This window comes from Canis lupus, chromosome 25 (assembly GCF_003254725.2).
Source record: "Canis lupus dingo isolate Sandy chromosome 25, ASM325472v2, whole genome shotgun sequence".
NCBI lineage: Eukaryota > Metazoa > Chordata > Mammalia > Carnivora > Canidae > Canis > Canis lupus.
Window position 1 is genome coordinate 41,435,485 of NC_064267.1, and position 72,089 is coordinate 41,507,573.

Consider the following 72,089-nt stretch of genomic DNA (forward strand, 5'->3'; position numbering starts at 1 on the left):
AAGATTCTCAGGTGATGGATATGCGCATTAAAACTTGAGAAGTGCAGGATAGTGATGTCCACCAGTTGTTTCTCTGGAGCACTGTGTAGTATCTGCATCTTGGGGATTGGGTTCCCAAGGAGACTTAGACAACTGGGTAGCACCTCTACATCCTTGGGGAGCTCTAGTTGCTGGGCTCCCCTGAAAGTCATTCACTTTGGCTCCAAACAGAAAAGAAGGTGTGCCAGTAATAAGAAATGGTAAGTCAGCTGCCTCACAAACTCAACTTCCAGTCCCAAGTTAATTTTCCGTTTTTTCCCCTCTCTATGTCGACCTTTAAAAGTTCCTAATGAGTTCCTACAGCATCTCTATGAATGCCTTTTCATCACATTTCTGTGCTTTCATCCATGCAAAATAAGGAGGTTCTCCTTTCTCAGAAATTAATGTCATATCTCCTGTCAAACTCTTCATTTTCACAAGTTCAAACTAATTATGGCTGCAGATGGTACCGCTAAATAAAGTTCTCTATTGTGGACACTTAATCAAATCAGTATTCCCGACAGAAATGTCTGTCTGTGGTAGAAACCTGTTGCTGTGGGTTAGTTGAGATTTTAAAGTTATGTTGAGGAGTTCTTTATCCTACTTTTACTCCAAGGCAGAGATTGCTATGGAAACTTATGTGCAGGCTTAGAAATATCTCATTAGGGTTTCTTTTGTATAAATAGTAAAGAAAATGCTGGCATCGCATTAGCATTTAAACACAGCACAGCTTGTGCAGAGAAGCAAAGAGAAGAATGGGTGAAATCACATCCAAGTTCAGCTGACCAGTCACTGGATGCTCACTTTCCCCAACCGCAGTTGATCTAGAACTCTTCTTTCAACCACTAAACTGTTTTGTGACAATCTCATTACCTGCCAGCGTTTTCACCAGAGAGAAGTAGCTCAGAGAAATGGGGAAAATGAAAAACAAAACAAAACAAAAACCAGTTACAGGGATACCTGGGTGGCTCAGGCAGTTGAGCGTCTGACTCTTGGTTTCAGCTCAGGTCATAATCTTAGGGTTGTGAGATTGAGCCCTGAATGGGGCTTCACGCTCAGTGGGGAGTCTGCTTAAAGATTCTCTTCCTCTGCACCCCCCTACCTCAAACAAATAAAGAAATCTTTTATAAAAAAACAACTAGTTACAGTTCTTGTGAAGGACTGCATTTCTGAATAATGTTTTAATGTAGATTAAAACCAAGGACTAAAATGTATCTTTGGGTGGTCACAGATTCTCAATTGTTCTTTCTTTCCTCTCATTATCCTCTTAAATAATAAAGATCTATCTTCTATGACTTAAGGCAGTCAGCATCAATGGCACTCAATTGTATCATATTTCAGGGAAAGACACTAAGAACTTGGTTTCAGCGTTATATTTTAGTGTCTTGTGATGAACCCAAGGAGAGAAAGGAAACTGTACCAGCTGGCAGCTCTGTGTGGGATAAGAAAATGTCCAGAGTTTTCAGTATAACCAAACAAAGACAGAATTTCCAGATTCAGAAATTATTAGTCTTTCTCAGGCCCTAATTTTCAGTGGGATGAATTTAGATGACCTGACAGATAAGTGGCAATTTATAGTTGAGGTGGAGCCCAAATCTAGCCAATATAAAGATCCCCATTAGGAGCAATGGTAAAGTGTGTTCTTTCTCTCACCCAAATGACCTTACCTTTGGTGTCATCTTTGCCAGACACATTGATCCACCAGGCTCTCCCTGCTAGTTTCAAACTTCTAGGGGTGCCCTTAGACATTCTTACACTCCAAAGGATGGCCACAAGCCTGCAAGAGATATGAATGTGGCAAACCCAAGCAGTTTTTATTTTATTACAGCTTATCTTGTTGTTTTCTCCCTAGTAGTTAACTAGAGAAAGCAGTGTTGAGCCCCACACAGTCTGTATGGAGAATTAATTCTCTTTTATTGAGAACAAAGCACATTGGCTTCTACTTCCAGCTCTAGCACTTTTTCATTAGTTGAATTTTTATAAATCACTCATTTTTCTGGGTTTCAATTCCCTGTTCTGAAACATGGGGTCAAGCATTGTGGTATAAAGAGCTCTGCCTACATTTGAAGACAGATTCTCCATCTGGTTCTTGAACATATCTGCCCCTCATATCAGCTCCGGTCAAGTCACCAAAACTCTATGCATTTCCACTATGATATAAAATAATTATTATGTTTATGCAAAATATATACTGTGTTCTTTCAGTCCCATAAGTTAGACCATGTACAGATATTTATTTTTAAGCAGGCCTGCAATTTCTGTGCCCTCAGTAGAATCTACAGATAGCTTGTCTTTCATTGTGGATGTAAGTTTGAAAAAAAAAAAAGGGATGGACTTGCCTTCATTTAGATTCATACAGAAGAATAAAGTGTTTATTTTGCCACAAATATTATAAACCACACAGAGAAATATCTACATTCATGTCTATCTTGCTCTCCCACCTTATCCCTGCCTCCATCTCTGTCTCTGTCATCTCAATCTCTAGTTAAACCTCTTTGGAGCATGCCAATCATGCTCCTTATCTACATATTTCCTTTTCTGATAAAGACTCTAGCCGGAAATCAATCCTTAATAATATAGAAAACACTTACGTAGAAGTATTTTTCACTGCTATTAAAGTAGTCCCTTGATAAGAAGTATAATTATCAATGTTTTCCATTTGACCTGATGTATTTCCTACTCACCTGAATATGACAAGATTGCTGATAATTGACAATTGAATTAAAATGTTTAATTGTTCTGAAAGTATTGTTTTTGTTTATTCAGTTTGGCTGATTGACTAGTTCCTGAATGTTAAGTGCCAAGATGAGACAGTTAGGCTCAACATATGTGCCTGTAAACAGACCTAGACACAGACATATTCAGCAAAATTTTCAACTTAAAAGAACACTGGAAAAATATCATAAAAGCAATATTTTCATGGGTAGGTGTTACAGACTGAATTGTGTCCCCCCAAAAAAATTCTTATGTTGAAATTCTAACCCCCAATCTGACTGTATTTTGGCCTTTAAAGAGTTCATTAAGTTTAGAGGAGATCATAAAGGTGGTGCCCTACTCAGGATCAGTGTCTTTATAAAAAGAGGGAGAGATACCATGGGTATGTATGCACAGAGGAAAGACCATGTGAGGACATAGTGGAAAAAACAGCAGAGGAGAGAAGCTACAGGAGAAACCGACCCTGCCAGCACCTCGATCGTGGACTTCCAGCAACTAGAACTATGAGAAAAAGAATTTCTGTTGGTTTAGCCTCACAGTCTGGGGTACTTTGTTAACAGAAGCCCTAGTAGACTAATATAGTAGGTTAGCATCAACATGGGAGAGGAAGAACTGGAAATGGGGACTCCTTCATTCTACTACAGACTCAGGGAAAAACACTTTTGTGACCTTGAGCAAATTGCATATGCTTATCAGTAAAAATTTACAAAGTAGGTGAAGAGAACAAACTCTGATATTTATTCTTGCCCTTGTATTGTTTTGTCCTCGAGCAATCATAATAATAATAAGAGTAACATTTGTCTGAAACATTCCATGAACATGACATTTTTCTCTCAGTGCATTGGGACACAAGGATGCTGAAACCAGCATTGCCTACAGCTCCCCCAGGCTCCAAGGGAAAGGCTGTGGCACTATTCATCAAGATGCTCTGAGCATATTGAAGAAAGTAGAATGCTGTTGCTCTGATTCTATCAACTCGGCAAGATCTGTTTGCATTGTGTTAGAGTCTCTGTAGATTTATAAAGAGACTTTATTCACATGATTTTATTTATTCCTTTCAACAGTTCTACAATGTTCCTAATCATCTACCCTTCAAAGAATACCCAAAGAAAAGAGTCTGAATGTTGTCATGTCATAACTTTAAATTTCCTAAGTTCTCCCCTGTACACACACACACATATTCCCTCACATTGTGTAAACATGCTTTTGTGTGTTATATTTTGAAAAAAAATAGTCTAATCCTCTTCATATTAATAATAGCTAATATTTCATATACTGGAATCTTTGTTAAGCAATTTACTTGCATTATCAGTTTTTTTTAAATTTTCCCAACAATGCCATGAGGCAAAGAGTATCAACTTCATTTTAAGCAAGAAAAATCAATCCTTTACTAGAACAATTCAGAGGAAATTTAGCCAGCAAAAGGCAGAGCAAGGACCTGAACCCAGACAGTCTACTTCCAAAGCATGCAGCCTAATATATTATGCAGTTCTGCTTCTTTGGAAAACTTCTAATTTCTGTGCTAGACCACTTTCAGTTAATATGTAGAAACAAACCTTCAACAACAATAAAACTATAAAACAATAAATCCCATTCCAAAAGTTATCTCTTCCAAAAGAATGTTTTAGCTTTTCCAAGCTTTGACAGTTATCATTTAAGGCTCTAAAATAAGTTCACATGTAGTTCTTTCTATATCTTCTGTGTGCAAAACCAAGCTCTCTTTGCTCTGATTTTCAACAAAACCACAAGCTGACACTTGCATTTAGCACTTCATCTCCATCCAAATAATGTAGGTCCTGCTGGAACTTCCAGTGAAACCAGGTCCAGATTTTGCCATGGAAAACAGAAATTACCCATCTTAACTCAGCCTTATGAACAGCCAGCCAAGATCATGTTTGGGGTAAAACTGACACCTGACCTCCCCGTTCCCCAACCCTGGAGTAGGAGCTGCCTGCTATGGCTCTGGCTTCACCAGAAGAAATATTATGTCCTTGATACGCAATATGTCCCAAGTTAGCATGCAGGCCATTAGAGGGCTTTCTGTAGCTTCTGGGTCTGACAGAGACAGGCTTGAACAAACATAGGAATACGACCAACGAGAATGTTACATTTTATTTGAAAGAGCCGTTCTGTTATTTTAAATCTACATATCAATGCTTTAAATCTGTAAAATTTCTAATTTCCCTGAAAAATGATATTCCCTGAACACTATTGCCCTAGATTTCTTTTTAAAGTAACACTTGAACATTCTTTTAAAAGTCAAACAGTATTGGGGCACCAGGGGAGGTTAGTCAGTTAAGCTTCCAACTCTTGATTTCGGCTAAGGTCATGATCTCAGGGTTGTGAGATCAAGGCCTACATCAGGCAATGATGAGTGTGGAGCCTGCTTGAGATTTTCTCTCCCTATGCCTCTCCCCCCCTCCCTCCTTCTGTAAACCCTCCTCCCCCAAAATCAAACAGTATTAAAAAGCTTATAAGAAAAATAGAGTATCTTATCATATACCATTTTACTCCTACTTTGCACTGTACTGAGGAAATCCCACATGGCATCTAGCTATCTCTTCTAAATAACATGTTCATATTCATGTTTCCTTAATGTTTTTACTTTGAGAAATTATGTAGGATTTTCTGTTGTTAATTCATCACCACCATGACCATAACCACTTAAGGCCAAGAACTATGCTTTCCACAGTCACCTATCCTATCCTATATTGTTCAGGCTAGAGCTTCTCATCACTTGAGATGTGGAAATCAGAAATATACCAGAATAATTTCAGGGGGGGGCAGAATGCTTAGATGTGTGTACAGTCATGAGCTCCACAGTGGCTTCCTGACGTGTCTATGTAAGGTGCCAGGGACCACACGATTGCTTCAGACAGATCCTGCACAGTCCCCACCCTTCTTCACTTGCTCCCTAAATTTTGGCAGCAGCTTTACTGATGGTCACTCTCTCCTACCTAAGTCAGCCCTCTCAAAAGTACCACAACCCCCTGATTCTGCATGAACTTTTATGTCCAGAATTCAGAGAGTGGCTCCAGTTTCCCTGACCAAACCCTGACTGATCTGGTTCTAAGTAATGGAATGGATTTCAGGGAAATAGAGCCTTCAGGATGAGAATCTGGATGGGGTTCTCTGATATGACTAGATTCACAAGTGAAAGTAATATTGACCTACATCCAATGGGAAATGGGAAATCCTATGATGTGCAGAGGCAAAGCAATAGCTAAATTATCACCCTTAGTCACCTAAAATGAAGTGCCTATTGGAAGATATGTCTTTGAAAGATAAAATAACCAATTTGGTAGAATACAATATAGCATAATATTCTATACTATATTACTATAGTAGTACTGAAGTGTGTAAGACTGTGAGATGGGTTGATTGCTTCTGAGACAGCTAGTAAATGGAGAATGGGGAAAGCATGAGCTCAGGGCTAGAAGTTTCCAGGCAGAGCTTCAAATGAAAAAAAAAAAAAAAACCCACAGTTCTTCTATGACTTCCTTGAACAAATTATCCTGATCCTCTGTAGCCTTAGGGCCAAGATTTCTAAACACCAAACTAGAGATATGATCCTACAGGTGGACAAATTAAATATAGAATCTTGTGGCACCTATGTGCTGATGTTAGGGCTTTGATTAGAAAGGAATGAGATTCTGAAAATTAGCTTGAAATACATGCAAATGAAGGCCCTGAGCCCACAAATCCACCAATCCACCCTTGTTGGGGCTGCAGCCCTTCCTTTCTTGCCTGAAAACATTAGCCTTCTTGTCTTAAGAATTTGTATTAAACGATCCTGATGTAGCTGACTTGCAGGGATAATAATGCTCCTTCTCAAGAACTCCCTCTCACCACCACGAAGTACTTCTGTACTTAACCAGACTTAAATCCCAGAAAGCTCCAGCAGGACAGGAACAATGTATGAGTAAGCTGGAGGTCTCATACACAGAAGAATAAGCTAAATTTTTGCTACTGTATATTGGAAATAACCTGGATAATATGTATGGGAATGGACCCTAAAGATGATAGACTAGAGTGAGAAAAAATGAAAATATTGGATTGTGTTGAAATTATTAATATGGTGCACAATCCAAGAGATAGTTTGAGAGGCAGAGAGTGTCTCCAACAGTTTTCTTGAAGACAATAGTGACCCATATTAAATGACGTAATGCCAGAGATTTCTTGGTATACTCTGTCTAGAGGAAGGTATTCCCAAGGCCTTAGGAAGATGTCTAATTGCTTAGAGAGATGAGAATTTTGGAGTAGTGTTATTATCTACTTACTCACACTTCAACATGGATCCAGGAGATTCCAGAAGACACCCCATTACCAGAACTTTGAGAAATACATTTATGAGGAGACCACTAGAATCCATGAAAAGCTTTTTAGTGGAAGATATCATCAAGTTAGGCCTAACAGTGTGAGATGTTGCTATAAAAATGAGGTTTCTCAGTCTCATGGGGTTGATGGGATTCCAGAATGGCAGAAGCCAAGTGATATGACTTAAGATGGGCATGATTCCTTTAATGAGCAGCAAGACTAGAGCAGTGGTCAGAAGAGGTTGCCTTGCAAAATTATTGGTGATGCCTCTAGAACTGAAATATATGGGCACTGTGCTGAAATCTTACTTGACTTCTACAAGTAAGGAACTCTAAATCTTGAGAACAGAAATCTGACTTGAATCACCACAAGAGAATCAAGATGCCTTAGCATATTTCTGGACATGCCCCAGTTTACTGACTCAGAGCCCATTGAATGGAAGCCTGGCTTCCCTTAAAGAAATCTCCTGACATAATGCTGAAAATATATATTGCATATTTTCTTTTTAGCCTTCACCAGTGGGACCTTCAGTCTCTTAACAGGGGAGTAAATTGAATAAAGGCAAATACTCAGAATTTGAGGGGATTGCTAGACACTGACTTAACTGACTAGACTTAATTCCTAGATTTAACTGATGATAATTCTTAGCAACTCAAACAAGATTAAGGTCCATCAGTCAAAGTAGGGGCTATGAAATCCAGGTGATTAATGGCCTTTGCCTTTGATTCAGCTCACAATGGGTCTCCTGGGTTGCTAAATCCATTGTATGGTTGTTTTTTCAGTCTTGGAAAACATAGTTGGAAAAGACATACTCAGCAACTGGCAAAATCCCCGTGTTGTTTTCCTACCCTACAGTGTGAGGGTATTGTAGTAGAAAAAGCCAAGTGGAAGCCTCTAGAACTACCTCTGCCTGTCAAAATAGTAAATCAAAATCAATACTGCCTTTCTGGAAGCTTTGCAGGGATCCCAGCCACATCCCCATTCAATTACTCTATTTAGCCTCTGTGCAAAAGAGATGGCTCTTGAGGAATAAAATGGATTACTTTAAATTTAATTAGGTGGCAACTTAAATTGAAGACAATGTTCTGGATGCAGTTACTTTGCTGGAGCCAATCACCCCAGTCTCTATCACCAGTACACAGCTGTCAGTACACAACTATGAGTGCCTTTTCCTTCTCTATCTATTAATATATATTACTGGAAATAGCTGGCTTTCACCTGACAAAGACATTAATGCCCTTTCACCGTACTCCTTTGGGGATACATCAAATCTATACCCCTATGTTATAATCTAGTCAGAGATTCCTCTATCAGCTTGTACTCCCCAAGATATTATGCTGATCCATCACACTAATGATGACATGCTGATTGAATGGGGTGAGGGGGAAGTAAAAACATCTTGGCAAAACATATGCATACCAGAGAATAGGAAATAAATCCAATAAAATTTGGGCAGCCTACTAACTCAATGGAATCTCTGGGACTTAAAAGAGCTGAAGCAAATTTAAATATACCCTCTAAAGTGAAGGGCAAGTTGTTGTATCTAGGATCTTCTTCCACTAAAAAAGGAGTACAACGTCTAAAAGGCCTATTTGAATTCTGGAGGCAACATATACTTATATATGTTGAGCATGAAGCAAATCATTTACCAAATATTCTGTAAGGCTGCCAGCTTAGAATGTTTGAGTGGGACCCAGAGTAAAATAAGTCTCTGGAACTGGTCCACACAATTGTGCAAGCTGCTCTGCCATTTGCACCATATGACCCAGCAGATGTAATAACACTTGCAATACATATGGCAGATAGGGTGTTCCAGTCTTTTCAACCAGTGCCTTTTGATTCCTTTACTTTATTTTCAGTGGATTGTTGGGGCGGGGGTGGGGAGCATGTGTTCAATCTGTCCTGTTTGAGTATGACTTCCTGCCATAGCATCTTACAAGAGATGATCTTGTGAGATTTCAGTGTTGAGTTAAGTAATAAAATGCATGTATTTATATTTGTTTTTACAATTCTTATAACCTTCTATAACAAATATTTGATGAATTTGACAATTCAAAGTCAGGCAGTGGATTGAGTGCTAATCTACCACCTACACTGTGCTTGTGACAAGTACAATACTTGCTACCTTTTCTAATGGAACTCTGCTGGCTTAACTCCAGTTTTAAGAACCTGATGACTAGAGAGTTGGTCTCAGGTTTGGTCCATGAGGTCTGCTATTTCTGTATTACAGGACTTTGGACAAATCACTTGAATTTTCTGTGAACCTCCAATTTCTCTTATCTAAAGAGTAGGTGGAGTACTCATGTTTGCAAAGCTGACCTGAGAATTAATATAAGAGTGCACAGGAAACTTTCTTTACATACTAGCTCTTCTAATTGGTAAAATTTAGGGGATTTCTGGAATAAAGAGGAAATGGCCAACAAAACCATTGAGACAGTGCCCAAGAGAATAAAAGTTCTCTTTGTTGGTTACCTGGAAAATACCTAATAGAGAACCAGGATGTGCAAAGTGCTCTATTAGCTACTATTAGTAGTTTGAATGAGAACATTAGCAATAATAAGAGATCCAGCAATAGTCCCCAGATGATGCACAATTTGAAACAAAACAAGACCAAGGACCCAGCCCTTCTTGGCTTACAAATAACTACAGCTAACAGCGGTGGATGCTGAAAAGGGAGATGTGTTTTGGAATCAAAAGGTCAGAAGACTGCCAACAAATGGAATTTTATTTTTTGAAAATGAAATATTAAAAATTCACAAAAAAATCTCTCAGCTCTGATACTATACTTAAACAGAACAAAAAAAAATCACTGCCAAATTTGATATTACAGAAAAAGTTGTAGGAAAGGCTCATGAACATATTTTTGGCAAATTTCAAAATTTTTCTAAAGTGAAAAATGAAAGAAGGCTAATCCATTAAAATCTATTGTTAGAAAAAAACAGCTGCTGACAATTTGATAAATTATTCATCCAAGAGTTTCAATAATCTAAAACAACTTCTCCCACATATGTTGACAGGGGAAGAACTATCTAGCAAAAATGATGAAACAGAATAATTTAAGGATATTTCTAAAATTATTAGAAAACCCGTTTGTCGTCTAAAGCCTTGTTTGCTTTTAATTTTAAACTAAAATTTCTGACAAGGATTTGATGTGACTCAAAAAAAGTTCGTTATACACAAAAGTAATATTTTAGCAGTATAAGCACAATTTAACATATATCATAGAGATTTTTTTTTTTTTGTAGCAGAAATAGAAAATCTAGAAGACATAGCAGAATGTGCTTATGACATTGCCTCAACCAAGATTTTGGTAAAAAGAAAATGCAGAGACAACGGACACAGAGAGTCAGATCTCCTGCAAGGAAGGACATCCTGTCAGCTCCTTCAGGGATTCCCTCAGCTGCAGAAAGCCACTGGGCCCCAGCCACACCCTTCCCGCTGGCTCAGGTCCAATGGCTGACTAATGGATATAGGTCATAAAGGCTGGGCCATTTCAACCCAACACCGGACAACTCTGACAGGTCATTTTAGCCTCAGAGCCTCAGAGCTCTCTGCTGAGGTTATCGTAAGGGTAGATATCATAACTCAGCTCCCTCTGGGCCCAATCTCACTTGCCTTTCCTCCTCCCTTCCAACTAATGAACATCCTGTACACTAAATTCCATCTCAAAATAGGCTTCCCAAGCAAATAATCTGCAACATGGAGCAAATAGTAGAAGTTAAAAGTCAACTTCTCCATCATTCATTCATTGATTCAACAAGCCCTAATGGGATGCCAATTGTATAGCAAATTAAACTGTGATTGTTTGCAAGGAATGAAATGGAGTCCCTGCCCTGAAGACTTCAGGATCCAATGAGGAAGACTGTGAATTGTAATGGGAAACTCTGAATCACAATAAAATCAGTGCTGAAAAGTCCCTATGAATAAGCCTCCAAAGGATCTAAAGTACACATGGAAGGACCCCTAAAGCTCTCTAAAGAATGAATGGACCTCAAAAACATTATGCTAAGTGAGAGAAGCTTGACACAAAGGACTGCAGTGTATACAATCCATTTATATGAAATGTTTAGAAAAGGCAAAAATCCAAAAAGAGAGTAGATTAGTGATTGCCTGGGGTTGGGGGTAGAAATAGGGATTGACTATAAATGGGATCTGGGGTGTTTCATGGATGACAGATATGTTTGAAAATGGATTATAATGATGGTTGCACAAGTCGATAAATTTACTAAAATTCATTGAATTGTTCACTTCAAATGGGTGAATTTTATGGTATATAAATTACATCTCAAAATTGTTAATAAATAAAGATATTTGACATTATTTTCCTTTAATATCTTGCAAAAAGTCAGATGACTGACAAATAATTTCTCAGTGCCTTCATCCTAGTCCTCAAAATTGCCAAAAGAAAAACATATTTCATCTGAAGAACAATCTGATATAGTCATGGTCTGAGACATCTAATAAGAAAAATAGCAAGAATTGCTAACTAAATGTGAAAAGTCCTTTTGCCTCAAAATTGACCATGTAATTTACAGACAGCTAATTCTCAATTAGCAGAAAACACAGCTTTAACATGGTCCAAACATAAAAATAGTCATGCTAAAAAAAAAAAAAAAATAGTCATGCTGTCTTGCCGGATTAGTTCTTGAACAGTCTTCTTTGTTCATTAATCTCAGCTCCACTTCCTTCAGCATCTCATTTAAGACCGAACTGTACAAAGAATCCATGAGGAAGTTTTAAATGAGAAAATTAAACCTGAAGTATTAATTCATCCCATTAGTAATTATTCAGGATTGCCTGTGTGCCCATAATTTAAATCCAACAATAGCTCAAAGAGAAAGAGCATTCCTATATATTTAGCTGTTGGACATTTTGTTACTAGAGTTGGAAATAACTTCAGGGACATGAGGACATATTTCAACTCATCAGAAAAAGAAATGTTGGTAATATTACCTAGAATGTGGTTTTATCTGATATTCTCTCTCTTTCTCTGCCACTCTTTCATAAATAATACTTGACAGACTACCATTGTTATATGAATTTACTCCAAAATATTTGCTGAACTCCTACTATATGTGAGGCGCTGTCACTTAATATTGAAAGCTTAAAGTGGTATCTCTGACTTCACAAAGTTTTCAATTCAATGATTTAATTTTAACCCAAATATTCCTGGAGAATGCATGTATGATAGGCCAACTTAAAATGTATGTCCATTAGACAGTGATAACTGATTTTTCATGTTATTGGATTCTTAGGAAAATTCCAAGTTATGTATGTATATATATATATATATATCCATGACTATGTTTTATTAAGAAAGTGTTTTTATTTTGTTTAGCATGGACATCATCATTAACAAAATTGGACATCCATCAGATTTCTCATTTTTCAGGAGGATTTAATGACACTTATTCTGCACAAAGCATTATTATTTAACTGAACTTTTCAGATGAAGAAACTGAGGCTCTAGGAATTAGTCTCATCCAATGACTCTTGTTTTCTTCACTATTACATATGTTCCCTGCCATCCTCACTCTTCAGTTGATGACATGAAAAATTTGAGCGATCATTTAAGCAATTGGGAAAGAATGTCAACAGTTTCTACCACCACAGTGGATGCTTTTCAGCATCTGTACTCATGAACTCACCATCCTCATGTTACTAGACATGAGCTGACTACCCATGAGCTACCTAACTCAAATCTCTCCATTTATGCACTCAATTTCACCCCTTCCTGCCATCCCAAGAGCATTTTTCCAGAGGTCATCCCCTCACTTTTCCATAGTGTCCATGCTTTCTTTGCTACTGGAACATTCCAGTGATATACAAACATAGAACCATTTTCCCATCACAAGAGATTTTTCAATCTAACATCTTCTTTTAACTCTTGCCCCTTGACCTGCCCTATTTCGTAGCAAAACTCTCCTAGATGTTGTATATACTTAAGTCTCTAATTTCTCTACAACAACTCCCTCTTAAACTGACCCCCAAAAGGCTTTTCCCCACAACTCCACAAAACTGTTTTGGTCAAGGTCGTCAATGGCTCTAGTTTGCTAAGTCAATGACTGATTCTTAGTTCACAGCCTACTTGACCTTCAACATTCTTTGTAGTCGATAAACAGTTCTTCAAAGCACTTTATTTACTGAGATATTAAGGACACATTGGTTAGTTTTCCTCCTACCTCACTGATTGCTCCTTCCAAGTTCCCTATGTCTTGATGCTCCCTGACCTCTCACACAGAGTCTTCCAGGGCTTGAGGTGCTCTCTGCACTCACTCTTTGGTGGTTATTCCTGGCTCCCATCTTCAAGCTATTCTTTTCTACTCTGCTTTGTGATGCTGGACTTGAGATTCTGCAAAGCACAGTCCACTTTTGCAGATGGCCCCAGTTAGCTTCTGCCAATAGGGGACACTTGAGTTAAATCAGAAGACTAGAAACGGAGAAGGAATTTGAATGGCAGTGACTCATTGCCCTGAAAGGGATGCCTGATTCCAGTGACAGCAATTTGTCCCAGTTTGTAGGGTTCCCCCACTGCATGTTACCAGAATCAGTCCTCTCTGAAACACCAGGCAAATGATGCCACCTCCTCAGAGGTCTGAGTCCCATGGCCTCTCTTCCATGCCTTTACATTTTATTAATCCTCATATCTTCCCTCTGTTTCCCCAGCCAAGGAATGGTAACTGCTTCTGGAAGTAGGGTCTTCTTACTGCCTTTTCATGTCTGTCTCCAATACCTCTTTATCTCTTTATATTACATCTTCCAGTTCAGACAAATGATGTGGCTTCTGGTTCCTGATTGGATCCTAGCCAATACAGTGATTGATTTGATCTGGTTACCTAGCTTAAGATAGTGCCTTTATGCTGATGATTTCCAGACATTCCTTTAAACTCTGGACTTGTATCAGGTTGAATGATACAAAATTGCCATTTTTACTGTTACGGAATATCAGCAACTGCATATGGTTTGGCACAGATATAAAATAAATAGGCACCCCAGATTTAACAACTCCCTACCAGAATTCCTCCCCACCAACTTTTTGGACTCCCCCATCTCAGTGTGTGATGGTGTGTTGATATCTTTCCATTGCTCAGACCAAAAATCTTGAGGTCTTCTTTGACTCTTCTCATTGCCTGTACCTTGAATTCATACATATGGTTTGTAAGTACCATACCATTGACCCCTCCTCTCAAAATATATGCAAAAGCTTATCACTTACCACCATCTCCATCACTAACCCAGACTGAGTCACTGTCAACTCTCATCTTGTTTGTTGTGATAGCCTCCTAGTCTTCCTACACCTACTCCTACAGCTCTTCTTCTCAAAGCAGCTGGGAAGATCATTTTAAATTAAACATGCTACTCTGCTCAAAACCCAACATTAACTTTGACATTACTTAGAATGAAAACTCTGCCACTAGTAGTAGTCTCCCAGATATGACATGGACATGCCATGTACACTCTCCTACCTTACAGTCATTATGCTGGAATTAGGGGAATGTTCCTCCTTGATAGATCTGCCTGGATAATCCCCTCACTTCTTTTGAGACTTTGTGAAATATCACCACTCGAATTAAAATTCTATGCTTGGCATCCCATGCCTACTTATTTTGCTCCATTGTTTTTAGTTTATTTCCTTATTTTTTTCTCCTTGCAACTAATACTTTCAAACAAACTATATATTTTTTTTACTCAGGACATGCTGGACCACAGTACAAATAAAGCCAAAAGTATCTAAGAGCCAAACACAGTAAGTTTTGTCACATACAGAACAATCCAAAGTAGTATTTCTAAAGAACACCATTCTCTCTTTTTTTTTTTTTAATAAAGTGATTTAGTGATTGGCTCCCTCCATTTTGTGACTCCATCATCCTTTAGAGACCTGTGATTATATTGTTAATAGAAGACAAAATAGAGGGAAATATAGAAGTCCTTATGAGTCTTGGCCAGAAAATGGTACATATTACTTCCTATCACGTTGGTGAGAACTTAGTCACATGTACACACTCATTGCCAAGGGCACCTGGGGAATGCAATTTAGCTGTGTGCCCAGGAAAGGGGAACTAGAATTCCAGTGAAGAGCTAGGAATCCTGGCCATGATAGCTAGCTAAATTATTAGGCGTATTGTTCAATATTTGTTTCCCTTGATAAAATGGAATCTCCACGAGGGTGGGAGATTTTGTGGATTTTGTTTATTGATTTATCCCATGACCTGGATTAGTGCCTGACACAAAGTAGTCACTTAAAAATATTTGTGCATTAAATGAATGAATACCAGATGTTTTGCGGGATAGAAGAGAAAGGATTATCTATAAACTTGGAGAATTTGTGTTCTTTTTAGGGGGACAAAACATTCCTATAAATATACAGCTAAAAATATGAAAAACATAAGCTGACAAGTGGTAATGGGGCACACTGTGTACGTAAGTGTTGAGAGAATTCACGGCCAAGGGAAAGTCCAACTTCGGTTTAGATCAGAAAAGGGGTGTTGGGTTTGTTTTAGATTAGCTGAAAAATATAAATGCTATCTTGTGGTTTTCAAATTGCTCCGAGGAACTCTGGGGCTCTTTGGAGCTATTTTATAAGTTCTCAAAAATAACAAAATATTTCTATAAAAATTTATATAAAAAGCTTCTCTTTGGAGTGATTGTTATGCAAGGAGCAGTATTAAATAATTTTTATGCATCATTTAATCCTTAAAACAAACCATACATTAGTGTATTTATTTCCTTTTTAATGAAGAGTTAAAAAATAGGACATTTAATTTCTACAATTAAGGCTCTGTCATTTTTTCAATGAAGCTTTCTAAGGAGTTGTTGCTAGATACCTCATTGCTTTTGTTGCTATTGTAAAGTAGATCTTCTTTTACTTTAGTTACATTTTTTTTATTTATTTTTTTTTTATTGGTGTTCAATTTACTAACATACAGAATAACACCCAGTGCCCGTCACCCATTCACTCCCACCCCCCGCCCTCCTCCCCTTCTACCACCCCTAGTTCGTTTCCCAGAGTTAGCAGTCTTTACGTTCTGTCTCCCTTTCTGATATTTCCCACACATTTCTTCTCCCTTCCCTTATTTTCCCTTTCACTATTATTTATATTCCCCAAATGAATGAGAACATATAATGTTTGTCCTTCTCTGACTGACTTACTTCACTCAGCATAATACCCTCCAGTTCCATCCACGTTGAAGCAAATGGTGGGTATTTGTCATTTCTAATAGCTGAGTAATATTCCATTGTATACATAAACCACATCTTCTTTATCCATTCATCTTTCGTTGGACACCGAGGCTCCTTCCACAGTTTGGCTATCGTGGCCATTGCTGCTAGAAACATCGGGGTGCAGGTGTCCCGGCGTTTCATTGCATTTGTATCTTTGGGGTAAATCCCCAACAGTGCAATTGCTGGGTCGTAGGGCAGGTCTATTTTTAACTGTTTGAGGAACCTCCACACAGTTTTCCAGAGTGGCTGCACCAGTTCACATTCCCACCAACAGTGTAAGAGGGTTCCCTTTTCTCCGCATCCTCTCCAACATTTGTTGTTTCCTGCCTTGTTAATTTTCCCCATTCTCACTGGTGTGAGGTGGTATCTCATTTTTAATTTAGCTACATAACTAAAGAGTATATAGGCATTCTCCATATATGTGCTGATCTTGTATCCAGAAATCTTTTAATCCAGGTTATGTATTATATTAATTTGGCAATATATTCTCTAATATTTTTCATGAAGATGATCATAATATAGCAAAAATATTACATATAACATTTTTGTCTCTTCCTAGCTAATTCTTACATTTTGTTTCAGGATTTTTTTTCCCATTTCATTTCAGGTATCTGAGGATGATATTTGTATTAAATAATTAAAATATTAAAATATTTAATACAAGTGAGAAGAGCTGGCTGGCATCCTTGATTAGTTCCTAAATGTAAAGGAACACTTTTCAAGATATTTTGGATTTTGGAGGATTGACTTTATAATGTTAATTTCTTTTCCTTTTCTCATTTTTTTAAAGTGGTTGTTATTGCTCCTGCTTTCACTCAGAACTGAATGTTGAATTTCATCCATTGTTTTTCCTATAACCATTGAATTGATTTCACATTTTCTCTTTTATGTGTCAACATTGCAGGCTCATACCCGAGTCATTATTCCAGGTCTGCCTTACTAAGAGACAATTGATTTTGTTCAAGTTTAGGGAGGTTATGTAGTTCATGGGCTGGATGGCTTCGCAGCTCCTAGGGTGAATTTTGATTAGTCTAAACGAACTATAGTAATTCCATTATCTCTCTCAGTGGTTGGTTTAAATGTAGATGAGTGACATGACCCTGGCCAGTGACATATAAAGTGTATTCTTCTTGGCAGACTGAGAGAGAAGGACATGTCAGGGAACCATCTTTTTTTTTTTTTTTTTTTTTTTTTTTAAGATTCAAAGTATTTCTACACCATCTTGCAACTAGGCAGGTAATCATCCACAGTGAACATTGCAGAGAAGAAAGATGCATGGAGCCTGGTTCCTTGGTAACATGGTGTTGCTCTGGAATTAACCCCTGAAACCACCCAATCTCTGATCTTTTTGTTTTACAGAATAACACATGCTCCCTTTCTGTTGGCTCCTCTCTTATTTGAAGCCAAAGTCATCTTAATGTGATGAGCTACCTTCGTAGGTTTTCTGTCAAACCATTCTTGGATCCCAAGACACACTCTACTTGATCCCATTGTGTTTTATCTATTTTATATCCCTCAGGATTCAGGTTGGTCAAATTTTATTTTGACATTTGAATCTACCTTCAATAGTGAGATGGCCCTGTGATTTTTCTTTTTGTGGTATCAATGTCCAAAGTCATAATGTCATAAAACGAGATGGAAAAATCTCCCACTTGCTTTATGTTTTGGAACAGTTTGTACCAAACTGAATTGCTTATTCCTGGAACATCTGCCATAAACCAAGTTCATTGTCTGGGGCAGGCGTTCCTTTTGTTTGTTAAGTTAGTTTGTGTGTTTGTGCATGTGCATTTTTCAGAAGGTGGTGTAGGTACTACTTTGACTGCTAATTGGATTTTTTTAAGATTTATTTATTTATTTTAGAGAGAGAGCATGTGAGCAGAGGGAGGGACAGAGAGAGAGGGAGAAAAAAGCAGACTCCCGCTGAGCAGGGAGCCCCACGAGGGAGGGGCTCAATCTCAGGAAATTGAGATCAGACCAGGATCAAAATCAAGAGTCAGATGCTGAACTAACTGAGCCAGGCCAACCAAGTGCCCCTACTAATTGGATTTTTAAAGAGTTATGAGACTATTAGATTTTCTATGTTCTCCTAAATCACTTGTAATGATACGTTTTGATTTTTTTAAGAAAATTATTGATTCCTTCCAAATTCCAAACATCTTGGTACAGAATGCTTTAGTAGATACTTAAAATATTAAAGCATTTCTACATTACCTCTTGTAATGCCCCCCACATTCCTAATATTCTTCCTGCCTCTTTCCTAGATCAATCTTCTCAGATATTGGTGTATTTTAACCATATTTGTAAGGCACTTTCAAAAAATTGCTTTGTTGATCCTTTTTTATTATTTCTTCATTTCTATTTCATTAATGCTTGCTTTTATTTATATGATTACTTTTTTGCCCTTCTCCATGGTTTTGCTGTTATTTTTTGACTTGGCTTCATAGATTGTTAATTTTTAATCTTCTTTTTGAAAACGTACATTAGAGACTACAAATTTGTGCCTGCATGGCACTTTGCATACGACTTGATCTGCTATGTGATATTTATATTCCCATTCATTTCTAAATATTTTCCAACTTTCATGATAATCTCTACTTTTATGAATAAATCATTTAGAAGTTCAACCTGTTGTTAATAATGGAGGGAGCAGCAAATGGCAGTCAGGACTGAACCTAGGTTTTCTGGTTTGGAGTCTGTGACCCTAAACATCAGACACATGTCCTCTTTATCACCCTGGCTTTGCCTTCCCTCTTCATATATAGAACATGGAACCATCCATTTCTTTCCTTGAGATGAAATTTGCACATAACTTTTTGTTATAATTCACCCGTATTTCCATATATGTGTGGTGAGAAACAGGTTTTCTACTAACTCAGTCACTATGTGGCAGAAACTAGAACTTTCATTTATATTTCATATACCAATTTCTCTATGGCTAATAGAACTTAGTATAATTCTAGATAACTGAATATTACTAACTCTATGATGCTATTGTCTTGAGATAAATTGGGTAGACTCAGTGAAAACCTAGTGGAAAATCTGAAGACATTGGTTCTATGATTCTATTTTCATTTGGTTCCTCTGATACCTAGTTTTATGTAGGCTGATGTTCATGTCTGTGTAGCCTAGTATTATTGAAAGTCAAAAAAGAAGGATGATCCAGGTAAGTATGGGTAGGCCTGATGCCAACTTTTCAGGTCAAATAGAATGTACTAGACCCACTAGCTTTTAAAAAACATCCATAAAATCGATTTCAGATGAACATTCTTTTCCTCCAGGAAATTAAAAACACATCCATAGACCATCTCATTTCCCTTCAGAATTTTTCTGCAAGTAGGCACTGCAAGAACTTTACTTTTCCCACTATTTCTAGGGAATCTGAAGCTCAGAAGCCCATTCCCTCATGAAGAATCCAGGGTGCCATTTGAAATACAACTTAATGTACAGGAAGTATGACTCCAATATTGAGTTTTCTTTATGAAACAAGACATTCTTTAGAAATGCATATGTAAGGAGGCAGCATATTTTTGGAGCAAAATTTGAGCCTCCTTTGGGTTTTATTCCTTCTTCAAATAAGATGCAGATTTAGAGCAAGGCTAGAAAAATGTTGTCACATTCTTTCATCCCGGTCTGCACCATATCTTTATGTAACTCATTTTAAAAGACATTGCTGGTAGCCACACAGACAGAATCTAGGATGGTTGGGTACATATTTTTTCTCTTAAAATTGTTTTCTTCCATTTTTACTATGAAAATGATATAGAAAGAGAGGCAATCACATAAAGAAAGTAAAGTAATGGCTTAAAATCATTTTCAGCATAGTAAAACCTCATTTATTTGTCCTACAAATAATTAGAGAATTTGATGAATAGGCAGTGCTTAGCCTGGTGTTTCTTATTCCCTATAGATCAGGAATAATTAACCTAAGTAACTGTAGTATGCAAACCATATGTGGGGATAATATTCTAACTCTGTAGAAAAGCACATTGCTTTCAAATGTTTAATATGTAAATAATCAATCTCTAATTGTTAATAAGTCTATATATTCAAAATGTATTCTTTTAGAACAATAATGGTCTGGAATTGATTTAATGGCTATATCTAGAAGCAAATAATTGAGAATGTGTTGAAATAGATTATCCTTCAGATTTCTTATGAATTCAAACCAACTCTAAGATCATGAGCTTATGTTGTGTTAACCGACATTTACCATATACCTGCAGCCCAGTTTCTTTAAGAAATGGCTGCTCACTAATTTCTTGTTGTAACTCAAGAACTCTCTGTGGGGAAGCTGAAGAAAGCCTAGGTCCTCATTCATTAGCTTTCTCCAGCTTCTCCCATTATCTGCTTGACGCAGAATTCAGAATCAATACCTAATTAGATCTAGTCAAGTCAGTACCATTGCAAACACATCATTTCTGCCTTCCTGCATCAGAAAGACTCTAAGTGCTCTAAGATTCTAAAAAAGTAAACCATCATCTTCTCTATTACGTTAAGGATCTGTTGCCCCCAAATCAATCTATATTACTAAAGACGTTACCTGCATTTATCTTTTAATTACCTCTGAAATGTGTAAATACTCTTAAAACACAATCTAAATGCTTTGCTCAAAGAGTCTGTGTATGCTCCATCTCATACTACTTCTTTTTGGCAGGGACCCTTTGGATTTTCAATAGAATCTCACATAAAGAAGAGTTTTAAAATATGAACCATTTGCAGCCTTTGCAAAGGATTTTACAAGCCACAGATCTTGTGGGCTTTAGGGTGATATTTTATGATATAAGAAAATAGCAGAGCTTTTCATACTAGTATAGTATTTGGACACATGGCTTGTGCCAGGTGGTACAGAATAAATAAAACAAGACTGTTGACAAGAGAAAGATTATTATAACTCAAATCTTGTACTGGTGGAGCTGCTATACCTCAGCATCATAGGTTTAATCTGTTCTATAAAATTGCTAATGTCCATATTTCAGTCAAAATGAAGAATATCTGTGTATCTTCAGCCACTCTTTCAGAGATTACAGAAGAAACAGTTACTGGCTAGATTTATTGATCTGCTAACCTGACTCATTAGGAAACCATTTATAAGATAATCAAAAGAAAAACCTCAGTCTGTAGCATCAGCAGCTATCAATATATCCCTTTGGCTTTTCTGCTCATCTGCAGGACTGTTTTATCTGTTTTAGATTTTTTTTAAATGAAGTAACTATACTCTTATCTTAATAAACCTCTCCCCTCTTGAGATAGCCTTCTCTGTTTCCCTATTTCTATTGGGGTTACATTTTTATAACTAAGGAAGAATCTGATGATACCTGTGTGCACTCCATCAGTGGTATTACAAAATGAGGGGAAAAAAAAAACCCACCTTGGCTTATTCATCTAGCCAAAATGAAGGCTACCACCTTCTGGAAAATGTGCATCCAGTGTGTGGACTGGGTTGATTTCATGTGAAAATTTTTAGCACAACCATAGTCATGGGTAAATTAAGTTATATACCTGTGGAATGAACAAGGAAAAGAAAGGAAAAAAAACTACTGTCTTTTGTTCGGTGTATCATAACACAAAAAGTCAGTACATTCTATATTTATACATGGAGGAGACATGAGAATCAGCCTTGCATGAATCACTGTTCCCACCAAATAAGGCAGAGAAGGGGAGAGCTCTATGCTTTAGTGAACAAGTCCCCCTTGCACTGAGGAAAAAGAACAAAAGCCATAACAAGGCATCAGTATATAACTTGCATCCGCAGCAACAAATTTATTTGGAAAAAACTGTTTAAAATCATAAAAATGGAGAAGAAAATAGCAAAGAAATTATATAAGGCAATGTAAAAGAAAAGGCTAAGATATGTTTGAATAAATGCTATTTATTTAACTTTTTTAAGATTTTATTTATTTATTCATGAGAGACACACGGAAAGAGGCAGAGACATAGGCAGAGGGAGATGCAGGCTCCCTGCGGGGAACCCAATGCTGGGCTGGATCCCGGGATCCTGGGATCACACCCTGAGCTGAAGGCAGATGCTCAACCGCTGAGCCACCCAGGAGTCCCAGTGCTATTTGTTTATTAATTGAGGTGAAGAACAGCAGGAGAAGGAAAGGATACCCTGTCCTACCTCTTGCTGCGTACTTTTGCCCCACAGCATCCAAGGTTCATCACCCAGAGAGCCTCATGCTTCCCCCATGTGTTTTTCTTTTCTTTCTTTTTTTTTTTTTTATTGGAGTTCAATTTGCCAACATATAGCATAACACCCAGTGCTCATCCCATCAAGTGCCCCCCTCAGTGTCTGTCACCCAGTCACCACCCCCATGTGTTTTTCAATCTCTGTTCAGATCTCACCTACCCTGTCTAAAACAGCACCTCTCCCTGTTTCCATATTCTGAATGATTTTTCTCTATAACATTATGCACTTATTTTGGCTGCCTGTTTCCTCCACTAGAACATAGCTCCCAAGGGACATGGGCTTGCCGTGTTCATTGCTGGAACATCACCCATGCACTTGGTAAATATTTGTGGAATAAATGAATGAAAGGCTAATGAATGAAGAAATGAATGAATGGAAAGAGTGTTGTGGGAGAAGGGAGAGTAACTTTGCTGAAGCCTGCAGAAGTCAAACCAGACAGGCTGTGTACACTGAGTTAAGGAATTTGACCTTCTTCCTCCCAAAAGGAAGGAAGCAATCTCTAAGGGTTGCTGTGAGGATTAAGTAGCAGAGGGAAAACAATTTAGCCCAGAATCAAAAATACATTTACTCAATTCATGTCAAATTACCATGAATTATTAATGAATGACCCAATGAATCTGTTGCCCATTGGGATCGCTATTCAAGTATTTATGGAAGATGCCACTCCCCTTCCTAGAACCTTAGTGTTTACATAAGAAAATCCTCAGGTTAGTTGCCATTCACAACTGTTACCCATACCCAGCTTCCTAGACCAACTACTTGGAATGATGGCTTTTATAAAATCTGACCTCCAGGTGTCTAAAACCTCATATGTTGTGGGTTTTTTTTTTTTAAGATTTTATTTATTTATTAGAGACACACAGAGAGGGGGGTGCAGAGGGAGAAGCAGGCTCCATGCAGGGAGCCCGATGTGGGACTCGATCCCGGGTCTCCAAGATCACACTCTGGGCTGAAGGCGGTGCTAAACCACTAAGCCACCGGGGCTGCCCATTATGGTTAATTAAAAGAAATGTTTTGACAACATGAACAAGATTATCACTTTATTCTCTTTTTTCTTGATAAGCTAGAGTCTGGTAGGTTGAGTGACTGCTTCCAGTGGCTTCCGTGCATGGCTCATTGACTAAGTACCAGGTGCTGTGTTAAGTATTTATAAATGATATTTGATCAATGAACATGATCCTCACAAAGGCCCCATGAGGTAAGCATTTTATCATAGTTTTAACTCTGATATAAATGTGTAACCAGAGGGCCTGGGAGTCTCATTGAAACAATTTACCCAAAGTGCCACAGTTGGCCACAGTAAATGGCAGAGTCAGGTTTCGAAGGCAGCCTGGCAGGCTCTCACACCAGCTCCCTTTGAGCTCTCTATCATCCTGCTTTCTTCTCAAAGGAAAATGAGAATCAGAGAAGGTAAGCAAATCGTGGAAATCACACAGCTGTGAAGATATCCAGCCTGGAATCAAGCCTGAGTATGCAACACCAAAGCCCATGTTTCCAAATTGCGTCTTGACTAGTCTTTGTTCTTTATTAATCTTGAACAGTTTAGGTGTGTCGGCAATCCCTCCCCATTTTGATACAAGTCAAAATGTATCACCATCCAGAGTTGCATTCAGTGAGAAGTGGTCTACAGATGGCCCCGGGGTCAGAAAGATTACAGATAAACTTTTGATTTGTAAAATCCAGAAATATATCAAGTTTTCATCCCCTTTCGCATGACTAAATGTTTGTACATGCATTTGCAAGTAATTATGCTTATTGGTTCTTCATAAAGTGGTGTTTCTGCTTTGACTATGATAATTGCAATTAATCCTCAGCACTTTTGTCTTAAACAAGGCCAATAGAGTGTGAAAGAAGAGATGAAAATGCCCATGTTGGGTGACAAAAACTATTAACTCAAGTAATTTTTTTACCTCTGGAATGAGAAAATTTGAACCTCAGAGAGACTTATTCAAATGAGCTATATAACAGCATTTCTGACTTTTAAGGATCTGGGATGGGATGTTCATTTGGAACTTATCTGGTAAAAAAAGAGAGGGAGAGAAAGAAACAGCAAGGATCCAATTTCTTCAAGAAATTACTTAATGTGAGAATTGGCTCAAAAACATGATAATTGTGGTTCTCTCTTTTCAAGCCAACAGAAATGGCTTATAATCTTAGTATCAGCTTCTCGAAACACATGTGTTTTCGGCTTGCTTTACCAAGCCCCATCTGGTCCTTATTGCTATAAGGTATATCCAGTCGCTACTGTTAAGCATCCTGGAGTTAAGAAAGGTAAAAAATGATAAACTCAGAGAAAAATGTAACTTTCTAAGTTCCCATCAAAGATTATTAAGCCATCATCAAACCAAGCCAACTCCTCACAGCATTTCCCAGCCATACGCTAATAATTAGATGGGGCCTCTCATCACAAACAACTGCCATTACCTCATCCTTGTCCTAAATAGAATGCTGTCTCTTCCTTTGATGAGAGTAGTGCCAAGTATCCTGGTCCAGCAGATAACATTGTTATCACTCTATCAATTGAGAAACTCTCACTAAAAAGGGTTTACTTCAGATTCACAAAACTTTGACAAATAAAGCCACCATTGAACCACAAAGCTAAGATGCCATATTATTATATATTGAGCAAGAGAGACACTTTTATCAAGAGTAGTCAAACCTCTCAATGTTTCAGTTCTCCCCATTATGATCCTGAATGCTATGGGAAGCTTATGGTAGCAGAAGGGAGGAGATCATGGAGGTATCTTCATGGGCATAAGGACATACTTTACTTTCTTGTGAACAGATCTCTCCACACTCTGAAAAAAAAAAAAAAAAAGCAATGCAAGCAAGAAGCTGGGTTTTAATTTTTCTTTTTGGAAAAATCTGGAATTTGGTACAGTTCTTAAGGAATGGGCATTCCATCAGCCCTAATTACTGTTGGAAATGATTCTGTTGGAACTCGATGGTAATTCAATACAGAATTTCTCTCCAGACCACCAGTTCAGAATTGGCCCCAATGAGAAAGAATTCTGAGTTATTATCTGATGGCATCCGCCTGCCAGAATGAGAGGTTAGAAGAATTGACCGTTCTCTGTGTAGGGGTACAGGGCCATGTAAGTCAAATGTTGTTAGTATCAATGCTTCATCACTCACCCCACCCCTCCACCTCCTACTGCCGTCAGCAGCACCAAAGCCAAGAAATTGGTTGAGATGAAGACTAAATCATTATTTTTGTTCCATGTGTGGTCCTATCTTTCAGAGATACGTTCAAGTCCAAGAGAACTAGTGTTAACAGTTATCTTTGATATGTAAGTCCCAAGAATTTACTTCTGCCAATTTACTTCAGTGCATTGGTATATGCAAGGTCAAATGTTTAGGTCTCTAAATCTTTAGAGAGTCTAAGGACTAAAACGCTTTACAGTGCCACCCACACACGTATCAATCAAAATGAAAACAGACAGAACCATGAAACGGTATAGGAAGTTTAACAAAATACAAAACTAAAACCTTTTTAAAATTATCTACTTCCAGATATTTCTCCGATTTGTAGAGGACTCCTGCTTTGCTGATGCCCCAAACATGTGCCGAGGCTGCCTATTGAACAAGAGAGGATGTAAGAATTCAACATATTGAAAAATTTTTGAATTTGGAGTCCAGACACCAGTGCTCAAGATTTATTGAATTTGGAGTCCAGATACCTGTGCTCAAGATTTATCCTATCAGTCAGAAACTAGGGACCTTGGACAAGCCAGTGAACTTCCTGGTACCTCCATTTTTTCCATCCCTAAACCAGTGATGATGTTTACTCTTTGGGATGTTAGGAGTGTTATGTGACGTGCCATAGGGCACATATTTTGTAAGTGGTACAGTACCATTTACAAAGAATATATAATATATGGTGTCTTGACTTTGTGGTTCAATGGTGGCTATATTTGTCAAAGTTATATTTAGTTAGAATATAGGTCCTTCTGTGTATCTTTTTTCACAAAAATCTGAAAAAAATTCTGTTTTTTTTCTAGTTTGTTTAAATATAAAATTACAAACAGTGCTCAGCCATTTTGACAGTAAACTTTTGTTAAATTCATTTTAATATGTAGTCTTAGTAATATGAATATTACTAATTAATGTATATTAATTTAATATGTTTTTACTAATGATAAATACTGAAACGTGCCCATGTGCCAGGAAGTATTCTCAGTTCATTTCTTGTAATAACTGATGTGACTCTTATAACAACTCTACAAAGTCATATTATCATTATACCCATTATTTTTAATATGAGAAAACCAAGGTTCAGGGGTGAATTCAGGATTATACAGCTAGTAAGTGGCAGAGCTGGGATTTGAACTCAAGCTATTTGCTTTAGAATATATATATATACATATATAAATTACTCAATTTTACTGGATTTCCATAAGGTATGATTTTTAAAATAAAGGGGGGGATACAATTTTAATGTTTTCATTCATTTACTCAGTCTTGCATTATGCTGAGCAAGCACAGCCACGTTGTTGTCTCTACTGGAAGACACATATAAAAAAATAAAAGAAAGAAACAAAAAAAACAAAGAGAAATGTGCTACCAGGAGTATGAACCCACATAATACAGCAGAGAGTGATTGTTTAATTGGAGAAGACTTTGTCATGAAAATGATATCTGAACAAGGTTGAAATGTCAAGAACAAGTCCATCATGTGAAGATCTGGATATTCCAGGCAGATAGAACCACATGGGCAAGAACTTGATTTGGGATTGAGCCTAGGAAATAATCCCCAATGTAGGTAGAAGTAGCTGTGTGCTACAGATTAAATATTTGTGTGCCCCCCCAATTCATATGTTGAAAATGTGACCCCCCCGTGGGATGAGACTTTGAGGTGGGGCCTCTGGGAGGTGAATAGGTCATGAGATCTCATGAATCAGATTGTGTCTTTATGAACAAGATTCCAGAGAGTTCCCTCACCTCTTCCACACGTGAGGTAACATTGAGAAGACACTGTCAGTGAGGAAGCTGCCCTTCACCAGACACTGAATCTGATGTCCTCCAGAACTGTGAGAGATAAATTTCTGTAGTTCATGAGCCACATTTATAGCATGTTGTTAGAGCAGCCTGAGTGGACTAAGGCAGTAGATAAAAGAAGAGAGTAGGGGAGATAAGGAAGACGCCTAACATTTTAATGAATAAAAAGATGGTCTGTAGGACTGAAGAACAAGGATGAGAAGAGGCTACAGGGGTAAGTTGAGGCACACAGGGCAGAGAAGGCCATGCTCAGCACCTAAAAACAATTGACAGGCAAAGTAATGTTTACAGCAGTTGGGTGACCTAGTCAGACATATTTGAATGTTTTGAAAACTTAATCTGTCCACAGAACAGATAAACAAATGGAAATCATGAGAATAAAAAAAGAGAGAGTAGTCAGGGGCTATATTGTAAATAACACTGGCAGGAGATGGTTGCCTGGGTTCCTTGAGTAGGGTGCTGGTGATGGATATAGTGCAATGTGGATGGGTTTAAGATGTATTTTGGATGTAAAATTGGTGGGACTTGGTGGGAATGAAAAAGAAGGAGGTATGAAGGATGACTTCTAGTTTCTAGTTTTTATTATTGAATATTGTTGTTGAATATTGTTCTCCGGGGGGCACTAAATTTGATTGGAAAATTATCAGTTTAACCATGGACCTTGGAAATCAGGAACTGTATATTAATGAAAGGCATAAACTAAAATATCTAGTGAGAGTTAATTAATATTTATTACATGATTAAAATAATTTCTCCTCCATTTGTCTGACTATGGGTCACCTAGTTACCTATATGCACATACAAAATTTTGATGCTGGAATGTTAGAGACTCAATGTTTGTTTCCCTCTCATATATTCATATGTTGAAGACTTAAGCCCAACATGATGGTACTTGCAGGTGGGGCCTTTGGAAGATAATTAGGGTTAAATAAGTTTATGAAGTTGGGATCCTCATGATGTAATTAGTGCCTCATAAGGAAAAACGCCACAGTGCACACTCTCTCTTCTCTCTCTCTAAATGCACACAAACAAGAGGTCACATGAGCACACAAGCATGATGATGGCTGTCTAAAATCCAAGAGAAGAGGCCTCAGAATAAAACTCTTTCTGGCACCTCGATCTTGGACTTCCAGCCTCCAGAATCACAATAAACAAATTTTTGTTGTTTAAGCCATGCTGTCTATGGTATTTTGTCATGATAGCCCAAGCTAAGACATGACAGTTTATTGGTAAAGTGGGGTTTAATGAATTGACAAATTCCAGTTTCAGTTCTGATTCATCCCCAGATGATGTTATTGGAGATCTCATCTGAAACCCGATGGAAGTATCTCTTTATCCTCTGAACATAGCAATACTCCCACCCCCCATTTCTCCCTCCTTTCAACCATTAATCTGTACTTCTGGAAATGTCTCAGAACAGACATAGTGTCTAAGATTGTAGACAGAGAAAGGACGAATATTTACCTCAATAGATTCATCTCAGTTTATCCAGAAAAATCTAGTTTATCTGTAAAATATACCCTCATGTCCATTACTTTTACCAGATCAGTTGATCAGATTTTCTTCCTCCTCCCAGCCCTATTTACTGGTTAGAGATGACCCAACTGAACAAGAAAATCTTTCTTTTTTTTTTTTTTTTTTTTTCCAAGAAAATCTTTCTAATAGAAAAGCAGTCAGTAAACTTTTTCTGTATGGAACCAGATGGTAAATATCTACAGCTTTGCAGGCCAACTGGTCCCTGTCACAACTACTCAATTCTGTTGTTGTAGAGTGAAAGCAGCCATAGACAGTACAGGAATGGCTGTGTTCCAGTACAACTTTACTTACAAAAGCAGGCAGCCAGCCAGATTTGGCCCACAGCTATAGTCTGCTGACCTCTTTAATAGAACATCATTTTGGTCACAGATTATGTTTTCGGATAATTTCACAATGACTTTATACATATCATACAAAGGGCAAAAGCTAAAATCACAACTGTCTTTGCAATCATTACAGAATATAGCTTATTTATGTAAATATGGGCTGTCTGTTAATATCAGGCCCAGAGTATTGTTTGTCATTCATCTGGTAAAAGTCTCCCAATATGGCTTTGGGAAATCACTCTTTCCCATTAATATTACATGGATTCTGGTGTGGTTCCCATAGTTCGACTTTCAACACTCAGTGAGTGGCCTACATAGGCTAATCAAGGCACTGCAGTTCTACTGGCAAGAGACTAATAAATAAATAAGATCAAAGACAAGACCAAGCTACCAAACTTTGATTATGTATGCATACTGAGAGAGATAACTTTGTTCTTCCAAAATGTGAGGCCATAAAGATTATGTAACTTGGGATTCTTTAGAATCATCTTCCAAGGCTACATGAGTGAAGTCATCTGTAGTATCAGCAAGTGAGATCAATGAAATAAGAGAATAGAAAGAACATCCAACTTTGCAGTAACAGAATCTGAAGCCCAGGATCAAGCCTTCAGTTACAAAAGCAACAATAAGCTTCTCTTTTTAATATCTAGTTGAAAGTGAATGTCTAATGCTTGTAAACAAAGGAACAATAAAGTTTCATTGTAGATATGACAAAATCCCAATGAAATCAGACAATTTCAGAAAGTAAGGCATGCCATTATCATAATTAGACCAATGGTTGACTTGATTAAGGAGGAGATAAGGAGCAATTTGGGGCATAGGCTTGTCAAGAACAATTACAGAATGCTGGGCTACTAGGAAAAATTTCAGTGTGTCACAACATCACATCCGAATTAATGTTTAGGAACTGCCGAATACTTCATAGATGCAATGAATCATAGATAAATGGATCGTCCCCTAGTGTAGTATAATTCCATGGACAGACAGAGAATGAAGGCTTTTGAAGTATTTGGGAACTGCACAAGAATTAAAGAAAAATAAATAGTGCAAATACATTTCAAGAATACAGAATGGTCCTTAGATATTAAAGACTTCAATGTAGCCTGATTGACTTTATTGACATGTCTAAAAGAAGAATGTTTTAATCAGTAGGGGAATATAATGAGCTGTGGAGGCAGAGTAAATGAGAGTTGCAGGTGGGAACACTGTCAGCTTCCACTCAACCACAGCAAAGGGAGAAGGAGGATTTAACCTTGTATTTTCCATGTTCTAGTCCTTTTGGCAAGCACTGATGATATTGGGATGCTGACAAAGTATTCTAACCTATTGGACAGTATGCCTATTATGAGCCTAGAAGATGAAGTGAAGCCCGAAACCACTGTACATTCAGTTCATCTAATTAATTCCATCCAACCCCACACATTTTTTGTCTGATTGCAGCTTCCTACGGAGACTTTAAGTTATGCCCTAAATTGCTGGGAGAAAGACTTTGCCAAAAGAAAGAGAATTTTCTGATCATTACTGTGTTTGAGTATGTAAATTCCAGTGACAGTGATTTCTCATCATAAATTCAGAGCTCTGATTTTATGAATCGTTCGAATGGGTTTGGCTCATGTCAGTCTACTCCTGGAAAGTGAAACTTCTCTGTGAGCCCACCAAGTTCAGTCTTTGAGCTTCTGGAAGGGCCCTAAAGCATGGTGGATCCTGTTGGCCAGTAAACATCTTCCTTCCACAGTCCCTGGTCTTCACTTGAGAGGGAGCCTGCTTAGTCTATCAGGTAGAAACTTCCCCAACACAAACACACATCGCTCTGAATCTGTTCCTGTGTCTCTTGGCTCTGGCCTCTAGGATCTTAGTTCCAAGGCTCTGGGTCATCTGCCTTTGCCTTAAAAAATAGCATGTATTTGAAGGGAGTATATTTCTCCTCCTAATTCCTGCCTGGGAAAGTACAAGTGTCAAGTACCTCTTTCATTTTGTACTGTCACTGTTACTTTTAGCTCAAGTTGGTGATATTTTTGCCAGTATAATTTCTTTAAAACTTTGTGGAGTGTCTATGAATTGTTTTTGTTGTTCTCTCCATTCAAAAAACATTAACATCCCCAAGTCCCTTTGAGATAGCCAGACCCCTCATGAGGCTGCCATGGGATAATTTCCTTAGATTTTTAAAAGCCCCATTATTTAACAGGCAGGGTCTGTTAAGTATATCCTTTGGCTATTTAGAAGGCCTTTTCCCATCTATAAGGACCCCTGAAACATCATCTTATGTCTTTTTTACAGTTTATAAAGGTTTCACAATTTTGCCATTGACTTCATCTTTACCCTAAGACTATATTTTCTTGACAGTGATCTGAATTTGATATTTGCCCCGAGGTCTTTCTTGCTCTGAGAATCTTTTGCCATCTGGAGAGGCTGGGAATGAGAATCAATTAAATTTTCCAACTCATAAAGTCATGGCTTCTCTATATTTCTAATAAATTTTGCTTGAAAGTAAACATTTCCTTTTTCACTTCATCGATAGATGAGAGATAGATGAGAGATAGAGAGATAGATAGATATCTTATAATGGATGATTAAAAGAAGCAAATCAGCACTTTGAATATTCTGCTTGGAAATTTCATTAGGAAACCCACCAACTCATTAGGCATATTTCCTGTTTTCTATATCACCACACACAACTGTGTCATCAAACTTTTTTGCCTTCTCCCATAATAATATTTTTACTGGCTTTCCATCCTTTATCAATAACTTCTTCAAAGTCCTTTCAACTTTTCCTAACTAAAGCTTCAAAACACTTCCATTTCCCAGTTGCAACTTAATCATAAAGACAATGATACACGGTTTCAGTTTTTGGTATGGTAATACCCTGCCTGTCATACCCAATTCTATTGCAATGATCTATTGCTTTATTAAAACCACCCATAAAACCTTGCAGCATTAAGCAACAACCATTAAATATGCTCATGAATTGTGTGGGTCAGGAATATAGGAAAGGTACAGCAGGGATGGCTCTTCACATGATGTCTGGGCCATGGCTGAGAATATTTAATTGGCTTGGAGTGACTCAAACAGCAAGGCACAGAAATAATTTGGAGGCAACTTTAATTATATGTCTGACACCTACATAAGGGTGACCTGAAGGTTGAGGCCAATTGAGACTGCTTATCAAACACTCACGCAAGATTTCTCTATGCAGCAAGGGCTTCTTATGACTTGGAAGCTAGGTTTCAAGAGGAAACATTAGAAGAGGAGACATTTCAAGAGACCTACACAAAAGCTCTAAGATTTCTCTGACCTACCCTTAGAGGTCACACAGTCTTAACTTCCACCACATCTTATTGTCCATTGTAATCTTAGCTCTTGCATGTATTTTTAAAAGATTTTATTTAATTATTTGAGAGACAGCATAAGCAGGGGAGAGGAGCAGAGGGAGAAGCAGACTCCCTGCTGAGCAGGGAGCCCGATGTGGGACTCAACCCCAGGACCCCAGGATCATGACGTGAGCCAAAGGCAGATGCTTAACTGACTGAGCCACCCAGGTGCCCCTTAGGTCTTGTATATTTTATTGATTTCTTTCTTTTATTTTCTTTTTTGGTAAATAGATTCAAAATAAGTCTGTGAATCCAGACCAGTTTCAAGGGGAGAGAAATCAGATTCCACCCGCTTATGTGAAAGTAGGAAGGCCACATAACCAAAGAGGTCAGATGGAGATATTATTAGACCATCTTTGGAAATATGTTACATACTACTGAAGTAAACTACTGAACAGGAAGAAACTATAAGAAAAGTAAACGCCATAAGCTTATGAAGAGAAGAAAAGCTACAATAAAAACTAAAATAAAGTATTTTTTAGAGACTCACATTCTCTTGCCACAATTTTCCATCTTTAGAGAACAGGGTAAAATAACACTGGGCCACCACAGAATAATAGTCAACACTCTATATCCCACAGCACCAGACAAATTTTGCCTTCAATAAGAGATAAAAGAGATGTACACTGAGTTGGAGTAGAGCAACCCCTGTTTTCTCTGCTCCTGGTTGATAGAAGGAACCCGGTTTATCCTCCATTCAAATGGCATGTTGCACTTCAAGACCAAAGCAAGATCAGAATGAAGTCCTTGGTGAAAAAGGAAAATAAAGTTGTTTGACCAGGCATGGGTTTGGTCAAGATGCTGCAGAATAAAGACAAAATTGTGTAGTTGTGGGGATTAGGGAAGTGCTGGAGATGATCATCAATTCCGACAGCACCCAGATCACAAATTATGTAAACACATTCACACTTTGGTTTAACATTACCTAACATGGGGGCTCCTGGGCAGCGCAGTCAGTTAAGAGTCCAACTTTTGAATTCAGCTCAGGCTCATGATCTCAAGCTCATGAGATCAAGCCCCATGTCAAGCTCCCTGCTCATCAGGGACTCTGCTTGAGGATTCTCTCTCCCTCTCCTTCTGCTCCTCCCCCCCTTAAATAAATCTTTAAATCTTAAAAAGAAAAAGAAAAAGCCATTACCTAGAGTGTCTTATTGGTTAATTATTTTAAAAGCTTTAAGAACAGAGAGCAAATGAATGCAGTGGAGAGGCAAAGGAATCCTCAAGATTAGAGAAGTTTGCCTAAATGTGACTTTTGTAATTGTAGTGCTTATTTAAATATTCAGTTTTTTACTCAAGTTTCACAAGTTGGTGTTTCCACCGAACACAAAGGATAAAAGCTGGGTTACACTATAAAAGTCAAATGGTTTCTCTAAATCTAGAGCCACATTATAACTGAGGAAGAAAGCTTAACCAATCTTTCAGTCTTTACATTTTGTGCTTAATGATTGTTTAATGTTGTCTGACTTCAAACTCACAGAATTCATTCTTAAGCAAACCTGGTCAGAACTTCCGATGAGTAACTATTTCTCCATTAGTGATCCTCCCGGGTAACTCTCACTTCATTCTTTATACTGAAAAGTTGTTGAGATGGTAATGATGACCAGAGGAAACCACAGGTGAATGAGGACTTGGCCATTGAAACTGGAGATGTTTTTGCCTTTCGTGGATGTTTATTTCTGTAGCAAGAATCCTAAAGTCCTTGCTTGCTATAATACTCTTTTTCCATTGTGCCTTACATCTTTGAGACTACAATTGGATTTTTTTTCATTCTGATGCCAAAACTGAAATGTTTACAAAAGAGCCTAGCAAAGTATGCTAGATAGATAAGTTAACTGAGCTCACAAGTTCAAGCAGCACGTAAGCATGACTGTGCCAAACACGATGATTAAAAAAATACATAGAACCCTGCAAAAACTATTACCCTCCTAAATGTGTACAGTAGATCAAAAGCATTTTTACCAATAAATGAATTGTAAATAATCTATTCTCCCTCTAATGAGGGAAGGAAATGTTTTGTTCCTAATAGCATCAAACAGTCATCAAGAATTTTATTAAGGAGATGGTTATTACTTCCATAAGGTATTCATCAGTATTTTTAGAATGCATGTGCTCCCACATGAACACCAATGTTCATTGGAGTAGGTTCACATGGAAAAAGAAAAGGCAGTGGGAAAATTTGCTGATACTCATAACTGCTATAAGGTCACACCACTAAGTACATGTGACACTAGGTCTGTAGAGCCATGTGGATATAGAAATGGGCTGACGAACAGCATTCTGTTCCAAGGTCCACTATTCATAGCTGGTTTATGAGTGCCCTCCTCAATTCCACCTCCAATTTCCCCTGATCAAAAAAGAGTCTTGAACGAATTTTTTTTAAGATTTTATTTATTTATTTATTTATTTATTTATTTATTTATTTATTTATTTATTCATGAGAGACACAGAGGGAGAGCGAGAGAGGCCAAGACATAGGCAGAGGGAGAAGCAGGCTGCATGCAGGGAGCCTGACATGGGACTCGATCCCAGGTCTCCAGGATCACACCCTGGGCTTCAGGCGGCACTAAACCGCTGAGCCACCCAGGCTGCCCCGAATGTTTTAATTATATATCTTTTCTCAAGGATAGGCCCTGGGTGACCAAGGACAGAAGCAGAGCAATCTGCTGGGATGTTATGGAATAATCCACAGGAAAAGGTCAAACCAATAGGATTTGCTGATGGATTTGTTGAGTGAGTGAGAGAGAGAAACCAAGGATGACTCCAAAGCTAATAGTCTTGGTACCTGGTAGGATGGAAGTACCAACAACCATGTAAGGAAGGACAAGGGTGGAACAGATACAGAAGGGGACAGAAACCAGGAATTGAGTTGAGGGCATGCTGGTTTCCAAATGCTCATTAGACCATCGAGTAGAGAGGGTGAGTAGGCTGACATCCAAGAAGTTTGGGCCTTACTGTCTTTTCTCTTTTCAGAGTAGCCTCAGTGCCCAGAAATCATCATTCAAAATATCCTTAATGATGCTTAAATTCCCTCAGGAATAAGGAAACAATCAACTTAAGTTGCACTCCTATTGCTAAACAAAAGGACTGAGTAATTCCAAGTGATGGGGAACATTAGCATAATGATGACACTGGTACTTCCAGTAATAATAACCATGACTTTTAAAGCACATTCTGTATGTATTGCATTGACATCACGTCTAATTCAACAGGTTCTTAGGAAAGTATTAAGATGCAGAAAATAGTTACTCGGATTTGTCCAAAGACACAACTACTATAAAAAAAAAAAAAAAAAAAAAGAACAACAACCAGAAAAACAAAGCCACAAAACTAAATGAGTGGGCAAGCCATGATTTGAACAAAAATCTGTTTCGTGTTGTCCAAAGTCCCCATTCTGAAATGCAATTTGGAGGCCAGAGTCCTAGGCCAGAATCTTTCATCGCTTACTTGAGAGGCCCCAGCCAAAAGTGACCTTTGAGGAACTATAATCTAAACACTCTGCAATGGATATAAAAACACCTAGTTTGTTGGTTTTCCGGAGGCTATATACATTAAAACACAAGGAAGTGCTTTGAATTGCTTTTAGCACTACACATATCTAAACCATATTCACTGAACTCCTTGACCTAATCGGCATTGCCCTTGGTAATGCCAAAAGCATCAGCAAAATACTTCTCAGATGAAACATTTGCGTCTGCCTCCACAAGGACTTCATGTTATAAAGAAAAAAACTTCAGAATAGCCAGCTCCTTTTGCCTTATTGGACAGAAGAGTGGAATTATATATATTATTTATAATATATATGTTTTATGTATTTCTACATATATATATATATACATGCTTAGCAGAAGGACAGAAGAAAACTGGCTGGTTGAGGCATCAAATTAAATATAAAGTAATAACACTTATTTCAAGGAAAATACATTTATCTTCAGAGAAAGATTTAAGCCAATTTTTAAAATGAGTAAGAGGAATGTTCATACTACTGATGGTTTGTAAATTAAAGAAAACTAGAAGCCAAGTGTGATAAAGTTAATATACTTTCTTCTATTACTTATGGTAGACAATCTTAAACCTGGGGAACCGATAATTGGGAAGAAAATTTAAAAAAATAGATGAAAATAAATGTAAAGGGAGATCTTTAGCTTTAAAAAGACTACAGAAGTGGAAGAGAGAGAGGCTTAAAGTTAGGAAAGCATCAAAAGAGGACAAAATTTGAGCTAATGATGGGTATAAAAAGTATTGCTGCCTAAAGCATAGGTGGTATTTTAAAATATTACTTTATTTTTTTTTTGGCTTTCTTTTTATTTTATTTTATTTTATTTTATTTATTCATGATAGGCACACAGTGAGAGAGAGAGAGAGAGAGGTAGAGACATAGGCAGAGGGAGAAGCAGGCTCCATTCACCGGGAGCCCGACGTGGGATTCGATCCCGGGTCTCCAGGATCACGCCCTGGGCCAAAGGCAGGCGCCAAACCACTGTGCCACCCAGGGATCCCCTATTACTTTAAATCATGATTTAGAAATTTGCTTTTTAAAAAGTTCTTGGTGCTTATCTGACGATTCTCTTTGAAAGTACTCCAAGTGTATCCAGGGATGGAAAAAGACTGTTTGCTCACTTAGCTGCTAAACACATGTCTAGTGGGCCCTTGGCCTCTGGGTATCTTCCTAAGGAGATTCATCTGACATGTTGCTGTATGATCTTAACATTTATTTTTTGCTAAGTAAAAGGCAAACAAATTGTTTCTTTAGTATGACAGGGCAATGATAAATTTTGTCCATTAATCATATAATTGATTCAATTTGTCTCTGATTGCTTGGCTGGCATTCTCACGGAAAAGAAGTCTAGTCCATGAATAACCCAGTGCTAAAAAAAAAAAAAAAAATTCTTGCCACTTGATATAGAGCAAGCTGACAGAAACAATATTCACAATGTGCTCATATTGTGCTAAAGTGGTAGCAAATCTGCGTGGCTGGTTATTGATATTTTCAAATTATTATTTGATGATGATTGTGATGATTTTGCTAATATTTACCTGTGCTGAATCAACCTTTTTCGTCTACCCCAATAATATGATATATGACTACTCTTTTCTTTCTACTAATGGACAAAGTTAAATATCAGTTCAGTTTCTAGAGGTATCTCAGTAAAAAATGAGCTAAAATTTAGCAACCAATTACTGTTTTGGCTATTCAGTTGCAAAAAAACAGAAGCCAGTTCTGGCTAACATAAGAAAGAAAAAATAAATTATTGGAATGGTCTTGGGGTACTCATTTAGTTAAATAGAAAGTTGGACAACTATTTCTGGGAAGGCCAGGCCTTCCCCAGGGAAGCCCAAAAGGTCTTTGTTTCAGAAAGGCTTCCAGAAGAAGATGTAAATGCCCATATTTGAGTTTATGCTCAACCTTGAGGGAGGAGGAGAGCAGAGGGGTTGTTCTGTTTTGTTTTGTTTTGCTTTTGAAAAACAAGCATTTGTGTTTATTAACCAAAGGGGGAGAAGTCAGAGCAGTACATACTCCTACTGGTCCCTTCTATAGTCCACCCACCTAGGTAGGCCAGGCTGCCACGGCTCTGCCCCCACCGAGAGCCAAGTTCCCAGGGAACCAGGACCCACTGGGAAAGGACGAGGAAGTCAGCAAAGGTTAGAGGTCAAGGAAGAAGGAAACAGAACCTCTAGGTAGACAGGCCTAGTAAGATCCTTTGGTCCTTCACTCTCAGTGGAGAAGGCTGAGTGCCCCGGATCTGGGATGCTAGCGGAAAAACCAGATGGTGGTACCACCTCCTACATGCTAGCACTTTATCAATGATAACTTCTGTCCTACCTCAGTGCTTTTTTGGCTTGCTGGTCTCCTTGCCTGGAATGCAGATCCTAGCATGGCTGCTTCCATCTCACCATTTAGGATGTAGCTAAATGTCCTCAGTACAGAGAGTTCCTCCCTAATTATTCCAAAAAGTTCATGGTGCTAATCTGGTGATTCTCTTTGAAAGTACTCCAAGCATATCCAGGAATGGGAAAAGACTTTTGCTCACCAAGCTGCTAAACACATGTCCAAAACCCCCTTAATTTGCTTCACTGCACTTACCAACACCCAACTTATTTTATCCTATATGAGGCTACAAACTCCACAAGAACAGGGACAGTTCTAAAAGTCCAAGATGAATGAATGAATGAAAAGACATTTTTTTTAAAGATTTTATGTATTCATTTGAGACAGGGAGCACAAGTGGGGAGGAAGGGCAGAGGGAGAGGGAGAAGAAAACTCTGGGCTGAGCAGGGAGCCCGATGTGGGGTTTGACCCAGGACCCTGGGATCAGACCTGAGCCGAAAGCAGACGCTTAACTAAATGAGCCACCCAGGCTCCTGTGAATGTGAAAACTTTAAAAAAGGAACTATCAAGGTCACCGGATATGTTTGATAATACCTTTGCTAACTTCTTGGCCTCTTCCTTTGTGCCTCTCCCTCTACCCCAATGGACAGAAAGAGAAGTTTTGAAACCCAAGGCTTTTCCCGCACCCTGGAGACTATTCAGTGGAGGTAAAGCTTGCCTCTGGGGTTCTATCCCAGGGGTCTGTTTCAGTTGATTGCAGTGCTGATGATGGGCCATGGCGCTGAGCTGGGAACCTGAGCTCTGGCTTTGCTTCCTGGTATGTCCTGAGGAAGTCACTCACCCTTCCAATGACACAGTTGTCTCATCACTAAAGTGAGGCATGGAGACTGACCCTGTGGCTCTCGGTTGGTGGTTGGAAGCAGTACATTTCCCCTAGGTAGTATTTTGTGAAGCTGTAGTAGTGGTTTTGTTTTTTTTTTTTTTCACCTGGAAGTATGGTTATTCCCCAGTAGTTACATGTAGAAAGATATATTATGAGTTAATTTCCAATCATGCCTACTTCAAAGTAGACTTAGGACATTGTATTGATGTTTGGAATTATGTTTGTGTGTAGGTAGGTTATATAATCTATTATTTTAATTCAGGAAAGTAAAGGATTTGTTTTTCAAAACACATGTTTTAAAACAGGGAGCTTTGGGACTAGCAGCCAGAGATCCAGGCATCTTCTGCAGTGAAAACACAAACCACACAGCTTACTACTTCTTCTTTTGCAAAGTCTCCTCAGCATGGCTTCATGGTCCCATCTACTGCAAATTCTCAGACCAGACACATCCACATGCCGTCCAAACACAGACACCAAGACTGCCCCTGGGGAGCTGTAACTCTGGGCGGTGACCCTAGCCTTTTTGCCTCTCCTGGAGGCAGATCTGTCAAGATGCAAGGGCCGTGTCACAGGAGAGGGAGAGGGTGACAGCAGGACAACTTGGCCAGCTGAGGGTACAATCCTGCATGATGTCACAACATCTAGATCCCCATCCACAGTCTCCCAGGCTCTCTCCCTCCACCACTGAAACACACCGTTTGAACTTCAACTACCATCAGGATGTTTCTCACCTCTTTATATTTTCTATATTCAAATCCCTGGGTTGTTCTCTGGATAGAGTAAAAGTTCTTACCTTCCTCCAACCTTTCCTCTTTAACTGCCAGGATGTTCTTTCTTGACTGCAAATCTCATTTTATCACTTTCTCAAAACCTTTTTAATGTTCCCTATGGCTGGGGTGAAGTTCAGTTACTTAAATGCTGTCTAACACAATCTTTATAAATTTTAAATGTCCAGATGTCTGGTTTACATTGTTTTCTTGTTCAGAAAATCTAGAGAATGCTATCGATTCAGCATCATTTTTTAAGCCCCAAACTGAAATGTAGTTTTGAAATCCAAATTCATGGCGATGGCATTCTCCCCATTTCAGAAAATGCGAATTCATATCATTCAACTTTATTTATTTATTTATTTATTTTACATCATTCAACTTTAAACAGCCAGTTTTACTTAGATAGCAAGCCCTGCTTAACTCTCTGGACATGCCCTCCTGCATCAGATATGAAGCCAAGTAGAGCTCAAAGTCTGTTACTTGTAATGTGGAATCCACTCAACATGGTTTTCTGTAAGAAAAGGAGGTTGCATTCATTTAGCTAGCTATAATTCCTCTGGTGGTGACATACCCTATGAAAGTCCCCCACCCATCCTGTGGTCTCACACCCTTCTCTGACAAGCCAATGGTAACCGCACAGGCTAATCAGAGATTTGTATTCCTTTTTTGGCTCCCAGAGGGTGTCAATAAATAGTGAAATCACCCAAGGGAAGGACATTGAGAAAAAAAACACAAAAACAAAAACGAACCATCTAATGGATCTACCTCACATAGATTACTGGCCATACACTGATTACAAACGTGATCCGTACTCTTGGACTGCCCTGAAGGGGTGGTATTGATTATCACTCAAAAATGCATGCTTGCAGCTGGGGCTGGGGCTTTGCTTATCAGGAAGCGTTCCCATTATTGCAGTACTGACTTGCTATGATTTGATCTGTGCTGTGTGTGAACAGGATTCTTAGGTCATGGGAATTTCTTGATAAAGACTTGTTGGCTATTGACGAATATGAAGTAAATCAAGTGACTCATGCAAGAGGAGGTTCTTTCTCAAAACATCCCCCCAACTGGTGATGTATCCGAAACATCCTAATGTAAGTAATTTATCACATATCTAGTAATTAGTGGTAGAAAATAAAGAGTAGACGGCACAAAGCTCTTATCCTTCAGAAATGCCAAACACAGAGTCAAATGTATTGTCTTTTTCTGCCTAGAATCTTTTCATCTGGGGACTTTTCTTCTCCCCACTCCCATGGTGGAGCTGTCAAAAAAAATGACCCCAGCAGCAGTCTCTTTGGCATAGGGCTAGTTCCAAGACCCAGTCAGTTCCTTCCTAGAACCAGATCCATTGCTCATTTGAATCTAGCAGCATATGTGGCAAGGCTGCCTGGGCGTGAAGTCAACCAAGGGAAAACCAAAGGGGAGCAGACAAAGAGAAAGAGAAATTGCTGCCATTATTTGACCTTTGGGTTCTGGCCTTATCTGAACCCCACAACCTTTTTTTATTTTACTTAAGCTAGTTTTATTTGAGCTTCTATCACATGCAATCAAAACCAAATATTAACTAATAAATATGGATTCAATACTAGCGAACAACTATGGAGAAATAACATTTGGCTTTAATCCACTCTCATTTCCACTCTCTGTTCTGTTTTGATATGAAAGGGCTTACCATAGAATACGCAGGGCCTGAAGCACTGAAGTGTGTTGATTAATTCTTAATATATAGTATCTGATACGACTATTACCTGACGCACAGATATCTACCAAACTGCACAATCTTACACGAGGCATTTTCAGAACTATTATTCCTTCCTGCTCTTTACCATTATGCAAATCTGCCTTTCCGAATGCCATCCAAACACTGACCTCTTTCCACAAGGTCAGCAGTGAGGGCTCAGTGGCAAGAATTGTCCAACTGTTCTAACCCATGTTCCACAAATGCATTCCTGTAGGACCGTGTCCTCTCCAGAGTTTGTTGTACCTGGGGTCAAGTTCCAACTTTATCCTTTAGTTACTATATTATTTAAAGCCATGTCTCACTTTCTTTTTCTGAAAAAACATACCCTAATACCAGCATCTTCCTCAAAGTATTTTTGTAATGTCCAAATGAGCCAAAGTACATGAAGCATGGTGCACACAGTGGTGGACACACAGCAAGTGCTCAGCAAATGACACCATCAGGACTAAGACCACTCATTTCACTAGCAGATCCCATCTCTCTGGTACCATCTACACCACCAGCCCATGTCTTGGATACTATTAGTAGTTACTCTGGACCAACACAAACTTACGCCTTCCAGAAGCTTCTTAGTCCATTTTTTCTCATTTCCATAAGACATCACCAAAACCTTCAGTCTCTACCCTTGCTAGAAGAATGCCCTGGAAGCCTGCCAGCACATTCCTCATGCCCTTCGATGACTGCTCAGAGCTGCTAAAACAAGGAGTTTGCCTCTCGCTGTGTTTTATCCGAGATTCTGTTTCCCTTTTGCTCATCTGACTTAGAAACATGCCAGGAGAGGTTACAGATGCCAAACTCTTTCAGGGAATGAGACCTTAATAGGGTTTCCTGATCTTCACTCGGTAGCTAACACCATTGTAAGGTAGGTCAGACCCAACCTGATCAGTCTCTTCAAATGTAGATCATGTAAACCAGACAGAGACATTTTTCTAAAGGCACATAAAGTTCTAAGGTGCTCTCATCTGTGTATCCAATGGGTGATACTACAGGAAGAATGAAACTATAGAAAAATTGAGTCAGAATGACAAGATACAAGGTTGGCTGGATTTGTAACATCCTGGTAGATGTAAGAGGAAGAGACATCAGACTCTAGCCTTCAGCTTCCTACAGGGGAGCTGTAGCTATCCCTGCCATGTTCACAGATCTCTCTTCCACTGCCTCCTATATGAGTTATTTATGGTTCACAGATTTTGCTCACTTAATTATTCTGTTTAATGCATCTTTGCAAAGACATTAAAAGAGTGCTTTTGACAGATCATGGTGTACCCGCTTCCATAGCTGTAATACCTCTGCTGTGGTGCCTGCAAACCTACCCCCCACACCTCAGTGGATTCTGGGATTGATAACCCACTTCCCTTGGCATCAGACACTTCAATTCTCAGGACCATACTGTGTGCTGAAATTCAATAGACATTGGTCCATCATGAAAGTTATTTATTCTTTTTTCAATTCCTGTTAATGCCTCCTGCCTCTAGAGTTTGAAGATTGATTTACAGGGCACATGGGTGGCTCCTGCCTTTGGCTCGGGTTGTGATCCTGAGGTCCTGGGATCAAGTCCTGCATTAGGTTCCCCACAGGAGGCCTGCTTTTCCCTCTGCATATGTCTCTGCCTCTCTCTCTCTCTCTGTCTCATGAATAAATAAATAAAATCTTTAAGAAAAAAAAGAAAGAGGACTGACTTACACTAATTCTGGGGCAAACTCAAACTAGGGGCGCCTGGCTGTCTGTCAGTGGAGCATGCAATTCTTGATCTCATGAGTTGGAGCCCCACATTAGGGTAGAGATTGCTTAAAATAAATAAATAAAGTTTAAAAAAAGAACTCAGGCTAAAAATAGAGAACCTGTATTTTGAAAAAATATCAATTTTATTATATTAAATATTGTATTATATTATTAAATTAATATGTAATTACATTTATACAACTATATATCAATAATGTAACATAATTAAAATATAAAATAATTATTCTATTATTAATTATTTTATTATATTACAAAGAGTAATTTTTCAAAATATAATTTTCTAAAACAAATGTATTTAGTGGTATTTCTGAAAATAATTTAAATTCTTTTTTAAATAATTTAAATTCTTATAGTCTTCCCTTTCTATTTATTTATGTAATTAGTACCAATATCAGTAACATATTTAAGACTTAAAAAAAAACTTTCCTCTTGGGGTGCCTGGATGGCTCAGTTAGTTAAGAATCTGACTCTTGATTTCAGCTCAGGTCATGATCTCAAGGTCATGGAACTGAACCAGCAATGGGCTCCATGCTGGGCAGGGGTCTGCATAAGATTCTCTTTCCCTCTCCTTTTGCCCTCTTCCAGTTCATGCTCTAAATAAATAAATACTTTTTTAAAAATAAAAATAAAAATGCTCTTCCGTACCTCTAAATGTTTTTAGTGCAGTCCAACAATGGACTTTGGTGCTATTGACATTGGTAATGAATCGTGTCAGTTTATTATGCTGACATAAAGTATTTGTGTATAGAGTAGATGTTGAAAGATTTATGTATGTGAGTTAATGAGCAAACAAGTGAACTAATGGCCAGCTAAATGGATAAACAAATCAATGAAGAGGGTGTCATCCCAATAACAGCCCACACTGTGTGCCAGTCACCGCATTAATGACTTACATGGATATTATCTCAGTCATTCCTCTCATGAACCTTATGAGGTAAGAAAATGTAATTGTGTCTCAATTTACAAATAAAAGAACAGGGCCCAGTTCATTTAAGTTACTTGCAATATGTCACTTAGCCAGAAAATGGACTTTGCCCACCAGATTTATCCAACTTGAAAAGCCTTGTTGTTTTCTACCACTGTTTTTTTCTACCAGTGGTTTTCACAATGTTGAAACCAAGATACACGTCCCCCCACCCCCCACTTTCACACCAACGGAAAGTGACTGTATGTTCTCATAGGCACTGGGAGATTAGCACAAAGCAGCCCCTGTCAGGGTCAGTTTCCTTCAAAGTCTTGTATTTTACTTAAAAATCCACATAAATTTGCCTAGTATTCCAAAGTGTGGATGCATTTTATTACTCTCAAAAGAATGTGGCCTTTCTGTTGCTGTTGCTATTTTCCCCCCAAATGATCTAATACAAATCAATGCCCCCTGAAAAAGAACCACATTTACATGATAGCTCTACATATTCCAGTCACACCAACCAGATGCACGCCAGGTTGAGAAGCATGTGGTGCACTTGGATAGATATCAAGGAACATGGGAGCATTTCCCAGGAGTAAGCAGCCCCAGGGGAGTGCTACCCTCATGGGTTCTATATATCTGAGCACAGCCCCAAAGCCCTGAGATCCCAAAAAAGATGAAACAGCATAAAAATGGAGACAAAAACAAAATATGAGATGAATGTGAAGTGTAGGGCAAAAAAGATTTTTGTTGCTGTTTACTTGTTTTGCTGGTGATGAGGGGTGAGTTTGGGGTGACTGTGGGAGTCATTGTCTTTCTTCCAATGCCTAATGTGTCCTTCTCTGAGGAGGGGCTTCATTAGTGTGACCTTCTCACTCTTCTCCTTCCCTAGGAGAGGAAAACCCTTACTGCGGGTTCAAGAGAGGAACTGGACATGTATAGCTCTTCCACTTCCCTTCCCTTTGTTCTCCAGAGCCACTGTTCAGGAAGCATGGGTCCTAGTCTGTCCCACCTCCTATAAATACTGCAGTGACAAGTCTATCTGTGTGGGGATACCTATGATGGTCCAGGCCTCCTGTGACTGGTGGATATATCTTTCTAGTTCTGGGCTTCAGTTCAACAAATCATATTTGCCTCCAGACATATGCTACCCTCCCCAAAATTAGCATTATTAGTCATTAAAATAGTATTTGGTGTGTCATTGACTTTATTTCCCATTTGGTTCAGAACTCAAGTGAGAAAGAGAAGTATTATTCATTGGGCACCTTTCAAGCCCTGGCTTTTTTATGCAGGGCCACAAACTTTGAGAAAGAAAACAAATGGAATCTTTGCATCAAAATAGCACAGAGAGAAGTAGGTGAGCTCAAGGCACATGGTGTTAGTCCCTGAACTTCAGTATATAATATATAAGCAGGATGTTTAGACTTTGCAGTTTGAGAGACTCATATTGGCTGTGTACAATTGGATGCACCCTGAATTTGAAAGTGACTTTTACTCTAGAGACCTGGTAAATGGTTTGAAGTTTGGTTGTGTGTCACTTGAAAGTCTCACTGTGGCAGATCACTACAGCTGGATGCTGGCTCTGTTCACAAACAGGTGGATGTCTTTACAGACTTAGCGCATGTACATTAGGCCTGAAACATGTACCTTGCAGGCTTTACCAGCTTTGAGAAAATTCAGCAGAGGCTCAAGTATCAGAGATCAAGCCAGATGCTGACTAGGAAGGCGGCCTTCGAAAGGAATAGGGTACTTCCTGACTCAGAAAAATAGGCAAGCCTTTTCTTATGTTTTTCTTAAGATAGTAGAGCTGAGGCAAAGATCCATTATAGGAAAGAGTATCTTTCTATATATGAGCCTTTTAGGCATTAGTGAACAGAAAAATACATGCCATTTTCAAAGGTAAGCCCACCAAAGTCTCCATGATCTATGAAGCATCAGTGAGAATGAAGCTCAAACTTTTAGTTCTGGGGCTAGGAATCCAGTGCTGGATCAGTCGTCCCAAATGCCCTTCTGCTTTTCAAGCCAGGGAAGAAAACATGGCAGGACCAGCACTGGATTTGCCTGCCTTCTCCACAAGCTCAGGGGTTGGGAAACACTCCAAATCAAAGGAAGCATATAAGTAAAAAAAAAAAAAAAAAAAAACATGAGTTTCTCATTCCAGCAAACAGCACCTGTGTTAGAGAAGGAAGATCTCGCCCCCCGCAACCATCACATTAAACTATAACCATTTCATCTGGATTATTCTGAAGGAAGTAGGGAAAGGACAGAAAGAAAACAAACCTTAAAGGCATATCCCTCTACCACACAAGAGGTGTAGAGAAAGAATAGCGGCAGGGATTGGGGAACATGTGACCACTTGGCTCTGAGTTTCAGAAGCCTTGAGGAGCACTTTGAGTTTCAGAATGAGGAAATAGCATTCCCCAGCTGAAACACATGTGAAGTTGAGGGCACCCTTCCCCGGGAGGTATTTTTTACAGGCCTATTCTATGTCATAGTGAGAGGATTGAAGATGCCTGCCAGTATGCATTGAATGGCATCTCCCTTCAAATTCCTATGTTGGATTTCCTTTTTTTTTTTTTTTTTAATTTTTTTTTAATTTATTTATGATAGTCACACAGAGAGAGAGAGAGAGAGAGAGAGAGAGGCAGAGACACAGGAGGAGGGAGAAGCAGGCTCCATGCACCGGGAGCCGGACGTGGGATTCGATCCCGGGTCTCCAGGATCGTGTCCTGGGCTAAAGGCAGGCGCCAAACCGCTGCGCCACCCAGGGATCCCCTTTTGTTTTTTTTTTATTTTTATTTATTTTTTATTTATTTACCTATGTTGGATTTCTAATCCATGGTACTTCACAATGGGATGTAACTTGAAGATAAGGCTTTTACAGAAGTAATCAAAGTAAAATGAGGTCATTAGGATGGACCTAATCCAATATGACTGGTAGCTCCACAGAAAGAGGAAATTTAAAGACAGACAGGCATCATGGAGAACACCATGTGAACATGAAGACAGCCATCTATAAGCCATCTACAGGCCTGGAACAGATCCTCCCCTTACAGCCCTGAGGACTTTACCAATACTTTGATTTTGGACTTCTAGCCTCCGAGACCATGAGACAATAAGTTTTCCACTGTGCAAGCACCCAGTTTGTGGTACTTTGTTACAACAATCCTGGCAAAATAATACATCACTTACAAGCACGTGTGGACATTAGGCCACTGTGTCAAACCCACATTCCATCCAGTATCTGAGAGCTGAGAAATCAAAATGAAGAGGTTTTGAATAAAGAAAAAAACTCAAATCAAACCTTGAGATTAGAGCTTCCACAATTGTAAATTTCTGAGCTTTTTAAGAAGATAGAAGTTTCTGTGCAGCCCTGTGAATATATTTATGTACAGAGATTTCCTAGTAGATACAGTAAGTACAGAGAGTACTTAGGTTTACTTCCTGCTAAGAACATTCTCTCAATTCAGCTTCAGTTCACAGTTTAAGCCTGGCTGGTCACTAGCTTAGATGGATAACCATTGTGGAAAAGCTAAAAACCAAGATTTTTCTCCTTCTACCTTCATTTTGGATTTCAATTACTATTACTATTACTACTACTATTACGTACTTAATCTGCAAGGTAATTTAAGGTTTCCATGGCAAATTAACAACAGAAAAGTACTTATATTTCAGTTTGAAGCAGCTAATATTGCCATTTTAATATTAAAATGTACTTATAATGCAAACTCTTTGTTAATCATTGATAGGCTAATTTGCAGGTGTCTGGACATAATTAGGCATCAGAAATATAATAGTGAAATTTTAGCCTTGGGTAACAGGTAGCTGTGGGATTTGATTCAAATAATGTACTGTTCTGACCCATCCAGAAACCCTCTGGGGGCAGGGGAAATCTACAACCGCCTCCAGAGGACCTGGAAGAGTAGCCAGGGGCAAGGGCTGGTATTAGGAAGGAGACTCACTGATCAGTCTCACTTTTCAGGCCACACACCACCAAGAGTAAGCCAACCTCTCTAGATTACTCAGAAGGCACTATTTAAGAAGCCAGAAAAGAATTCCATTAAGAAGAGACTGTCTTAAAGTGACTCTATTACTGAAAGACAATTAGATTAGACATGCTTCTCTGATCCTCTCCGTAAAGCAATGGTAACACTCTTCCCAGGAAGCTAAATTGCCTCTGTCACCCTCCTATGTAGGCAGCAGCTGCTTAAATTCGAAGCCAGTTTTTAAAGAAGAGTTATAAGGTACTCAGAATTGCCTGTGATCGATAAAAGGGGAGATGAGCCACATCTCTGGAATTGCTGTGCCCAAATTGAAGCACACCTCAAGAAACGTACGAAAACATCTTTTAATGCAAAGTCCTCTCTACTCGCTGAAGCTATTTGCTTCTGGTTACAAGTGTTCATCTCAAGGAGACATGCTGAAGTCAGCGGGAGCTCTACCTGCTGAATCCAGAAAGTTCTGTTTGCACCACTGGCTGACAAAGGAGGGGTGACCATCCACCCGAAGTGAGAAATGACTTAGAATTGTCCTTGCATTAAAAAAAAAAAAAAAAAAAAAAAAAAAAACCCAAAAAAAAACCTGTCCCTGGATCCATATTTGGCCAGTATTGCTCAGTCGAGCTGTCAGGGGACCCATATAAAATGCTTATGAAGGGCTGTTGGTCCTCGCGTTGGCCCACTCTCCATCGAAATGGAAGCTTACCAGATGAGCATTTCACCAGGATCACTCCCAGTGCAAGTCAGAACAGCGCCTGGGTCTCAGAAACACATGAAGTGTGGGTGCTTTTGTGCCTGAGCATTTGGTGAGGTTAAACACGCATGTAAAGGAAGATGGAAGAAATCAAAGAGTCATCAGCTTCTAGAATGGCCAGCCCAAACCCTGTCCTTCCCAGTGAAAGCAAACACATTTAGGAATAAACATGAAGGGGAAATTACATTTCAAAAATAAGTCAGCAAAAAGTTGCAAGTGTGAATAATTCAATTATGACAATATAACAGAAAATAAATGAGGCAAGTAAGTCTATATTTGCCAGAAATCAGGATGGTTATGCCAAGCTGATTCTGCAACTATGGTTCTAGAACCTGTCTAATCACCTAAAAAGAAATCAAATATTGATTTTACTGACTCTGACTCCTGATCTGAATTCTCTTCCAAGCATTTTGGTCATCTCATTGAAAGAAGGGTATCGAAGAAATGAATGATCTCGGGGTGCCTGGGTGCTCAGTCAGTTGAGCATCAGACTCTTGGTTGGGCTCAGGTCATGATCTAATGGGTCCTGAGATGGAGCCCTGCAGAGGGCTCCACTCTCTGAGGGAAGACTGCTCGAAGATTCTCACTCTCCCTCTGTCCCTCCTCACACTCTCATGCTCTCTCACTCTCAAATCAATCTTTTTTTAAAAAATGAAAGGTCTAATACATTGCCTTTTTTCATCTTTAAATGAGGAAGACTGGGAAATGAAACTGAGTGTATATGATGGTCACAGGGAAACAAACATCATTTGTGGTCTTGTTTTTTACTTACCATTATATCATCAACATTTTTTGATGTTTTCCTCCTAGCCATCATTTTTCAACGATAGCATAGCATTCCTTTCAGAGACATTCTTTCATTTTCCCCCCTTATCATATGGAATAGTCACTTTTCTTTCCTTATTGTTTTCTTATTAAATATCAATACTAATGAAATTAGTAATAGCGAACACATGCATTCTGATTAGTATGTGAGACTCACAGTTCTAAGGACTTTCATATATTAACCCACCTAATCGAAGGGAAGGGACCTTGTGAAGCAGGTGCTTTTTATCACCATTTTACAGTAGAGAAACTGAGGCACAAAGATTTCACCTAGCTACTGGCACAGAACAGGGTTTCTAACCCAGGCCGTCTGACCCCTGAGTCCATGCTTTTGAGCATTACTCTATCCTGACTATATCTGGACATAATTTTTTTTCTCCCCTTCCTTAAGATTGTTTTTATCAAGATATATTTTCTGAGAAGTAGAACAAGTAGACCAGAAAATATTAAAAATTTTTAAATTCCAGAAGTGTAATTGCTGAATTGCTTCCTCAACTGTTACAAATATTGTACAGATCATTTGCTCCTAAATCTACACATCGTGAAGCCATGTATTCAGTTCATAAAGATTTAAGACTATCCTATCTTTGGTGTTTTACTGTGATCAATAGAACATGACTCCCTATTTTTTCTATTAAATATTTTTCTAATAATTCTATCGTGTCCAGCTTTAATGCTACTAGCTTAAATTAGTTTGAGGTTTTTGTTGCTGCTTTGTGGGGGGTTTTAATATTTGCCTATTTTCTATTCATTCTTTTTCTTTAACCTGTCTGTGTCTTTTTGTTTTCAATGTATCTCAGCAAATATTGTTGAATTGATTTTAAAAGTCCAATGAATTCATATTGTTTTCCCATTACTGTACCTCTGATATCATTCAGGATGTTGTATATGTATTATAATTAAAATAGATCTATGAATTGATTACTTTTCTTCTAGTCAACATTTTGGATATCTGACTCGTATTTACTTCTTAAAATTAATTTGAAATTTTTTCAGATTTCCTAGGCTCTGGAATAGTTTAAAAAGCAGGAGACTAATCAACTCACTGAATATCTTAAAGAACTCAAAGTAAAACTTTCTGGACCTAGAAAGGGGAGAGGAGGGGAGAAAATAGTATTTTTTAATAAAGATGTTCAATCTCTTTCATAGTTACAGGTCAATTCAGATTTTAAAAATTCTTTTTAAAGCACTTTTACAAATTTGTATTTGTAGTAAACTGCTTATTTCACTGCAATTTAAACACATATTAGCATAAATTTTAAATAGTTTTCTTTCAGAATTAAATGAAGCTCTATATCTGTGGTTCTATCTCTTTTCAAATTTATAATACAGTGTGTCTATGGTTACTCAATCTCTCTCTCAGATGTAAGACCATTTTATTGGATTTTTCAGAGCACTGGGACTAAAAATAGTTCATATATTTCAATATCGCTTGCCTTTTATTTATTTATATACTTTATTAGTTTTTGCATTGATCTTTGTGGATGCTTTCTTTTCTCCATAGGGATGTTTCTGCTGCTTTACGTGCTCTCTTGAATTGAACATTTTCCTTCTCTCCCTTCATTCTTCTTCATTCTTTTTGTTTAAATAAAAAAGCCTTAGTTAATTCGATTCCACAAACACTGATATGTAAAACAGCTCATTTGTTGATAGTTTAAAATAGTTTAATGTGATGCTTTAAAATAGGTTCACGAATGTGACACTCCCTTCAAAAGGTGGAGCCTAATTTACCTCTTCTTACCTGTGGGCTCTTCTCAGTGAGCCATTTAGAATAAATAGAATAAAGTGGAAGGGACAGGGAGTAACTTCTGAGATGTCTGAAAGGTGTTAAGATGGGACCTTTCTCTCTTAGATCACTCCTTCTGGGAAAAACCAGCTGCTGTGTGGTAAGCAGCCCTGTGAAGGGATCCATGTGCCAAGGAGCTAAGGCCTCTTGCCAACAGCCATGAGCATGCCTTAGAAGTGGATTGCAGTTCTAGTCAATTGTCAGATGACAGGTCAGCATCCTTGGCTCCCATCTTGAGAAACCTTGAGCCAGAACCACCCCACTAAGCTGCTTCTGAATTCTGATGCACAGAAACCATGAAATACTAAATGTGTATTAAGTCTCCTAACTTTGTATTTCACAATAGTAGATACGAAAAAAAAAAATCACAGTTTTAAAAATATTCCTTCTTGAGCAGTCCAGGTGGCTCAGCGGTTTAGTGCCACCTTCAGCCCAGGGCATGATCCTGGAGACCCAGGATCGAGTCCCATGTCAGGCTCCCTGCATGGGGCCTGCTTCTCCCTCTGCCTGTGTCTCTCTGCGCCCCCCCCCCCAATCTCTCTCTCTCTCTCTCCTCTCTTTCTCTGTATGTCTCTCATGAATAAATAAAATCTTTAATAAAAAATAAAAATAAATAAAAATATTCTTTCTTTGACCCTATATTTGAGTTTCTTTGGTCCTACAGCATTGGAATGATTCTTCCTATAATTCTTTTCTAAGGCCATTTGATCAGAAAGTGGAGCTTGTACAAATTCACCCATTTAGGATTTATCAAGTTTTTTTATGCCTTAATAGATAATCAAAGTTTGTGAATATAGTGTGGATGCTGAAAAAAGTGCTATGTCATAATGTTTATTGAATTAATGTAATAGAGTATAGTACTCAGACCTTACATGAACTCATTTATATTTTATGTACCTCATTTTCAACAACAGAGCATCCTGATAAAATCTCTCATGCTTGTGGTATGTTAGTCCATTCCATGTTGACTTTGAACAAGTTTTTTTGTAGATATGTGAATAGGACTTTTTGTGAAAAAGTTTCCTAATAGTCATGTTCATTGTACATTATTTAATATTATGAAAGGATCTTTTGAAAAATTAGTTTAGTGAAATTTTCCCATTGATCATTATATTTATTGAGTTCCTAATATTAATACTGTAGTACTAGATTTTCTTTTGCTCTACATTTTTCTAATACAGCTTTCTTCACTTTTCACATTTAACCTCTCAGTCTGCTATAAATTTGTTTTTTATAAGCAGCGTATAATTGCTTTACTTTGATCTGACAGCCTTTGACTTTTAATTGAGGGATGTAATCAATCTGCTTTTGTTATCATAATCATTTGGTTCTAAGCTTTCTTCTTTTCCTTTAATTCTTCATTGATATCTCTTTTTTCCTCTAGCTTTTACTATGTGAATTTTTTTGTTATTTTTTTTTTTGTTGGCTTTATGCCTAAATTAAATCAGTGCTTTTGAAGGTCTATGTGCTAGTAACAATTCAAATAGTTCCCTTTAAGTTTTTCAGAGGCACTCCTTAACTTACGTTTATCTAAATATCAAAGACCAAAATGAAATGTTCACTTTTGGTCCTCTTTATATGAGATGAATAGTTTAGTACACTTTTACTCTCCTTCATCTATTAATCTATTTGAAGTTTTAGATCAAGAACATTATATTTGCTTCATGACATGGAACCAGACTGGGCCATGAGATAAAGTTTTAAAAAGTTTTTCTTAACCTACATTTTTCTTCTTTATAATGAGTATCACGTCTTCCTATAGTCTAGCTTTCAGTTTCTGTTTTTTTCAGTAGTTATTTTATTTTCCCATATCATCAGGGATATTCTAAGATACATTAGGAAAATCTGCATTACAGGCTGCTCGTGTGAGTCCATGCCCCACTTCAAACTAGATCTCTACTTAAGAAGACTTCAGACTTCCTCTACTCTCCTCAAACTTCTATCATATCCTACTCATTCTCAGCACATAAACTCATCTCTTATCTCTCAGAGAAAGGAGAAATCTTCACATAGGAATGCCTGTTATTCCCAGAGACCACATGGATCTGTTTGGTCTTTTTTACAGTTCCTTCTTGTTCTACCTTTGAAACAAAGTTATGTTTTGTTTATAATTACCCTCTGTAAAACAAATTAAAAAGTGAATTCCTACTATATATATACATATATGTGTGTGTGTATATATATATATATATATTTAATTTGTTATATAATTTCTTGGATATTAGATAAGGTTGAAGAATTACTTTTTGTGGGAACCCCTGGGTGGCTCAGTGGTTTAGCGCCTGCATTCGTCCCAGGGCGTAACCCTGGAGTCCTGGGATCGAGTCCCACATAGGGCTCCCTGCATGGAGCCTGCTTCTCCTTCTGCTTGTGTCTCTGCCTTTCTCTCTGTGTCTCTCAGGAATAAATAAATAAAAATCTTTAAAATATAAAATAATTACCTTTTTGTGAGGGGTAAGGGGTGTGATTTTGCTATTGTAGTTATGTTTGCCTTAAAAGTCCTTATCTTTTAAGATATGCATATTAAAATAATTATTAATAAAAGTATGTGGTCTTGGATTTGTGGATTTGCATCTACATATTCTAGTGTTGGAGAATAGGTGTTGGGAAAAGTGGGTTAGAACATAAAAGAAACAGAATGGTTAGGCCACCTGAGTGGCTCAGTTATTTAAGTGTTTGCCTTTGGCTCAGGCCATGATCCTAGAGTCCTGAGATCCAGCCCCACATCAGGCTCCCTGCCTATCACCCTCCCCCTTCCCTCCCCTTGCACATGTGCTCTCTCCCCCCACCTTTCACAAATAAAAGAAATGTACTTAGATTGATAATTATTGAAGATGAATGATAGGTATATGGGAGTGATGGGTATATGGGAGTCCATTATGCCATTTTTCTCTTCTTTTGTAAACACTTGAAATTACCCCATTGTAATAGATCAAAAATAATTATTTATCAACATTTTAAACTATTATGCTTCTACAATTATATAAACACATATGAAACCAACTTTAACAATCACTGCCAGTCCCTTCCTTCTACAACTCCCCCTTCCCTAAGTTTCTAGTAAATAGGCAAACAAGTTTCCCTCTCTCAAAAATCTTTCCCAGGAATCACTATGGGTAGTATGTTTTCAGATACGCTGAATATAAGCTATTTTTAAAAGCTAAAATGCAAATGTGTTGTTGTTTTCCTCATTTGGCCTGGATATTTTTGAACCCAGAAAAATCTTACGCTGGCATCTGGCTTACTTGTACAAAGTTCTTGTGACTTGATATGAATCTCTTTTGATTTAGAAGTTTCAGGAATCAGCCCTGTTGATTGTTGATAACTGTTGAAATTTTTTCCTGAAATGGTAAGACTTTCTGCTGACTCACAAATCCTAACATTTTAGTTGACTGGACCAACATAGAGTGGGACAGTTTTGTGAGAAGCAGGATCACCATTCTATAAAATCTTAGCAATTGTAGGATGTTTTTTCTCACTATCCTACATTAGTATTGATTTTCTAAGAAAAGTTACAGAAATTATAGATGCATGTGTGTATGTGTACTGCTGTTGGTGGCACTGTGAATTTATTTATTTATTTATTTATTTTTCTTTTTTTTTTTTTCTTTTTTTTTTTTTGCACTGTGAATTTAATAAAAAAACTTGTTGAGTTCTACTGCAACCATACATCCATCAGTCCATTTCTTTATTCAGACAAGTTTATTGTAGCTCACTCTAGGCAATGTGCTCAACTTAGGGATATCCTCCATTCCTACCTTTATGAAATTTCTGTCTCAGTGCTGGTGGTTCCTTTGGGGGAAGACAACAGAATAAACACCTGGTCTGAGATCAAGAAGAAATTAGGGTGTTACCCCTCATGTGTCCAGAGAAGGAAATCCCATCCCTTCCCTGCTTCCTGCTTGGGAATGGCAAATGACTTAGACCAATCACTTCTGAAAGAAATTCTTGGACCACTTATGGAACTTAGGAGGCTCTGTGTAACCAGTTAGTGCATTGAGTATTCTTCCTAGGACACAACCCATTCACAGATTACTTTAGAGTCTCAAAATAACCCATGATATAAAAGAATTAAGACTGCCTTGCCAGTCTATGTTTGTAATGCATGGCTAAAGATGATTCATAACGGTGTTATAGCAATTCCTCTTATCCACACTTCATGAGGGAATTCTGGGAGATTGCTGATGCATTCCAGTAGCAGAATACCAGGAGATCTATTTAGAATGATGGATAGTTTGGTAAGACAAGGATTTATAATCAGTCTTTCCTTTGTATGGTTCATTTTCTTCTGAGGTTTGCAGTTAATTATTAGAATGATTGATACTCATAGAATGAGATTATACTTATTTTTAAAAAGTGAGAGAGTTCTTTTGTTTAAAATGTCAATAGTCTGGGTTTAGTATAATTTCCCAGAGGATAATGGTTTAGGGTTTTTTCTCTTCTTAAGTTGAATACAGAACATTTCTTCGATATTTATTAATCTAAGTATCTTCAACTATAATGCTTTCACATTGTACAAAGAATTCTTACTAACAAAGTAGAGATAAGGAAAAAAGAAAACTTTACAAATTTAAATGTGATGCCCTGTATCCAGATATTTAAGGCCACAAATCTGTTTTTAAAGTAAGTGTTGGGGCACCTGGGTGGCTCAGTGTTTGAGCGTCTGCTTTTAGTTCAGGTCGTGATCCTGGAGTCCCAGTATCGAGTCCTGCATCAGACTCCCTGCTTGGCAGAGAGCCTGCTTCTCCCTCTGCCTGTGTCTCTGCCTCTCTGTGTCTCTCATGAATGAATAAGCAAAATCTTTTTAAAAATTAAATAAAAATAAATAAATAAATAAATAAATAAATAAATAAATAAATAGTGTTAAATGCATGCTTGGCACTGTAAATTCTGTTTACTCTCAATACCATAAAATATGTAAGCTATATTAAGTATATATTTAAAAAATAGTATATAAACAATACTTTGCCTCATTAACAGCTTTATAATATGAGCTATCACATATGAAATATGCACATATTGACTTGGAAATCCTAGTTTTGAGCTCCAAAATACCGTTGAAATATTATTATATTACTACAAATAAAAATCACAATATATATAATTGAAAAGTTTTTTTGAAAATACCATCTGCTTTGTGTTGGGTGGTAACTCAAAGCATAAAATAAATATCTAGAAGTCCATACAAACATAAATAAATTGCACAAATAAATAATAAGGGAGAAGAGATAAAACTCCCATGCAGAATAATTTCAAAAAATTTATCTAGATACTCTCCCATCAAAGAGGGGAACATAACTACTCACTCATGTACCTCCAAATAAGGTACAGTGAAAAGAGAGAAAATAAGAATGACTTTACAGTACAGCATGCTGGGTCCCACCACCGCAAACCCATGACCAAACGCAAGAGCTCAGGGCAATCATGATAAAACATCAGATAAATCCCAGTAGAGTAAAATATTTGACCAGTATTCCTCAGAACTATAAAAGTCATCAAAATCAAGAAAAGTCTGACAATCTGTCACAGCCCAGGGAAGCCTAAGCAGATACAATGACTAAATGTCATTTGGGATCTTGAATGGGACCCCAGAACTACTAAAGGACATCAGGTAAAAACTAAAGAAACCCAAATAAGGTAAGGATTAGTTAATAATAATGTATTAATATTGGTTCATTAATTGTAACAAATGTACCAGAATTATTTAAGATGTTAGTAATCACCATGAAAAAAAAAAAAAAGATGTTAGTAATCAGGGAAACTAGATGCAGGGTGTATGGTACATTCTCAATTTTTCTTAAAATCTAATGCTGTTCTAAAAAATAAAGTTTATTTTTTAAAATGTCATCTGCCTAAGTACTTTGGATAAAGGAAATGTAAAAAATTTTGGACCATCACAAAACAAAGACATCCTATTAGTTTCTAGCAGTGTTTTCTGCGGAATCGACAAGGTTTTTTAATTTGTCAACAGTGTTACCTTCCCTCCAAATCTCTTCCCAAATATCAAACCATTATTCACCAAGTAATATTAATTTTTATAAGATAAAACATTTTAATAAGTATATAAGCACTTCATATACATAATATGATTATATACATACACATAATTTTCTAACATCCTCCAAAGCGGAAGCTAGATGGCAATTCCATTACCATGCTTACCAAGCCCACACTGGTTGTCAGGCACTGCTATCAATCTAGCCAGCTCTGTTGGTGAGCCCCACCCTTTCATTCTCCAACCTCAACACCACTGGAATTTCATGTCAAAGATTTTTCAGGTGTGTGCACAAAGTTACAGAACAGGGATACTTCCTGAGCAGCAACAAAACCCCCACAGAATGAATAACCATGGCATTGATTTGAATTCTGGCATTTCCAAATAGAGCTTTTCAGAAAGAATAGAGAAAGTAAAGAATTCTTGATTTTTAAAAGTCAAAAAGAAGCCATGGGAACAGTTAGAAAAACCAGCTGAACACTATTACTAGAATTTCCAGGTGGGAGCTTTACTATATTCATTTAGAAGACTATCTTTATTTTAAGAACATCATTTTATGCTTAGCTGAGCAATGGTAAAAGAAAAGGGTAATGCTTTTGTTCCTGGAAGGCAGCCTCATAGTAGGATAATTCATTGCTATTTTAGGATCCTTAAAGATTTACATGATGTAGTTTAAACCTAACTCGAAAGCCTTCATAATCTATGACCAAATCTCATGGAAAAGAATAGCTTTTGATATTTTTTCTATTCGCCTTCCTAGAGATAGTAAATTCTTTCTAAGGAACCATAGAGGTCATTCTCAAAAGACTTTATAAGACCAGCATTCACTATTGACAATTAATAACTTACTTCCCGTCACTTGCTAGTGGGGCTGTAGGGTATAGAAATCTAATCTGAGTTTCTCAATTAGCAAAAGTTGTGAAAGAAAGATATGCTCATAAACATGATTGATTTGGCCTCTTGTCACCGTCTATTCCAAGTCACGCAAAAGATAGCCATCTCATTTATTTTATAAAACCAATCTTAGATGTGCAATGTTATTTTCCTATTGAAAGAAGAATCTGCCCCTCCAACATATTGATTCATTAAGCTGAAATAATATCTTGTTTTCACACAATTAGAGAATGTGAGTTACAGGAGTCTATCATGATATGAACCACTCAGTTCCCCAACTTATTGAGTTTAATTTCATTTCAATTTTCTCCCCATTAACCTTGAAGAGTGGAACAAGCTGAGCATCCCCCAAGCTGGGGGAAGAGAGCAGCCCCTTGGGTGGTGGGTGAAGGGATCAGTCAGTAAAGAGAGGAGGAAAGAGGTGGGAGGGAAAATATAAGGGGGGAAGAGGAAAGAGAGGGTAGAGTGTGACAAAAAGGGGGAAACCTAGAATACAGAAGGCAAGAGGGAGGGAGAAATCATTGCACAAGCATTGTACAACCAACTTCTTTGCAAAGTTATTCAACCCAAAAACAAATCTCCTTGCTTATAAAGAATTGATTTCAGCTTTAGGAATTTCAGCTTTAGGAATCAACATGGTGTCATTTACTCATATGGCATAAATTCACTTAAAAAAGTGATCGTGCAAAATTCTGGATTCAGACTTCAGACTCAAATACTTCATATTTCAAATACTCCACCGGAGTCTGACCACTTATTAAATTTCTATTTCAAAATTTATGGCCGTCATATACACAACCCTTTTAGGGAGGATGTGGGAGGATAATCCTTGCCTTAAGAAAAATAGCTTTATAATTTAGAGAATTTGATTAAGTAACAGATGATACAATATCAAATAAAGGTTCATCAGAGATCACGTGAAATCTTTTAACTTCCCTTTCTTTAAAATTTCCGCCAATGATCTTGGCTATAAACCCATATCCTTAAACAAATTAAAAAATTCAGTTAAGGTAAATGATGTGACTATGTGAAAGTTTTCAGATAACAAGTTCTAGAAATCTAAAATTTTAAGGTCTTCATATTATTACAGATCTGGGGAGGATTTTCACTTTTACAAAATGGTCTGCTTCTTCACTTTACACCATTCCCCTAGTGAAAGGTTTCATACTTTCGGCAAGGAATACTCGTATCCCTCTGTCTTTTAAATTAAAATGTCAATGCACTTTTCCTAGAAGTAATAATTTCTTGTCTACTCCTGCCAAAATTTCAAGGGCCTAACTGAAAACCTTTATGAATGAACAATGGACAAGTCAATGGACTAGTCTACTAGTCATCCAAAGAAAGCTAAACATATTCAACCCAACTCCATACCACATCAGACAGACCTTCTTCTGAAACAAGGTTGCTCACAGAATGGCAGCATCACAATAAAAAATCAAGAGATCTTGCTCCAATGAGAAATCCCATGGAAAGAATTTTCTTGTCAATGTATGTACCCTATCAGAGCCCATCTGGACTCAACAGGAGCTTGATTTTCCCTTCCTTCCAAACCTTTCCATTTATGGGCAAAATGAGTTACAGAGCAGGAAGGAAGGAAAGCTGAGGCTGAGGAATTCCTCATTCCATGTTACAATGGGCTCAGTGAAGCAAAAGTCTTGGTTGGAGGCATCATCTGGCAAACTGTGCCCCTCCATCACAAGGTAAAACAGGACCAGAAGAAGCTCATCTTTGGAACTAAATGTAAAAATGGCTTAACTATCACAAATTATCCCTAGGATGAAAATATAGTGATTTTTCTCTTGCCCTTTTAATAATTCCTTAAATAATCTGAAAACATTCTTTCTTTAGTCAACCAGTGCATCAGAGTAAGGGCAGATGTGTGCACAAATGGATCCTCACCAACACCATTCACCAGGCAACTTCTATTTCTCCAGGCTCCCTGAGGGGTCTTCAATTGTTCTGCCCAAGGATGGGTGGCTCCAGCAGTGAAGAAGGGAGGTGCTTTGACCGACCACTGGCCAGGTTAAGTTGATAGGCGAAAGTGTCAAATCAAAACAGAGAGCTTTTCAAATGAACATCATGTTAGCATCTTCTAATTTTCTCATTGCTAGGCCACACTAGTATTTTTCAATTCTCTCATTTTAAATAATCTGAGCAAATTTGTAGGCTGCAGTGATTGCTTGGCTTTTGATGACTTATCTAGTCTAGTCTTAAACTTTCAGAAAGTGTGCACACACACACACTACGCATACATTTGAGGACTGGAGTATATGTCGCTGATTAGCTGTTAGAAAGCTTATTGTAAATCTCTCTGCTCATTTGCAGTAACTTTCTTTGTTCTGATTAATGATTTTCCTACCCCATCTCATTTCCACTCTTTCATTCATTGTGTCTCCTCTTTTTACCCTTGCTGTGTTCATGGTTTTTGCTTTAATTTTACTCATGCTTTTTAAATTTAAGCCACTTCAAGTCCTTTTAGAAATAGACATGATATGGAGCACCTGGGAGGCTCAGTTGGTTAAGCATCTGCCTTCAGCTCAGGTCATGATCTTGGTATCCTGGAATCAAGCCCCGCTTAGCAGAGAATCTGCTTGTCCCTCTGCCCCTCCCCCCTGCTCATGCACTCTCTCAAATAAATAAATAAATAAAATCTTTAAAAAATTCATATGTACCTGGGTACATAAATAAACTGTTGCAAACAAGAAAGAACAAAGACTATATCTTGTTTTAAATAATCCCACATGTAGGCAGAACTGGTCTCCTCTTTCATAATTTCTTCTGATATTTAGTAACCCTCCATGAACTAGAAATTCTTTCTGACATGGTTGTACTGTACAAAATCAAATTTGTGTAAATGGAATCATCTTTTAAGTGCATTGGGGACAGATTTAACAAGGTTAAAGGAAGAGCTAGAGAATATTTAAAGATTGATCATAACACCCTACAAAACCAGATTCATATTTTCAAATATTTCCATAGAGGGTTAACTGGAAGCTAACACAGCTATAATGTGACTGTACTACTCAGGAGTCTTCTGTGATAAACAACAGCAATTGATTCCATCCAAATGTGGCACAGAATCAGATTCCCCAGGATCCATTTCCTCTCCTGTTTTAACAATAGAAGCTTTCACTCTCCTGAATTGTATTAAGGCACAAAGCAGCCCAGTTAATGACTCGATTTTCTTGTCCCCTTCCTTAGAGCTAAGAGTGAGTGGTCATGTGACTAAATTCTCAAAAATCAAATGTACGAAAAAATAATCTCCGCAACTTCTACATCGTTTCCTCAAAAAGGAATTGCTTGCCTACCCTTTCTCTCTTCCCCCTTCCACAGGGTGGAATGTGGGCATCGTACTGGTGACTCAGCTTCAGATACAAAGACCGAAACAACCTAGAGATGTGAGCATCATGATAGAAGGGATCCGATTCCCTGCAAAGAGCTGGGAAGATGAGCTGCCTGACAGTTCTGAATTACATTCATATCAACTTTTACATGACAGAAAGATAATGTATTTGTGAAATCCTTTGCTACAATAGCTTAATTTGTACCATGACTGGATTTATTGGAATTATATTGGGTAGCTCACAAAATGATTATTAATGTTTAAAACCAGGCTTGGAAAATAGCGACCAAGGAACACAGGACACAGTCAATATCCTATCACAGGCTGCTGCTTATTCCTCTTCTCTGAATGCTTAAGTCTGCAACAGCCAACTACAAATCCTCCCTCATATTCTGTTTTTAAATCATTCTTCTATGGTTCAAAGTTTAGAGGCTGGGCAGGCACGAATGGCAAATGTCCTCCATGGTCTACCTTTAGACATGGAATAGTCCTACACAATCTTTTCCTCATTCTTATGCTTTAAAAAAAAAAGAAAATCTCTCACCAAAATTCAGCTATCACTCATGCAGCTGAAAATTTACTCGCCTTCCTCCCAAGGAGAGGATGATAAAGCTTCATGAACCCTTGTGTCATGCTTAAAGTCCAGCATCCCCTTCTTCTTCTGAAGTTCATTCCTTTCTACTGAACAGGTAATTCCATGATATCATGAACTATGAGCAAAATAGTAGCAATATTCACCAGTAAATCCAGTGTCAACTGCAAGAGAGAAAGAGTCAAAATAAAAGGGAAATTAGTTAAATGCATAAATATATACTTGACACAGTAAGGAAGGAAATTACAAGCTGATGTTTTAGTTTTCATATCCACTACTATTGTAAGGCACAGTTGGCTATAAAAATATCTATGCTCCATTATACACTCCTCACTCCCTTTGCTTTGAAGCTCATGAGAACTGGTCAGGTTGCTTACCGAGGCCAAAACAGGATGGTTATACAACCCCAAGAAAAGGTAGTGATTCATATTGCTATCTCTGGAAGCTGCTCTTATCAGCACAGAAAAAAAATATGAAACCAATAGCTATATGCCAGGTCCCAAGGGCTCTAGTGATTTGTTCTAATAAGGAGACCACATATGGAGCAGCAGCTTTAATTGGTGTCATCCCCTGATTAAACTTACAATTACTAATGGGCTCTGTAAACCCAATCCGTCTTCCCCACTGATCAAGCTGGAAAGTTAAGTGGACACATCATTGTAATTACCACCCATGAAGTTTTCAAGTTTTACAACATGGGGCTTCCCTAAGGATCTATTTCATAATACTTTTTTTCCCCCTAAATGTGTTTAATTTTTCTTCTGTTGATGATATAATTTTAAACTCAGATAAAAATGGCAAGAATTGCATAAAACTTATCTGATGCCCTTCAGCCAGAGCCACTTTATCCTTTCTTATCTTTCTATTCCTTTTCCATCATCCCTCTCCCTTCCTCTTTCTCCTTATTATCTCCCTCATTATTTTTTCTTAATCATCTAATAGCAAATTACTCATATGATGCCTCTTTACTCCAAATACATTTTCCTAAAACATAGAATTTCCATAAATATTCATAAGAGGAATTGTCAAAATCAAGAAATAAACATGGGTGACATATTATCTAATTCTACGGACCTTAGTCAGATGTTGCCAATTCTACAATAATGTGAATCAGAGTGAAAACAACAGATCAATTATTTCATAAATGTCCCTCAATTTGTGTTTGCTCAATGGTTCCTAATGGTGATATTCAAGATATGCCTTGTTAGAAAGAATGCAATAGAAATGAGAACTGCTTTCTTAGTGCATATCAGGAGGCCATGCTGTTAATATACAATAAGTGGCAATTCTAATTTTGACCACTTGGTCATCACATATGGTCTATCCTGGAGATTGTTCTAGGTGCATTTGGAGAAAATGTGTATTCCACTGCAGTTGGATGGAATGTTTTACAAATGTCTGTTAAGTCCATTTTGTCTATCATACAGTTTAAGTGGAATCCACTAGTTTGGTTAAGGTTGGTGTCTACTATAAAGAAGAGCTTTCCCTTCTCCATCATTTGTCTACTTATTTTTTTTCATATTTAAGGAACTTTGTGTTTTGTGTAAGTAGTAACTTCCATATTTATACTATTTTAATGTCCTCATTCTGTATTTTCTTTTTTAACCCTTGCTGTTTTGTCACTTTAAATGATATCTTAAATTCCCACCTATTGCTTATTTTAAAAACTGATGATTTCATCCAAATTTCTTCTTTCCCTTAGCCTTGCCTCTCATCTCATAGCTTCCCTAATTCAATTGTTAGAACATACAACACGGAACATAGAGCATATATCATATAATATAGTATCGTTCTCCCTTTGTTCTTATCTTTGTGCTAGTCTAATTTCAAGAATCGTCTACTCAAAATCTACCATTTGGCTGAAGTTTTTAAAATCACCTATCTTATCTGTGTGTGTGTGTGTGTGTGTGTGTGTGGTATCCATTGCCATGTATCCTCTTTCATTCTAATCTTATTTATTTAAATCCTCTTTTTTTTTGATAGGTCTTGCTAAAAGCTTGTCTATTCTTTTTATCTTTTCAAGAAAGAGCTCTTAGTTATATTGATCTTTTCTATTGTCTTTATAGCCACTATTTCATTTATTTCTGCTCTGATCTTGGTTATTTTCTTCCTTCTATCAACTTTGGGATTCATTGGTCCTCCTTTTTCTAGTTCCTTTAGGTATAAAGTTAGGTTGTTTATTTGTGCTCTTTTGTCTTAATGTAAGCATTTATCACTAATGAACTTCCCTTTGTTTTTGCTGCATGCTGTAAATGTTGGCATATTGTATTTCTATTCTTAGTTGACTAAAGATACTACTTTATTTCTTATTTGATTTCTTCTTTGACCCATTGGTTACTCAGTAGCATATTGTTTAATCTCCATATATGCGAGAATTTTCTGGTTTTGTTCTTGTAATTGATTTCTAGTTTCATACCATGGTGGCCAGAAAAGATGTTTCATATGATTTAAATCTTAAATTTATTGAGACTTGTTTAAAGCCTAACCTATTATTTAGTCTGGAGAATGTTCCATGTGTCCCTGAGAAGAATGTATATTATGTTGCTGTTGAATAAAATTCTGTGTAAATGTCTGTTAGTTTAGTCCATTTGGTCCAATGTGTGGCTTAAACCCAGTGTTTCCTTATTTATTTTCTGTCTGGATAATCTATCCACTGTTGAAAGGAGATACTGAAGTCCTCTACTATTATTGTATTGTCTGTTTCTCCCTTCAAGTCTGTTAATATTTTTTATATATACTTAGGTGCTCTTATGTTGGGTACATAAATATTTACAAATGTTATATACTTTTGCTGGATTGACCTCTTTATCATATTATGACCTTCTTAGTCTCTTACAGTCATTGGCTTGAAGTCTATTTTGTCTGATATAATTTCAGCTCTCCTCATTTTCTTTTGGATCCCATTTGTATGAAATATCTTTTCCCATCCTTTTACTTTCAGCCTGTGTGTCTCTTTTAATCCATTGCAAGTTTTTTTTTTCTTTTCCACCACTGAAGACATGTTAGTTTCTTTAAAATACTTGTTAACTAATTCCAATTCTAATTATCTCAAGTTTAGTCTACATTGATTTTTTTTTCCCCTTGAGAATGGGTTCTATTAGGATTCCTGGGTGGGTCAGTGGTTGAACATCTGCCTGCAGCTCAGGGCGTGATTCCAGAGTCCTGGGATCAAGTTCCACATTGGGTTCCCCATGGAGAGTCTGCTTCTCCCTCTGTTTATGTCTCTACCTCTCTCTCTCTCTCTCTCTGTCTCTCATGAATAAATAGATAAAATCTTTAAAAAAAAAAAAAAGAATGGGTTCTATTTTCCTATTTCTTCATATGCCAGATAATTTTGGATTGAATCCTAAACTCCTAAACATTATTGTTGAGAAGATTCTGGGTTCAGTTATATTTTGCTAATGAGCTTCGGTTTTTAGGTTTTAAGGTTTTTGCTTGTCTCTTTTTAGCAGGCATTTACTTTGGTTGGACTTGAACTGCAAATGCATTCCTGGTAGTTAGCTCCAATCTCAAATAATAGCTTTTGCTTTTTAGCTTAGTTGTCTTGAGACTGCTCCAAACATTAAGGATTCTTAAATTATCCAAATATAGGGACAGACGTGAGTTAAATACTTTTTCTCTGGCTCTTTCTCATTGTTTCCAGGGACTGTTTGTTCCAGTCTAAATCCTGGCCAAAAAGACTGTAGTTTTTCCACCAGTGCCCCTAACAAATGCACCTGCCTCAGGCTAAAAAATAAACATACAGACCTCATGCTATAAAACTCTTGCTTCTAAGCATGGACTCCATAGAATCTGCCTGCTTCTATTCTCTCTCCAGTAACTAAATTTGTATTTTTTTCAGATCGTATAGAACTTTGTCTTGTTAGAGTTCCTTAATCATCATTAAAAGTGGAAATAACAAATTATATTATAAAATACTATTTCTGGGCTGCCTGGGTAGCTCAGTTGGTTTAGTATCTGACTCTTGATTTCAGCTCAAGTCAGGCTCTCCAAGTTGTGAGATTAAGCCCCCATGTGGAGCTATACACTCAGTATGGAGTCTGCTTGAGATTCCCTCCCTCTTTCCCTCTGCCCCTCCCATGAACTCTCTCTCTCTCTCCCTCCCTCTGTCTCTTTCTCAAATAAATAAATAAAATCTTAAAATATTATTTCTGTCTCATCATTATTATTTTAAACCCTTCTTCCAAACCCCAATTATACATATGTTATTTTTTCTTTACTTGTCTTTATTTCAACCAATTTCTTTCTGCTCTTTTACTGTTTTCTTTATCTAATTTTTATTATTGTCTCTCTTTTCCTATTTTTCTTAAAAGTCTATTATTTGTTTTCCATTTTATTTATTCTTTCTGAGGCAAATTGTAATTTTAATCTTCACTTCTGACATATTTTGTGTTAATTAAAATTTCTTTTGGAGTTCAATAACTTCTTGTTTCATTGGAAGAATATTTATTAGTTGAATTGGGGTTCGATTTTTAGGAGGTTTATAAAGTACTTACAGGTAGGTAGATAGGTAGGTAGGTAGTTTGTGTCTCCCTGAATTTTATGGCCAGGGCTGGTGTTTGGATGATTTATGAGATTCCAGATTCAAAAACATATCTTCTGTCATTGTAAAGAATGATTTCTTTACTATTTGGAGGAGGAAAAGGTGAGAGAAAAAAATATGATAAATTTTTCTTTTTTTCATTTTTATTTCTTAATTTGAAAGAGACTATTTTCTTCTCTTGCTTAATTTTTCTTCTGCTCAGTTTCCAAAAGGCATCCCTGCATTCCCTCTAATTCTCTCTTTCCCTTGAAACATCCCTTTCTCAACACAGCTTCAACAAATTCTGAATGCACTTTAACCTTTTCCTGTACACAGTGTTCTGTGTTCTTTTGCATCTGTGTGGACTTCCTTTTTTGCATTGTTTTTCAATCAATTTTAGGCTTGCCACAAACTCCAATTCCATGGAGTTCAATGCCATTTTCCAGAATTGTCTATATCACCCAGACTGTGTAGGAGGAAAAGCAAGAGATAGGTTGCTAGGATTTGGCGTATATTCTTCTATCTACCTGTAATTTGAAGTTTAGACATTCTCTGTTGTCTAATTATGCTGTGGATATGGCTTTATGCAATTTTTCATTTGTTTCAGAAGTTAAGAATTATGAATCTATGTGCCCCATACTGCTTCCAAGCAATGAAATGAGAGCATTTGTAACAAACACAGTACTTACCCTGTGGGTCATCAAATTAGTGTGAGAATTCTCATTGTTGCTGAATATTTGTATATCTACATTTAGCAATTAGAGAAATAAGTTTAGGATGAGCTCAGAGGTGGACTTATTTGTAAGGCAGACTCAGGTCAAATTTGGATTTATTACTTGTCACTTTAAACTCCAAATATGACTAAAGTTTCTTTTCATTTCTCTCTGAGACTGTAATAAATACCCCCCAAATCTTGGAATGTTATTCTGCTAAATGACTAGAAGTTCTTTTAAGGAAAACTGAGTGACAATTCATTTTACAGCCATAAGATACTATTGTGAAAGTCTTCTTTATAAGTCCTTAGGCATCTACTTTATTGAAGCTTTGGATCTGTTTCTGACTCATAAGTGGGAATTTAATAAAGAACTGTGACTCTCACAGAGATCTCAGATTTTTTTCTTCATATTTTGTTTAAGTTATAGTAACAAATAGCTGCCTAGTGTTCCACCCCTAATTTTAGTCCCTGGTACTCCATGATCAGGTCATAATCAAACTCACTCTGAATCAAGACATTTAGTTAACCACTGTGTTTCTAATGTGTGAGTGCTTTTCCACTGTGCTTCTAGTCATCTGATACTATATATTGGTGTCTTATAGTCTACATACTTTCATAGCATTGATATCAGAAAGCCCACTTCAACTGCATTGTCTTCCACCAGCATTATCAGCCTACACAGTACTGCTAAAATATTCTTCAGAAATGGTAATACTTCCCTCACAAATGACTTTTTTAAGACCTTAGGAAGGACATGTCTTCACTGCTTTCTTATGGACTATACATAGAAGGTGAGTGGTGAGTGGATTACACAAAATAAACACACCCCAGCACATCTCCTTCTTTGTTATACAGAAGAATTTATGGCATCTCAAATTACACTCTAAACGACTTCCACTGTTCTGGCATATTGAATCCAGAATCTCTTGTGCCTTCCAGATTTTAAAATAAATTAGTCTGATCTATTTTTATATTCTTCCCTATTTGTTCTAGCATCCTTGGAATCCATTCCTACACATACTGCTCAGATTTTTTTTTTTCTGATACAAATTAACAAAGAACTGTCTGTGAGACTTCTTCAGACCTCTTCAGCATGCTGCAATCTGAGTTTACCCTTAGGTCTGGACAAAAGGAGAGGTGAGAGGAAAGGAAATGGAAAAAATTGAGGTCCTTTGCAAATTAGGCAAGGGAGACATGGTGTCTTTAAACCAAGCTGGAACAGTCTCTTTAGATTAGAAAAATGAATTTGTTTCAGGTGTCAAGGCAGGTCTAGCTGCCTTAAAAAGCCAGAGGAGCTCTAGTTCTTCCAAATACAACCATATGAGTAACCAGTGCAATTCTCAGAAGCCTATTTTTTCTCAGTCAATGCCTTATGATATTTGGAAATATTGCATATTTAACCAATGTTGTAATTTGACAAAGCACAGAATCCTTCCAGATTTGCTTTTCAGCTCACTACCTCAGCACTGAAGGTATAAAATGTTTGAAATAGCTTATTTTAGCTGTCATAGAAAATTCTTGGTTTTCAGTGTGTGCCCTGAGATAAGAATAGAATTTGAGTTTATTATTCTTTTTAAAATTATTCAAATGTGATATTATCATGTATTATTAGATATGAATACCCTACCCTGCATTCTTTGAATAACACATGTCTTTTATCCCATTCTATAGTAGTAGTCACTAAGTAGCTTTCAATTGGTACTTCATTATAAGACACAACAGACAATAATTTCACAGATCATGTCGTAGCTATATATCACAGGCTGCCAGATTCCTATCCTTTAATATATTGGAAGACACTAGATTTCCACTGCCTTCAGCTCTACGCAGACTAGATAACAATCTGATGTTCTCCCAAACTCTATAGAGAAACACAATTCACTCCCTTAATAATCTCTGTATGATGTGTCAAGTTCTTTGTTACAAAAAATAGAAATAAGTACCAATTTAAAACTTTTGTTGGTAGGATGTTGAGGAACACCTATATGTTCAATTCTTTAATGTCCTCAGTTCTTCACCATTCTCTGTAGGTGCAGACTTGATCTTTGCAGTGTCCACTTCCTGTGACTTTGCAGTGTCTTCCATAAAAGATAATATATATTTTTCTTGGGGACCCCCAGGTGGTTCAGCAGTTTAGGGCCACCTTCAGCCCGAGGTGTGATCCTGGAGACCCAGGATCAAGTCCCACGTCGGGCTTCCTGCATGGAGTCTGCTCCTCCCTCTGCTTGTGTCTCTGCTGCTCTCTCTCTGTGTCTCTCATGAATAAATAAATCATTTTTTTTAAATATATATATTTTTTTCTTTTCCATTGCTGTTGGGCTTAACCCTGTGACTTGCTTTGGCCAATAAGATGTTAGGAGATACTTGCAATGTGCTTGCTTAGTTGGGCCTGTTGCATATTCTTGCCTTTTACCATCAGATGGCCATTCTAATGGCCGCTGATCCATAGAAAATGAGGAAGGTGTGGAGCAGTCTTAGACTTGGTCATAGCTTGGAGCCAAGCCCCACTAAATCCACCCTAGAAGGGCCAATCTTCCATAACCTGCATTCATAGGAGCTTGAAACAAATTGAAACAAATATTCATATTTGAATGCCATTGAGCTTTTCTCAGATGAATTGTCATGCAAAATTATTGTGGATATAGCTGAAAGATACCTCATAGGATCATTCAAATGACTAGTGAAAGAACCAAGACTCTAAGGAAGCTAGAAATGGCCAAGACTCCACCACAGAAATAGTTTATTTAAGGTGCCACTATAGGTGTAATTGCCACTGGAGACTGGCTACTGTTCCATCATATTTCACATTCCCCAGGCAAACAGTGAGAATCCCCTATGCCTTCACTTTTATGACAGTCACAGAAAATAATTTCTAGTGACCTCTGTTCTCATTTACCACTACTCCATACTCAAATCCTAGTCTGGAGCATTTTTTTAAAGATTTATTTATTTTTTATTCTACAGGTGGGATACAGGTAGAGGGAGAAAGAGAATCTCAAGAAGACTCCCCACTGAGCATGGAGCTCAATGCAGGGCTCAATGTCACAACCCTGAGATCATGATCTGAACTGAAACCAAGAGTTGGAGCATTTAATCAACCAGCCAAGCTCACACATATCCACTCTAACACCAAGAAGTTAGGAGAAGGAATATCTGCCTTCCTATGGCTTGTACCAATCTGCAATTCCTGCCAAATATAAAAGGTTGGGAAATCCTGGGTAGCCAAAAAAAGAGGAAGAAATGTCCACTAAATGTCTTTTTGAATGAAGAGGAATGGAAATGCCATGGAACCCACAGTTCCACTTTCAAGCCAGACCATATCCAAACACAACTGCAGCAATAACTAAGGTGTTGACTTGGTGCCAAACACTATAATAAAAGCATGATCTACAGTTTCATTATGGATCAAAAATCCCCTCTATAGAAATGTGAAAAAAATGAAATCAAGAAGATTAAGTAACTTTCTCAAATTCACACAGCTCATAGTTGTGGTAAAAGCAAGAGATAAACCGGATTGTTGAGATTATAGAATCCTTAAACCCTGGGGCACACTATTTCTCAAATATTAAAGAGTCATTTCCAGGAAATAATGAGGTCTCTCTTTTAATTTTTTTAACTCATAAGAATTGGTGACTTCATGAGCATCATCAATATCGCACCTTAATCTAAAGTCCACAGCTAATTACTAGTTTTTAATTTCCTTCATGCTATTTTTTAAGCCAAGTTCCATTTTCTCTGCTTGCAGAGGAAATAGGAAATAATTGGTCTCTCCTAAGTACTTGAAAACCTATTATTAAGCCTTCTACATGCTTTTCCCATCCACATTCTCGTAACTTTCCTCCATCTTGAAATGGTGTATGCCGTTTTTTTCTTTTATTTGCTTTAATTAATTTTGAAGGATTAGATCTCCAAAGTTTTTCTAGAGAGAAAAATAATTTTCCATTTCCTGTAAGCCCTGACTCCTTCCTCATGTAAATTTCTTGAGATTGGCGCCATGTGTTTGTGTGTGTGTGTGTCCACATGTGCATGTCTGTGGCATACGCTATTGTTACTATCACTGTGGTTAATAGAATTTCAGAGAAGATTGAACAGTCTTACAGTGTTTTC